Source organism: Haematobia irritans, chromosome 1 (assembly GCF_050003625.1).
Source record: "Haematobia irritans isolate KBUSLIRL chromosome 1, ASM5000362v1, whole genome shotgun sequence".
Classification (NCBI taxonomy): domain Eukaryota; kingdom Metazoa; phylum Arthropoda; class Insecta; order Diptera; family Muscidae; genus Haematobia; species Haematobia irritans.
The window spans coordinates 93,583,775-93,655,863 of NC_134397.1; the positions used below are offsets into that span (position 1 = coordinate 93,583,775).

At 36.6% G+C, this 72,089-nt stretch overlaps 2 protein-coding genes and 1 long non-coding RNA gene across 3 annotated transcripts; 2 read left to right on the top strand and 1 right to left on the bottom strand.

Moving 5' to 3' along the window:
* The first annotated feature begins 23,367 nt into the window (after window positions 1-23,367).
* On the top strand, window positions 23,368-28,056 carry LOC142228468 (uncharacterized). The gene is made up of 3 exons (XM_075298910.1): window positions 23,368-25,185; window positions 25,297-26,020; window positions 27,962-28,056. The coding sequence occupies exons 1-3, from the start codon at window positions 23,368-23,370 to the stop codon at window positions 28,054-28,056; spliced, it is 2,637 nt and encodes an 878-aa protein (XP_075155025.1).
* An 875-nt stretch (window positions 28,057-28,931) lies between these two features.
* On the bottom strand, window positions 28,932-31,437 carry LOC142221419 (uncharacterized). Its single transcript, XM_075291137.1, has 3 exons — window positions 31,086-31,437; window positions 30,790-30,965; window positions 28,932-29,876 (listed from the first exon to the last, which is right to left on the bottom strand). The coding sequence occupies exons 1-3, from the start codon at window positions 31,359-31,361 to the stop codon at window positions 29,456-29,458; spliced, it is 873 nt and encodes a 290-aa protein (XP_075147252.1). The 5' UTR covers window positions 31,362-31,437; the 3' UTR covers window positions 28,932-29,455.
* A 378-nt stretch (window positions 31,438-31,815) lies between these two features.
* LOC142240095 (uncharacterized) lies at window positions 31,816-32,364 on the top strand. Its single transcript, XR_012723168.1, has 2 exons — window positions 31,816-32,070; window positions 32,138-32,364. It is a non-coding gene; the product is annotated as an uncharacterized LOC142240095 (long non-coding RNA).
* Window positions 32,365-72,089: the final 39,725 nt, after the last annotated feature.

Sequence of the window (72,089 nt, forward strand, 5' to 3'; positions counted from 1 at the left end):
ACAATAAGAATATGATGAGTCAAAGTAGTCAAATTGTAGATAGCTTCGATGAAATCGAAATGAATAAATTAAATCAAAACATTACAATTTTACATATGAATATCAGGTCCCTAAGAAAAAATTTTCTAACTTTCCTAACACATATTAAAAACATACTAAATAATATACAAATAATTGTGCTAAGCGAAACAAACATACAAGATGACGAGAAAAATATGTACAACATTGCTGGCTTCAACAGCACTTTCATAAACAGAGATGGTAGGGGTGGGGGAATAGCTGTTAATAGCTGTTTTCATAAGAGAACATCACATGCATAAAATAATACCAATTCACACAATCTCTTGAAGCACTAAAAATTGTTATTATGCCTCCCAATGAGAGTTGCTTAACACTATTACCCGTCTACCGTCCTCCCAAACAAAGCATCACCTCTTTTATCAGTAAGCTTGAACAATGCATATTGGATGTAAACAAAAAACACGATATGATCATCGTCGGCGATACGAATATCAATATTAAAAAAACAATAGAACAACAACAAAATATCTTGGTATGCTTTCGACATATGGGCTGCAGTGCATGGTGATGGCAACGACAAGAGAAAATATGAAAAAAGATTGTAGCACATGCATTGACCACCTTTTTGTTAGAACGAAAAAAACCACACATGCTGTTGTTGTAGCAACGTCAATATCAGACCATCATACAATATTTGGTTGTATTGGCAGTGATAACAACGCACGCAATTTTCAAAAAAGCGCAAATAACAAAGAAAATGTAACCGCAAAAATTAATAACAACAAAGTTAACCAAATGTTAAGAAATACAGATTGGAATAATGTTTTGATTGAATCTAATGACACAAATGAACTATTCAATAAAATACTAAACATTTTTAATAATATATATGATAAATCCAAAATAGAAACAATAAACAAAAATAAAAAAAGAAATCAATACCCATGGTTAAATGCGGAAATATTAAAATACTGCGATATACGGGATAAACTATATAAAAAATGGAAATCGAATAAAAGTAACGTAGTGAATGAAAAGATATATAAGAACTTCAATAACAAACTTAATAAAAGAATAATACATGCCAAAAATATGTATAATTATAACAAATTTGTACAGAATAAAAATAATATACGTGGTACATGGCAAATAATAAATGAAATAATTGGAAAACCCATAAATAACATTGATAATACCATAAAGAAAAGCTTCCAATGGGAAAACATAAAAGCTATTGCAAATTCTTTCGCCGAGAACTTTGACAAAAACGTCATGCAAATTGTACATACATGTAACATTAAAACAATTGTAAGTCCATCTACAAATGTAATAAACACAATGTATATAGAACATACAAATGAGATGGAAATATATAACATACTTAAATCCCTAAATGTTCGAAAAAGCGAAGGATCTGATGGGATACGGGCAATCGACTTAAAAAATAACGCATCTATTCTCACGCCAATAATAACAGCACTTGTTAACAGAAGTTTAAGCGAGACAGAGGTTCCCAAAATTCTTAAGTGCTCAATAATAAGACCGATATATAAATCTGGAAAAAAGTCCGATTATAATAACTATAGACCGATTGCAATTTTATCAACAGTAGAGAAAATAATGGAAGAAATAGTTGTTAGACGATTAAAACATTTTCTTCAAAAGTATAATGTCATAAACAGCCAACAGTTCGGATTCCAAAAAGGCAAGAATATTAATCAATTACTTGGCTACTTTTCTAACCATATTTACCAAAACCTAAGTAATAATATAGGTAGTCTGGCACTATTCATAGACTTCAGTAAAGCCTTCGACACATTATCGCACGAGACTTTACTAGATAAACTGGAAAAAATGGCATTCGTGGACCTAGTCTAATGTGGTTTAAGAGCTACTTGAGCTTCAGAACATACAAGGTACGAATAGAAAATGAGCTCAGTGAAAGTCAGCAAACCTTTTTCGGCGTACCGCAAGGTTCTAAACTTGGACCTCTACTGTACATAATATACGCGAACGAACTAATGAGGGTAATAAAAAAGGGCACTGCTTTCGCATACGCAGATGATACGGCCATAGTAGTATCAAATAAATGCTTACGAACAGCCACGGAAATAATGCAGAGAGAGCTAGATATGGTTAATAAATGGTGCCATGATAATGGTTTAGTCATAAATTCTGGAAAAACCAAAATTATGTATTTCAGACCACAACATTTCAAACAAGAAACCGTCAATATTATCTTTCATGACACAGAATGTCTCCACAATACCCATAATATCGGAAACCACGAAATTGAGGATAAATGTTCCAGCAAGATTGAAATTGTAGAGACCTACAAATACCTAGGGGTACACATAGACTCGAATATGAAATGGAAAAAGCACCAGGAAGAGTTGCAGAAAAAAATTCGCAAATCTTCGTATTCTTTATATCATTTAAGTATGTGTTCACCATTCTATGTCCTAAAACAAGCCTACTTGGCGCTTGCAGAATCATATATACGGCATGGCATAACAGCATGGGGAAACGGAGCCAGTTGTAGGGCAATTCAAGCATCACAAGACAGAATCGTCAAATTATTATATAAAAACTACAAAAAATATAATGATCAACATATTGCAAGACATCAACGAACCAACCATATAGACAGACACTCACCCAGCACTACAAACACAATGTACAGAGATCTACAAATACTTAACATCAGAGGATTATACAAAACAGCAATAATAAACGAATTTTCGACAAACACAAATCTTCTAGAGCCTATCAGCCATACACATAGTACAAGAATGAGACTAGAAGGAAGGTATAAGATACCGAAATATCGAAACAACTACGGGAAAGCATCGCTTTCAGTAGCATTACATGAAGCTTTAAACCAGCTACCAACACCAATATTCAACACTAGAAATAAGAATGCCAAAAAGAAACACATTAAAAACTTTTTTGTAAATAACTAAAACTAATTTTACACAAATTATTTATTTATTTTTTCACAAATGAACAATACTAAAAGAAAAAAAAAAAAAAAAAAAAAAAGCTGAACTTAACTTAATTGCAAATATGAAATAGTAAATACACAACTAATTATAATTTATTAATCTTGCAGACAAGCCTTGTATGGCTTCGTGGGAATAGAATTATAAGATGAATTGTAAATTAAAAATGTCAATTAATAAAGAAAAAAAAAAAAAAAAAAAACAACAAAAATTCGTATTTGAATTCAACTTAATTTAGTTTAATTTAATTTAATTTAATTTAATTTAATTTAATTTAATTTAATTTAATTTAATTTAATTTAATTTAATTTAATTTAATTTAATTTAATTTAATTTAATTTAATTTAATTTAATTTAATTTAATTTAATTTAATTTAATTTAATTTAATTTAATTTAATTTAATTTAATTTAATTTAATTTAATTTAATTTAATTTAATTTAATTTAATTTAATTTAATTTAATTTAATTTAATTTAATTTAATTTAATTTAATTTAATTTAATTTAATTTAATTTAATTTAATTTAATTTAATTTAATTTAATTTAATTTACTTTAATTTAATTTAATTTAATTTAATTTAATTTAATTTAATTTAATTTAATTTAATTTAATTTAATTTAATTTAATTTAATTTAATTTAATTTAATTTAATTTAATTTAATTTAATTTAATTTAATTTAATTTAATTTAATTTAATTTAATTTAATTTAATTTAATTTAATTTAATTTAATTTAATTTAATTTAATTTAATTTAATTTAATTTAATTTAATTTAATTTAATTTAATTTAATTTAATTTAATTTAATTTAATTTAATTTAATTTAATTTAATTTAATTTAATTTAATTTAATTTAATTTAATTTAATTTAATTTAATTTAATTTAATTTAATTTAATTTAATTTAATTTAATTTAATTTAATTTAATTTAATTTAATTTAATTTAATTTAATTTAATTTAATTTAATTTAATTTAATTTAATTTAATTTAATTTAATTTAATTTAATTTAATTTAATTTAATTTAATTTAATTTAATTTAATTTAATTTAATTTAATTTAATTTAATTTAATTTAATTTAATTTAATTTAATTTAATTTAATTTAATTTAATTTAATTTAATTTAATTTAATTTAATTTAATTTAATTTAATTTAATTTAATTTAATTTAATTTAATTTAATTTAATTTAATTTAATTTAATTTAATTTAATTTAATTTAATTTAATTTAATTTAATTTAATTTAATTTAATTTAATTTAATTTAATTTAATTTAATTTAATTTAATTTAATTTAATTTAATTTAATTTAATTTAATTTAATTTAATTTAATTTAATTTAATTTAATTTAATTTAATTTAATTTAATTTAATTTAATTTAATTTAATTTAATTTAATTTAATTTAATTTAATTTAATTTAATTTAATTTAATTTAATTTAATTTAATTTAATTTAATTTAATTTAATTTAATTTAATTTAATTTAATTTAATTTAATTTAATTTAATTTAATTTAATTTAATTTAATTTAATTTAATTTAATTTAATTTAATTTAATTTAATTTAATTTAATTTAATTTAATTTAATTTAATTTAATTTAATTTAATTTAATTTAATTTAATTTAATTTAATTTAATTTAATTTAATTTAATTTAATTTAATTTAATTTAATTTAATTTAATTTAATTTAATTTAATTCAGTCTAGCTGTAGCATTCAAAGCGCACAGACGTGTTTCAAATCGTAGCGGATAACAATCAAAAGCTTTTTCTTGTTTTTCCATTTTTATATTTTCGCGAGAGTTAAAACCCTCAATACAAAAACAATGTCCACTATTATTTGCTATCAATGCAAAACTCCTATCGAGCAAGCAAATTTCGTATGGTGTCGTAGTTGTGACAGAAAATTTCACTTTGCTCCATGTAGCGTTCTCTCTGAGAGCTCGTATAGCTCCATGAGCGCAAATAAAAAGGAAGAATGGAAATGCCAAATTTGTAGACCTCGTACTAGATCGCCCAACAATGTATACCATGCATTTGTGTACAAAGAAAACAATACACAAAACCAACAAGCGCCATCGAATGGAAATGTTAAAGAAAACGTACAACAAAAACAACAGCGAGAAGACGACGACGTGAATAATGGAAACACAAAAAGATTTAGAGATGCTTTGACTCCTACTACCTCTACCAAAACGCCAGAGATTACTATAAATGATCAAAGTGAAATTGCAGATCTGAAAAAGAGTATGATCAACATGCAAAGCTACATGCAAGCATCATTTGAAATGTTTACCAAAAGCATAATTGATCAAATGGATAAAAATACAAATTCTTTAACGGCCTCCAACAATGAAGTCAAACTCCAATTGTCGGAAGCCGTTACGAAAATAAACGAAACCCTCTCTCAACTAGCAACACAAGTAATAGATCTGCAACAAAAAGATCAGGAAAAAAGCAAGCAAATTGAGAGCCTGGAGAAACGCGTACAGCAATTGGAACAAAAAGGTCTGAGTAACAATATAGAAATAAATAATGTCACAGACGTGAATATTGAGCCAATCGTTGTTGTGCAAAAAATAGCTGCATCACTTGGCATAGAAATAAAGGAATCCGACATAAACAGTGCTCGACGATTAAAGAAAAATAACAAAATTATTGTTGAATTTGTCTCCACCAAGAGAAAGAGAGACATAATGCAAAAAATAAAGGGTCATAGAGTCGATGCGAGTGTACTAAGTGAAGGAGAAAACGAAGCCACTTCGAAACAATATATTTACATCAACGATGAACTTACAGCCTATAATAGGCGACTCTTGTGGATGGCAAAAGCAAAAGCCAAAGAGAGTGGATGGAAGTATGTTTGGGTGAATAATGGATGTATTTTTGCTCGCAAATCAGAAACAATGTCGCTAATTGTTATTAATAATTCTGCAGATATTGAATTGGTTACAAATTAATAAGGTACATTTAAAGTAGAATACAAGTGAAAATAAAATTTCAAACCCAAACCAAAAATAAAGAGACATTTACATAAAGCATACAAAAACATTTTTTTCAATAACATAAAAAATACAAAAACGTTTTTTTTTTTTCAAAACTTTCTCGTAACAATTTTTTTTCACGAATATTATATACAAAAATGAACATAAATAATAAAACATTGAATACTTTTGATGAAATTGAATTCGACACAATTCACAACACCATTAATCTAATTCATATGAATATCAGGTCCCTTAGAAAAAACTTCTTAATATTCCTAACACAAATAAAAAACATAATAAACAAAATACATCTAATAATACTCAGCGAAACCAATATCCAAAACGATGAAGAAACACTTTACAACATCGACGGCTTCAACCACATATTTCTAAACAGAACAGGGAGAGGAGGGGGAATAGCTGTATTCATACGAGAGAACATCAATTATGAAACAAAAACAATTAGCATTACATCTTTCGAAGCATTAAGAATACAAATTAAAACATCCAACAATAACAATGTAACATTAATACCCGTATACCGACCCCCAAACAAAGCATCAGCACTTTCATCGCAGAACTAGAGCAATGTGTGTCAAATGTAAACAGAAAATATGAAATGATCGTAGTAGGCGACATGAACATCAACATAAAGGAGAACAACAAAACAACAACAAACTACCTAGACATGCTTTCGTCGTATGGATTGCAATGTATGGTCACTGCGACGACCAGAGAAAACACAAACAAACTGACTTGCACATGCATTGACCACTTGTTTGTTAGAACAAAATGTAACTCGCATGCTGTTGTTGTCGCAACATCAATCTCAGACCACTACACAATATATGGTTGCATAGTGAGTGATGTCAATACACATAATAATAGAAACCGCGAAAACGCTATTAATGAAATCATAAACATTGATAACAGAAAAGTTAATCAAAGTATACGAAATGTAGATTGGAATAACATTTTATTGCAGTCAAGAAATACAAACGATCTTTTCAATAACATATTCAATGAATTTAATAAAATATATGATAATGCTAAATCAACAAGAAAACACATTAAAAAAAGGAATCAATATCCGTGGCTAAATGAGGAAATACTAAAATGCTGTGAAATAAGGGACAATCTTTATAAAAAATGGAGAAATAATAAAAAAAATGAATTATATGAAAAAATTTATAAAAACTTCAATAATAGATTGAACAAAAAAATAACAAATGCGAAAAATATGTATAATTACAATAAGTTCATACAAAACAAAAACGATATGCGTGGTACATGGCAGCTAATTAATAATATAATAGGAAAACGTAAAAATAATCTGGATGAAACAATTAAGAAAAATTTTTATGGGAAGAATATGAAGGATATTGTTGAACTTTTTGCCGAAAATTTTGATAAAAATACATCAAAAATTTTACATAACTGTTGTATCAAGACAGGTTCAATTCCTGCAACTACAATTGTAAACACAATGTATATAGAGCACACAAACGAGATTGAAATAAACAATATTTTAAAAACTTTAAATATCAGAAAAAGTACAGGTGCTGATGGAATACGTGCAATTGACATAAAAAACAATGCCGATTATCTCACCCCTATCATAACATCTTTCATAAACAGCAGCATATCCAATGCAGAAGTACCCTCGATTCTTAAAACCTCGCTCATAAGACCTATATATAAATCGGGTAAAAAATCTGATTTTAATAACTATAGGCCAATAGCAATATTGTCAATAATAGAAAAAATACTGGAAGAAATAATAGTTCGAAGACTTAAACAATTTCTAACCAAATTCAAAATTATACATAAATCCCAATTTGGCTTTCAGAAAGGAAAAAATATAAACCAACTGTTGGGTTATTTTTCTAATCACATATACCAAAATCTGAACGAAAACATAAGCAGCTTAGCATTGTTTATAGATTTTAGCAAAGCCTTTGACACCCTTGCGCATAACACGTTGTTAGATACACTTGAAAGGAATGGAATACGAGGACACTGTCTGAACTGGTTCAAAAGTTACTTAAGCTTCAGAAATTATATGGTGAAAATCGATAACGAAACAAGCAGCAGTAGAAAAACGATGTATGGAGTGCCGCAAGGATCTAAACTTGGACCAATTCTGTACATTATATACGCTAATGATCTGATGAATGTTATAAGAAAAGGAACTGTATTCGCATACGCCGATGATACCGCGATTATAGTTTCAAATAAATGCTTACAAACGGCCACACAAATCATGCAGCAAGAGACGGATGTAATTAACAGATGGTGCCATGACAATGGGTTAATCATTAATGTCTCTAAAACAAAACCACAGAATATGCCGAATACACACATCAATATTACATTCCATGACACGGAGTGCTTACATAAAAATGTCACAAACCAACACGCATTAAATGACGCATGTGTAACTAATGTAGAAATGGTAAACACTTATAAATATCTGGGAGTATACTTAGACAGCAACTTTAAATGGAAATCTCAGCAAGAACATTTACAAAGGAAGCTTCGAAAATCGTCATATGCACTGTATCATCTGAGCCTTTGCTCGCCTTTCTATGTTCTTAAGCAAGCGTATTTCGCTCTGAGTGAGTCTTATATTAGACACGGTATAACAGCGTGGGGAAATGGCGGAAGTTGTAGAATATTGCAAGCAGCTCAAGACAAAATTATCAAGTTATTATACAAGAACTATCTACGATTTACAGAAAGAAATAGTACAAGAAACATTCAAACTATTTCCCACATGTATAAAGATTTGGAGTTATTAAACATCAAAGGCTTATACAACACAACAATTATACATGAGTTTTCAGCAAACACAGACCTGCTTCAACCCATAAACCACAGGCATAATACCAGAAGAAGAACCGAAGGAAGATATCAAATACCAAAAGCAAAAAACAAATATGGGAAATCATCGCTGGCAGTGTCACTACCTGAAGCTTTAAACACTCTTCCGTATAGCTTATTCCAAAATATAGATAAGAAAAGCAAGAAAAAAGATATTAAAGAATTTTTTATAAATACTTATTGAATATTAAAAATATGTACCAAACACTTCATTGTGATTTAAGAGTAGAAGTCAATTTTTTAATCAATCAGTATTAAATACAAAAAATATATACAAATAATTATTAATCTATCTTTATCCTGCAGACAAGCCTAAGGGCTTCGCGGGTGTGTAGAATTAAGATGAATTTGTAAATATGTATCTGTAAAGAACAACATCAATAAATAAAAATTTATAATAAGAGAAAAAAAAAAAAAAATTTAATTTAATTTAATTTAATTTAATTTAGTTTAATTTAATTTAATTTAATTTAATTTAATTTAATTTAATTTAATTTAATTTAATTTAATTTAATTTAATTTAATTTAATTTAATTTAATTTAATTTAATTTAATTTAGTTTAATTTAATTTAATTTAATTTAATTTAATTTAATTTAATTTAATTTAATTTAATTTAATTTAATTTAATTTAATTTAATTTAATTTAATTTAATTTAATTTAATTTAATTTAATTTAATTTAATTTAATTTAATTTAATTTAATTTAATTTAATTTAATTTAATTTAATTTAATTTAATTTAATTTAATTTAATTTAATTTAATTTAATTTAATTTAATTTAATTTAATTTAATTTAATTTAATTTAATTTAATTTAATTTAATTTAATTTAATTTAATTTAATTTAATTTAATTTAATTTAATTTAATTTAATTTAATTTAATTTAATTTAACTTAATTCAATTTAATTTAATTTACGTTTTCTTTGGATTCAGCTTTAAACTTGATATATTTGTGCAACGTGGGTTTGAGTTGATATTCATTCGTGTGCGAAACCGCCTAGTACGAATTCGCGAAACGCGTTTCGGTTTACTATCTATACTTGAAATATTGTTTGAAAGTGATGTGAACTTGATTTGACCCTATTTGATTTGCTTTGATATGCTTGGTATTTGTCTACCTTTCTCTGCGTTTGGTCTAATTGGTTTGGTACTGACTTCACATGTTATTGGTTTGCTTCACTCTTGAACTAATTTCGTTCGCTATTACAAATCCGTACGGTAAGTATTTCTGTTTTCTGCAACCCGCCGGTTTATATTCTACTGAGTAGATATGTATTTACTTCCCTTTAGATTTGTATCTACTTTAAATTACCTTGTCTACTTTAAATTCGACATGATTCCGATTTTACTTCAAATGCTATTTAAATTTAATTTTACTATCCGTTTAACTTTTTTTTTCAAATAGCCAAACCTCGCAATCTCCTTTACTACTTTCAGATATACATAGCACCAGTAAACCTTCCTGAAAGCCATATCGCTTGAGTGCATAGACTAAGTACGTGGCCACAACAGAGGTGAAATGCACACACAAGGAAATGACTTACTTATGTTCAATAGTTGGTACGCCTTTGGGTACCTTCTATGACTTCGCTCAACCTTTGGTCGCTCACCACACGAGTTCATGCGTTCCATACGTCACTTAATGCCATAGAGATAGAAGGACGGGTCCCCATCGTGAGGTGTACAAGTATGCTCTCCTGTGGTTCGATAGGCCTCGATAACCGAGTGAAATGGCATATCTTAGCCACAACTTGTGTGTGCATCACATCCTCTGATGAAGCCGTGGAACAGTCCCGCACTCGCGAATGTCACTAACCATGAACATATTCCGGAAAACAGGTAAGACTAAGGTAAGTACTATCTACCCACCCCAAAAACCTTTATATATTGGACCAATCTTATATTTATCAATCACAACTAATACTAATTTCGCCAATACACCACAACCAAGCACCAATTCGCACCCACTGTCAAGCTCAAATCCTCTATATTACTAACATATAAAATAAAGTGCCACTCACTTATATTTTAAATGTGCTATATTTCGCTACCATTTCATAGCTTGAAGAAACCCACTTCTTCAATACATCAGGTAATAATTTCCCAAAATTCAATAAGATTCATTTCACTAATTCATTGCTGTCCCCTAATCTACAGGTATCTACTGTAAAACCTTATAACTGCCGACCTTGGCCATGAATGACGAACCATGTAATTGCCAACGAACTTAACTTAAATTAATGAGGTAAGTGAAAAATTTTCTCCAAATAAACCTAATACTTTTATTAGATCTAACAAGCAAGAAGACAACGTTATTGCTTCAAATCCTTCGCGTGATACACTCATAAAGATTTTCCCTTCAAATCCTCAATCTCGTAAAGGCATTTTCCAACCGCTTTTACAATTCGGCATTTCAGATATTTCCGGTTCAACTTCGCGTTAATATTTTTACTGAAATCACTCAGCTGGTGATTTCTACGAAAAACCTCCTGCCCCGGGAAAAACTGGACCTTTCTAGCGCGAGTATTGTACTTCTGGGCTCTGTCACGGTAACTTCTTTCCAGCCTTTTTCCCACTTCGTGCCTCACAAGCTCCAACTTGCTAGCCTTGGGTAAAGCACAAAACTCAGGGTCTTTCATGGAATCCAATTTCCTAGCCAGCCTGTAAACGCTACCGTGAGTAACCATATTAGTACCAAACAAGGCAAAGTAGGGTGTCATGCCAATCGAGGAGTGTACAGACGATCGCAGTGCACATTCAATCGCGGATAAATTCTGATCCCAATCCCTTTGATCCTCATGCAGATACGCCCGAACCGCTGCCAATATAGACTGATTTACACGCTCCGATGCATTTGCTTGCGGAGAGTATAACCCAGTCTTCATGTGCCGAACCCCATAAGCCTCTACGAACGCTCCAAAATCTTTCCCGGTGAATTGTTTCCCATTGTCTGACAAGATAGTTTCCGGGACACTAAATTTATGAAATACTTCTGCCTCTAGGAATTTTATAACATTCCTTGAAGTCGCTTTCTTCATCGGTTTCAATAAAACATACCTTGTCACGTGATCCAAAACGATGAAAATGAAGCTATTTCCGGTTTTGGAGCGAACGTAGGGGCCTAAAAAGTCTATATAAACCTTTTGAAACGGCCGATCTATCTCTACATGAGAATCCATGGGTTGTCGCATAACCTGATTATTTGGTTTCGTTTCCTTGCAAACCTGGCAACTCCGAACAAAAAGTCTAACCTGTATATTCATATTCGGCCAGTAATAATAATCTTTAAGCCTACTCAGAGTTTTATGGAAACCACCATGGGCCGCGGTGGTTGGGTTGTGGGCTTTAGCAGACTTCGTAAGAGACTGTGGAACCCACAACTTCCAAACCGAATCTTCCAAAGGAATATCCATTGTCACTGGAGTTGTCCGCTTATAGAGAAAGCTATCAACCACACGTAAATCAGGTAAACTCGATTTATTCTCCATTACGGTTTTAATCTTGTCCAGGTAATCCTCTTCCTTAAACTCTGGAGCATCCAGGTCTACTAGGTTAAAGGATGCTAACTCCAGTTCGTCCAGATTATATCGTGATAATGTATCTGGAACTACGTTTTGGCTACCCCGGCGATGCTCTATCTCGAAATTGTGCCCCTGCAGCAAAAGACTCCACCTTGCCAAACGACCACTCAGTTCTTTATTCGCCATCAGCCACTTCAGTGATGAATGATCAGTGATGACCGTAAAAGGCATCAACTCAATATAAGGGCGAAACTTTTTAATTGACATCACAACGGCCAGGCACTCCCTTTCGGTAACGGAATAGTTCTTTTGCGCTGGGGTCAATTTCTGAGAAACGTATGCGATAGGGTTTTCTCCTCCCGCATCGTCTCTTTGAAATAGAACACCACCAACTCCCACATCGGAAGCATCGCACTGGATGAAAAATCTTTTCTCGAAATCGGGGTGCCTTAAAACTGGACTCTGGGTTAGCGCATCCTTTAACCGTTCAAACGCTGCTTTCGCCTCATCGCCGAACTCAAACCCACGTCCCTTTTTCAATGTCTTAAAAATCGGTGCAGCAATTTCCGCATAATCTGCAATAAATCGCCTGTACCATCCTGTCATGCCCATGAAACGTCTAACTTGTTTGGCACTCTTTGGATACTCACAGCTGACTATCGCTGAGACTTTGCCTGGATCTGGTTTCAATGCTCCCCCACCAACTATATATCCCAGATAGCGCAACTCCTTGAAGCAAAATTTGGATTTGGCCACGTTGGTAGTCAGTCCCGCCTCATTCAGAGCTTTTGCAACTTGTCGCAAAAGTTCCAAATGTGTTTTGAAATCAGGGGCAATAATGAGCAAATCATCAAGATAGACAAACACCCTTTCACGAAGATTTGCAGGAAGGACTTTATCCATTAAACGACACATCCTTTGGGCTGCATTACACAACCCAAAAGGCATGACCGTAAAATGATATAAGGGCCTTCCTGGTACCGTAAACGCAGTCTTCTCCCGACTCTTCATTTCGAGTGGTATTTGCCAAAAGGCATCTTTCAAATCAACACTCGAAATGAAGTGTGTATCTCCAAGCGGATAGGCATCCTTGATAGTAAGGGCATTGAGCTTCCTGGCATCTAGGCATAACCTGTTCTTTGTGCCTTTACGAACCAAAGTTACAGGATTATTCCAGGGACTTTCACTGGGCTCAATGACCTTCATGTCAAGCATTCTATCCAGCTCTGCATACATTAGGCTTTGCACTGCTGGAGATACCGGATAGTGACGTTGTTTTACCGGAACTGCATCTGCCGTGTCAATGATGTGTGTCTCTAATGAAGTTTTGCCCAGTCCCCTAACTTCAAACGACGGAAACTGGCCTATGACCTCCTCCAAATTTTTCCTCTCGTCGTTGCTTAACTGGTGTTGCGATGGATCCAATGAAACCTCACCAGACTCTTCCTCAAGCGATAGACATTCAACGCCGGCTAGTAAATTGTATTTCTTCATGAAATCAAACCCGAGATAAAGTGCTTTACTCAAGGTTGGGACTAGAAAGAAAGTTACTACGCTTTCAATCCTTCCTAACTTGACAGGCGCTCGAATGCGGCCAACAACACGATGAGGGGTTTCATCTGCCGTTCCTACGGTAGCTGAGAAGTTGTAAATAGGGATTCGGGCTCGCTCAACTAGCTCCAAGCAACCTTTGCCTAGACAAGTCACCGTTGCGCCACTATCTAACAACCCCTCAACTACCTCTTCACCAATTTTTATTTTTACATACAATCGTGTATCTTCTCCCTCATACAGTGTTGTTGTCGCAATCTCGCGCCTTAGTCTTTTTCTAGTTTTAAAACGTTCCCTAGCTCGCAGTATCCGTCTAGTTGGTTCACGACGTCTATATTGAATTTGGACGTAAACTGCTTGAGAATTCCTCACTTACTTCATTAACTACACTATTTCTATTTAATTCATTATTTCCATTAAAAATCCTATTTCTAACTATTTCATATTCCCTCATTCTAACATGCCAAGGTCTTATTTCCCTAAAATTCATTTCACTACTCTTACTCCTATACTTATCATTATCACTAAATCTATTTTTTAAAATTTTTATTTCAGGTCCCTTCTGCTCATCATGACCATCACCAACTACTTCTGCAGGGGATTCGATGCTGCCGGGCCCGCTACCCCTCTCGACGCGCCCGTTTGCCGGTTTCCCCTACATCTGGGACATTTCGGCTTCACCACATTTTCCATACCACATCCATAACAGAAAAGGTTACGAGTGGTCGAAAGGCAGTCCATAAATCCGTGGCCCTTTTCCTTGCAGTTCCAGCATGTAACGCGAAATTGCCTCCACCTCGAATTCAGTCTACTCCTCAAAATCGATGGCATGAACTCGGTGAGCATACTGTCGAGTAGCTTGTATTGCTTGCCGCTGGTTTGCCAACATCTGTTCTGCCTTTCGACACTCTTCTCGGAAATGTTGAAGCCCATACATTCGGATCGGGAAAACTAGCGAGGCCAAGGTATGTTTCAAATTATTTTTCATCATCTCAATTAAGATGTTTTCGTTCATAGGCTCTCGCTGTTGATGATGAAGTTGCAACATCGCGTTGTAAAAATCTTCGAAAGTTTCTTGTGGACCCTGTCGTCTGTCCATCATACGCCTTTGTACATCAAAGTCGCTCTCAAATTTTCGGAATTGTGACAGGAACGCCTGTTTGAGAGCTTCGAAACTATGCACTCGTCCCAGACGTCTCTGCATCCAGTACCAGTCCTCAGCTGGACCCTCTAATAGTTGTGGAAATCTAATTAATACCTCCTCATCATCACAGGCATGGTCGTTCTTGAGCTGTTCTAGGCGGAAAATAAAATCTTCAGCTGTGATCGACTTGGATGTACCATCGAACTTGAGTCTCCACTTTTCAATGTCCACTTTCCTGTTATTGCGTGATGATGACGATGCTGGAACATATGGGGATTGTGCTGTATTTGGAAACGTCCGGGGCGGTGGAAATCGATTTTGTCCGCCTCCATTGTAGCCTTGATGGTATTGCTGTGCCGAATAGCCAACCGCTCCGAAATCTTCCGCTTGTGGTGGTGGGCCACCTACTGACTGATGTTGTATATTCTGAGTTGCCGATAGTCCCCTTGCATCTGACTGGAATCTCTCTTCGTTTCGTTGTGTGTTCCTTGTGACTGGTGGAATTTCTTGTGCTAGTAAATTTTGAAGTGGTGGATTCTGTGGCAATGAATTTGTTGTTGTTTGGTTTTGCACCAATGTATTTGGGCCGTTCGTAATACCAGTTAAGCTTTGCTGCACAAGCTGTGGTACAAGCTGCCGTAACTTTTCATCCAATAGTCGGATTAACTCCACTTGCCCCAACCCAATGGCAGAATCAATTACCGCATGTAATTAGTTGTCGGCGTGCGTATCAACAGGCCTTTGAGCACCAGCCTCCAAATTTCTATTCTCTCGCATTTGTCTTTGAATGTTAATTGCAGTCTCACTGATAAAGTTGGGAGTATTTGGAGTACTGTTAAATCCCGACATCATTGTTGCATCGGCAGATTGTGCTGGGGTAGACGTGGTCGATGTACTTGTTGTTATGGCCCCACTCATAGCATGGGTGACAACCGCTCCAGTATTTGCAGCCATAGTAGTTACTACTGTAGTTGTAGTGGTTGATGGCATGGTTGAGCAGATGGGAACAGAATGCTCCTGATCGTAACTGGCTGTTCTCGTCCTAACCATTTCAAACGGAATGACTAAGGTAATGTAATATTTTAACTAATTGTGTTCCTAATTTGATATTTTTATTTAATTTACCTTATTTTGTTTTCAGATATCAACATTTAAAAATTATGCTAAAAACTAAAACCAAAATCCAACAAAAATGAAAAGTAATTAAAAATACTAAATCAAACAACAAATTCAATTTAATAATGATAAAATTCAAAATTCTAATAAAAAAATACGAATCCTAAAATTAAATTAATAAAAAACGAAATTGATAACAAAAAAAAAAATAAATTAAAACTGTATAACCCCGTAAACTCAATATAAAAAAAAAAAACAATTCTACTTATAACTTAAAATTCAAACCCAAAATTGGTAATAATGATAACCCCATAAAACACTATTTGAAAGAAAAAAAATGAAATAAGTTGATCATTAATTTATTAATTAATAATAATTAATAAATCAACAACACCTAATCAAAAAAATTAAATAAATAAAAAAACTAATAACAAAACTTAAATCTACAACTGTTTAATCCACAAAAAAAAATAAAAATCACTATCACTGCTAAAAACAATAAAAATCCAAATTCAAAACCAACCCAACACTATCAAACCAAAAATTCATAAATGAAATTGAGAAACTTAATACCTAAAAAGTAATTAAATAAAAGATAAAAAAAATAAAAATAATGAAATGTAACAAAAATCTAAACAAAAAAATAATAATAGCACTTTATGAAAACCAGAAAATAAAAAAAATATTGCTGAATCAAAATCAAAATTAACCAGAAACAAATCAAAACTTAAACAAATAAATACCTAATAAAATAATCAAATGAAACATTTAGAAATAAAAAAAAAAATAATGTAAAACTAAACGCCCAAACGTAATTTATAAAAAAAAACCAAACCTTCAACTCAAAACTAAAACAAAATCAATCAATCAAAATTCAGTTTATAAAATAAAATAACAAAAAAATTGTAAACCTAGTAATATAAAAAATTAAAAATAAAAAAAAATAGATAACAAAAATTAAATTCAAAAAATTGAAATTGAATTGAAGAATAAATACTAAATAAATAAAAAAACTAACAATAATAACTCTAAAACAACTTTCAAAAACCAACAACAAATTTAATTAAATTTAAAATGATATGAATAAAAACAAAATAAATACAATGAATCAAAATGGAATGAAATGAATAAAAATGAAATGAAATTAAGTGAATAAAAATGAATTGAATGATTATGAAATGAATGATTATGAAATGAATAGAACTGCAATGAAATAACTAAAAATAATATGAAATGAATAAAAATATAAAGACATGAAAATAAATGAATTAAAATGAATTAAAATGAATGAAATGGAATGAATAAAAATAAAACGCAGTAAAACAAAATGGAATGAAGTGAATAAAAATTAAATGAAATGAGTAAAAAAAAATGAAAAAGAAAAAAACTTAATAAAATGAAATAAATAAATAAATAGAAATGATATGAAATAAACAAAATGAAATGATTAAATATGAAAATTAAAACATAAACAGTATAAAAACCCAGATTCAAAAATTATACCTAATAACAACTACGAATATTAAAAGGAATAACCATATAGTAATTAAAATTAAATTTAAAATGAAATTAATAAAAAATGAAATGCAATGAATGAAAATGGAATGAAATAAATAAAAAAATAAAATTAAATGAATAAAAATGAAATGTAATAACTCAAACTGAAATGAATAAATATGAAAACGAAATGGATAAAAATGAATGAAATAAAGAAATGAATAAAAAGTAAAATCGAAATTATACCTAATAAAAACTATGAATAATAAATTAAAAACTAAATAGTAAATGAAAAAAGTAATTTTTAACCCTAATATAAAATTAATGAGCAAATAATTTATAAAAACCAACAAAATCTAAAAAATATAAAATAAATGATAATAGATTGTGATTTATTAAATTAATATCTTTGAAACCCAAAAATAACCTAAATGGAATTAATATTTACAAAAAAATAATAATAATAAAGAAATTAAAATTTCGAAATCTAAATCTACTAAATTCAAATTAAAAATAAAAATTTTTAGTGAAAAACTAAATTTGAAAATTAAAATGTAATAAAATGAAAATGAAATAAAGTAAAAATAATAAATAAAATAAAAATCCAAATAAAAGAAAATTATAAAAAAAATAGTATTAACCGCAATCTAATTCAATATCTTTCTCTTTTAGGACGCACACACACTTCACTTCGAAATTTCAAAAACTTGTATTGTGTTACCCCCTAATAAACAAAAACCAAAAGGACAATGGAGAAACATAAAAAACGAATTTCATCCACGACTCTTTTTGGTTGGCATATGTAAAGCTATAAGTATACGGACGGACAGGCAAGTAAACACAATTTGGACTATTGAAACTATTACTATTGTTAATGATGGTATTTTCTTTTCCCAGGAAACGTCGCAAACGACAACTTAGTCGAAAACCATTCTGCGTCGTGACTTACGCTCCCCTTTTGAAATCGACGAACACCTGACCACGTTTGTTCCCACCCAGACTTCATATATCCGTTCATGGACACGCGATTTCGGACTCTTTAATCGGACTAAACATCGGGACCTACACACACGAACACACCAGACAAGATCGGAAATTGTTGTGGTCACAAACATGAAGTGGTAAACCTGATTTCTCAGGCAACTCAGTCCTCTGGCAGCTGACAAAAAAACTAAACATTCAACCAGCTTTGGAGGACAACACAAAGAACAACAGGTACGTATCACAAAAAGAAGAAAAATTAACATTCACACAACTTACCACCCATATTGGCTTGCTGGCATGCCGGTTTTCCAAGGCATGCCATGGCCTGACCCTCCCCAACCATGGTGTCCCCGTGGCCCATCAACTCGGGACACCCAAAATGCTACTCACCTGTTCTTTTAAATCACCTTTTTCCCTTTTCCCTTATAACTTCTTTAGCCTTCCATTTTCAATAATTTGATATCAATATTATTTCTTTTCAAATAACGTTATAAACATATTTTATTACTACCCTTTCTCTCTCTTTCAGACAAATTAAAATCATGAAATTGCAGAAGATTAATTACGGCAAAATTGTACATTCTCCAACAAACAAAACAATTCATAAAAGATAAGTATTCTATCAAAACAATATAATCAAATTAATCTCAAATCCTTCCACAAACAGCATCTGCCAATATCTCGCCAGGACCTCACAAAATCCCTTCTTCGTTTTAATGTCTTTCCGTCCGTCCGTCTAGATCACGTAAGTATTAGTAACGTCAAAATATAACTTCCGTAAATAAAAAAAATAATCTTTTTCGTGTAGCTCTTGTTTCACAGCTTTAGTGTTCCTACGGGGACAAACATTAAGAGCGTTAAAAGTGGACCCACATTTCCAGTCCTATTAACTCTAAAATTAGTCCTAGGGTGAGCTCAGCCTAAAAACTATTTATCATGCCCAAACCAGGCGCAACGAAACAAAACCGCGCTAATGAATACCCCCTTTTTGCTAACACATAAAAACTGGCCTAAATCAAAGAACTAATAGATTTCTTTATTTTATTTGCAGAAGCTCCTGTCTATGTCTGTCCGTCAGTCGATGTCAAACAAATGTCCAAGTATTCAAAGTACGACAACAGACGAAACAGAGGTACCTGTGGCGCTGTAGGTTGACCAGCGCTAATTACACCCAAGATGGAATAGGATCATTCATGGAAAACGGAAAGCAATTCAGCAGCCAAAATCAACAATACTTCTGGAGACAATCAAATATTTCGCCAGCTGGGAAAGACTGGAGTCGATGACAATTACAATATGGCAGTGGAGGTGGACAACAACAGGCAAGTACTCTTTTATTGAATGTTCTTATGACTTATTAATTTATATTTTTTTGCTTGATTTCACTAATGTTGATTTCTCATTTCTCTTTTCAGGTTTTAGCAATAACTAGTTTTTAAGCTATATTAAGCATTTATATTATTGTTTTTATATTATTGAATTTATAATATTGCTTAAACTTTTAAGAATGTTCAATTTGTAATAACCACACTTTGATTCAACATTAAACTTTGTAATATTGTTTATTCATTATATTATTTAGTTTATTTCTCGTTAAAAACTTTCAAACAAAACTGTCTTTATATTATTGTTTATATCAAATTGTATGAGTTTGTATCTTTGTATCTTTGTTAAGTTTGTTATGTAGGTAAATTTATTCAATAAAATCCAATCAACAATCGCAATCTTTCTATTCCTTTGCTTTTTTCTCTTGCCACACCAACCACTCTTCTCAACGTCCAAACTCGGAATCAAACTGACGCTCCAACAAAAACCTCCATTAATGACGCTGCAACCGCCATAATCTTCTCCACTTCCCAGCCATCGCGAAATTTGATTCCAATCCCCAACAAAAACATATGTTTGTTTTTGCCGTACGCGCCGGTCGCTTATCTGTTTTGTTCTCGTTAGCTATTTTGGTTGACATTACGAAAAAAAAAACAAACTCCTTCGTTTATAAACGGTTGTTTCCAAATATCGTTATCAAAACAAAAACAAGTGCAGTGTTATTCCAAAACTTCATTATTAAAAGGAAAACAAAAACAAACCAGTGCAGTGTTTATTATAAAATTGCAATCCTAAAAAACTTTTCCACCAATCATGGTGGGAAATGAAAAGAAAAAAGAACCGCCCAACATTCATGATGTTAGGAAAAAAGAACAAAATGCTGAAATGCCTGAGAGCAAAAAATTCAAAAGTGTCACAACAAACTACACAACACAATCTCCATCTAATATAAAGATAAATTACAATTTTAATATGTATGAAAATTCCCAGATTCTATACCCGGAAAATCATCCAGGCCCTTTTTATATAATTCTCCAAACTAAAAATGAAATTAGCTCCAGTCGGAGAAACTGTGAACTCCACCTATTTGAAAAATTGGAAAAATTAAACATTCCAAATAGCTTCCAATCCAAGCACGTTGGTCTAAACACCTTCAGACTGGAATTTAGAAAATCAAATGAAGCAAATGACTTCGTCAATAACAAGAAACTGCTGAGTCTGGAAATGAAAACATTCATTCCGGATCGGTTTGTCCAAAAATTCTATATAATTAAAAATGTTCCCACATCCTGGTCGGGTGAGAAAATAATTAATGAAATCAACAGGAAGAATATTTTTAAATGCGTCTCTGTATACCGATATATAAATAAAAATGATGAAGGTATAGAATATCCAAGTGGGACAATTAAGATTGGTTGTATTCACAATGAAGTGATTCGAAAAGTGGACATGTTTGGAACATTTGCTACAGTGAACTTGTATGTACCCCCTCTCCGTCTTTGCAAAAACTGTGGAAGATTGGGTCATATTGCAACTCGATGTCGGTCAAAAAAGAGATGTTTACTATGTGGAAATTTTATCCCATGCGAAAAAAACTGTAAAGAAATAAAATGTAAAGATTGTTTAATGACAACCCAATGCGCTGCTCCTTGTATAACACCAAGATGCATTCTCTGTAATCAATCAGACCATTCAGCCAACGATTCAACAAAGTGTAAAAAATGGGAAGTGGAAAAATCAGTAAGAACAATTATGGCCTTATCAAATAAATCCCGCAAAGAATGCCTGCAATCTCATCAAAGCACGAACTACTTTGAAATTCTTGGAGAAGAGGAATATGCCAAAAATTTTCCTGAAATTACTACCAAAAAACATCAAAACTCCAATATTGTCTCCAATTCCATAAATGAGGAAATCAACAAAAGAATTACCAAGTTGAAATATAATAAAGCTGCTAGACTCTCACCAGCGAGAATAAATCCGGTTGCCACACCAGTGACAATTACTCCCACCAGACCCACATACGAATACCAAAACTTTTCTACTGTCTCTGATTTTGAAAAAGTAGTCACGCTATTCAATACTAAAATGACTGCAGTTCTTGAATCAATCAAATGCTCGGAGGGGCTAAATATTCTACAGAATTTCCAAGAAGCTATCAAAAATGTACCATCTACAAGTAAACTTAAAACACATAATCTTAAAAATAATAATACAACTGTGAATGATTATTCTACAATATAACATTCAAAGCCTACCAAAAAATAAATTATTTTTAGACTATCATCTAAAGGCCGGTATGCGCCTCTAGCGAATAATTTCATTCCCATAAGAAATGCATTGCTATTTATGCTAACGAAATTTTCGGTAGCGTTCAATTTCGTAAGCTGGTACGCACCTCTAATGAAAATAACAGGGTTGTCAAAAGCATATTTTGGCAGCAAACATTTAATTTATTACAATCATTGTGTGCGTAAAAGTTTTAAAAGGTCTGTAAATAATAAACAATTTATTTGAGGAATATTTGGAACATATATTAACAATTTTTAAAAGCGATTAGCTTGTTTAAAATTTGTGTACACAGCCCTGTTTTTTTGTTGTAGACTTAAATAAATTTTTGCTACCGAAAATTTCGCTAGAGGTGCATACCGGCCTTAAACAAATTAAATGTTGATGTGTGCATTCTTAGTGAAATTTTTAATTATGAAGACAAAGACACTAAAACGTGCCTTAACAACTACAATATTATAACTAAGAAACGCCATGATAATTTTGGAGGTGTTGCTATACTTAGTAAAAAAAGTATAAAAATTAAAAAAATACAATTTTCTAGTTCACTGGATATTCTGATTTGTGAAACAAAAAACCTAAACACAAATTTAATATTTGTTTCAGTATACTTCCCTCATTCAATTAGCACTAATACCTTAAAAATTGAATTGGAAAAACTATTTTTCTTTTTAGAATACAAGCAAAATGTTTTCATATTAGGTGATTTCAATGCCCGGTCAAAAGCTTTCGGAGACACTTTTGACTCATCCCGAGGTAATGCAATCAAAATGATTTTTAACCAATCAATTTTTCGATGCTTAAATGATGGCAGTGTCACCTTTAGGAAGAATATAAATGACCACTCTCATGGTTCAGTTCTCGACCTTTCATTCACAAACACGAACATGCCTACTTCATGGTCAGTATTAAAAAACTATATTGGTGGTAGTCATCACTACCCCATAGAAATCAAAATTATGAGTAATAAATTAAAAAAAACAAAATTTCTGGCAAAAAACTTACTATTGGAAAATATGAAAAAAATTACAATACCGAACAACATGCGGGATATCCAAAATTGCTTTAAGTCTGAAATTAAGAAATCAACGTTCACTTTAATTAAAAACAGAGTACCCAAAAAGTGGTGGAATAAAGAAGTAGATAAACTATACAGACTAAAACAAGCAGCTCAAAAAACTTTTGATCTCAAAAAAGACAATATAAATGCCTCAAAACTACACCAAGCAATAAAAAATTTTCAAAATGCAGCCAAGAGGGCTAAAAAACAATCTTTCTGTGATAAAGTTGAAAAGCTCAACAATAAACCTGACTCAAAGTCACTTTTTAAATTTATTAGAGGATGTAAGGAGTCACAAGAAACGTCAACAAGCTCCAAATGGTGTGAAGAGAATAACATGGAATTCCTAAACCACATGAAACTTCAAGTTCCGGATAACACATTTGTTACTCCAATAACGCACTTTGCTATATCACATGATTTTTCACTGGATGAACTAGTCCACGTCTTGAAAGGCAAAACTACCCCCTCAGCCGCTGGTCTAGATGGTATTACTTATGAAATGATCCATCAACTATCATTGGTATGTAAAAAAAGACTGCTTGAAGCTCTCAATAACTCTTGGAGATCATGCGAGATTAGTGATAATTTGAGAAAAATCAAAATAGTACCAGTACCAAAAAAAGGTAAGGATCTTGATATCTATACAAATTTTCGACCAATAGCTCTCATCTCGGTACTCATCAAAATTACAAATCAAATGGTAAAAGAACGCTTAAATACATTCATTAATCTAAACCACATATTGCCAAATAGGTCATACGCTTACAGGAAAAATATGTCGGCTTCACACTGCATTAACGACCTAATTCACACTATGAATCTCCAAAAAGAAAAGGGAAGAAAAGTTGTACTGGTTACAATGGACGTTAGCAATGCTTATGAGCGGGTTAATATCAGTGTACTGCAATCTATACTACTTGAATTAAACTTCCCTAACCAAATAATAGCATGGATAATGTCATTCCTTTGCAAAAGAATATTAGTTATGGGAAACAATCAAATAGAAATTTTTAATGGCATCCCACAAGGCAGTTGTCTGAGCCCATTATTATTTAATATCTACACGTTGGGTCTCCATGGCGTAGAAGATGAGAATACGCACGTCTTTCAATTTGCGGATGACTTCATAATCCTCACTCATAGTCATGACTTTGATGATGCTATTAAAAAACTGCAAAATAAAGTAATCAGTTTTGCTTCGCTTTTAAAAGACTTAAATCTCAAAATAAACATAGAGAAAACATCTACAATGTATGTGGCTAAAGGTGCAAGAAAAGTTCCACTAATATCTCTCGCTGGTCAACTGATAAAACCGGTTACAAGTATAAAATTCCTTGGTAGAAATATCAAAAACAGTCTGTCTCTAAAAGAACATTATGATGAAGTCATAAATTCCTGCAGCTTTTCTCTCAAGGCCATAAGAATGATAACAACTCTGAATTATGGTATACACCCCTACGTTGCCAATAACATAACAAAATCCATTATATTCTCCAAGACAGAATATCTCAACTCCTCCATGGCGCATATGCCAACATACCTAAACAAAAAAATTACTAGTTTTCAATATCAGATTCTACGTAGGAATCTTGGTCTAACTCGAACAACACCCACGCATGTAATCTATGCTTTAGCTGGAACCTTACCTCCCAAACAAAGAACGCAACTCATTGCTGCTAAAGAACTTATAAAACTAAAAACCTTTAATCTATCTTTATACCAATATATCACCTCCTCGTCTTCTAATACAAGCTTGGGTATGGTTTATCACAAATTCAAATATATTTTTGATAATATTGTAACAAATGAGAACAAAAGACCCTCATATAAAATAAAAGTCCTGCTAAATTTGTTTGATGGAAACAAAAACAATACTAACAAAGAATGTATAATTGCTATATATCGTCAGTCTATAAATGATTTCAAAACAATGGGTTATTCCATTTGGGCCACGGATGCATCGATCGGCTCACAGTCCTCAGGATGTGCGGTTTGCAACATCTCGACAAATCAAAATTTTCTTTTTTCCATACCACACAAGGTTTCCTCTCTCACTGGTGAACTACATGCTATTGACAAAGCGATTGATCTAATATTAGAGGAAGGAATATGCAAAGCTGTTATCTTCACTGATAGCAAAAATGCATGTTTGCTTATAAGCAACAATTCGGCTCACAACTATTTAGTCAACAACATACTGGAAAAAATCAACAACTCATATATTTCGACTGTTACCTTTATATGGACACCCTCGCATGTTGGGATCACACCAAATGAAACCGCAGATTATTATGCCAAATATGCTGTTAGCGCCGGCAGCCCAATCTCCACCGCCTTATCAATAAGAGATGCACAATGTAAAATTCAGGAATCACTCTGGAATGAATGGTCTGATGATTACAAGGAAGCAGTTCTACACAAAGGCACATACTTCAAACTGTTCTTCCATGAACCTCCGAAGACCCAATGGTTCAAAAATGTAACAATGGCTCCCACCGACATTAAGACGATTAATAGATTATTAACTGGCCATACTTATTGCAAAAAATTCTTACATCGTATTGGCATAGCTCCATCAAACTTATGTGACACCTGTAATGTGGTAGAAGATGAGCATCATTTAATTTTTAGCTGTATAAAATTTGAACAAAATCGACCAAATTTTGAAATTTTCAAGCATTTCAACAACTTACCTGACCTCCTTCAAAAACGGAACATGGCGGATATTGCAGAATTAGTTGACTTCATCAAACACAATAAAATTTCGCTATAAAGCTCGCCATTTTTTCTCAAATGTCAAACAAATCACGCAATGTAATAACGACCTACAATTCAAATCATGGAGATTTATACTAAGACATAGACCCTAAACATTGGCATGTCTCTCATCAAGTCCTGGTATATGAGCACTATGTGACTCTACAAACACACACTGACGTGGAACTAAAACCAAAAAAAAAAAAAAAAAGTTTTTGCCAGGGATGTATAATACTCATTATACGTCCGCTGCTTTCCACAAACAGATGGCGCTAAAGTCAATAGAAATTCAAACCATATTCGGCCGCACATGACAGGTGGCGAACAAGTTATTGATCAAGCCTTGACACGACGGCATTGCAATGTAGAAAGCAGACGCTACTCGAAGGCTGAACCAAAGGAGACAGTTGTAAATGTCAGGCAGTTACACATCGAATCTGGCACAGACTGGTCAACAGAGCAACGTAAAGATTCAAGTTCAATTAGTATAAAATTCAGGAAAAATATTCAGTTAGGCTTTCGCTTTTCCAAATCCGAATTGCCGGGCCTCACGCTTGAACCTGCCATCAGATTTTGTACAGCCACCTTGTCCACCTTCTTCGCCGCAGAAAGCCAGTTTGCCTTGAACTGCTGCTCGTCCTTAGCAGTTTGTTTGGTCTTCTTTAGGTTCCGCTTGACAATAGCCCAGTATTTCTCAATTGGGCGGAGCTCTGGCGTGTTGGGAGGGTTCTTGTCCTTGGGAACCACCTGCACGTTGATGGCGGCGTACCACTCTATGGCCTTTTTACCGTAATGGCAAGATGCCAAATCCGGCCAAAACAGTACGGAACGACCGTGTTTCTTCAGGAAAGGCAGCAGACGTTTATTCAAACACCCTTTCACGTAAATTTCTTGGTTGACAGTCCCGGAAGCTATGAAAATGCTGCTTTTCAAGCCACAGGTACAGATGGCTTTCCAAACCAGATATTTCTTTGCGAACTTTGACAGTTTTATGTGCTTGAAAATATCTGCTACCTTTCCCCTTCCTTTTGCCGTACAAAACTCCTGTCCCGGAAGCTGCTTGTAGTCGGCTTTGACGTAGGTTTCGTCGTCCATTATCACGCAGTCAAACTTCGTCAGCATCGTCGTGTACAGCCTCCGGGATCGCGTTTTGGGCGTCGTATTTTGTTTATACACCCAGCTTATTTGCGGCATCTCGCAGAGAGAGGTTAGGGTTTCGCTTCAAACTACCGCAACTCTCTTTGTCGTCTCAGCGGCTTCCGGTTTTCGATTTCCCCCCGATCCAGACTTCCTGGCTGTCGACAAACGTTCCCCAAACACTTTAATTACATTTGTAACGGTTGATTTGGCAACTTTTAGCGATTTTGCCAGCTTTGCGTGCGAGTAGCTCGGATTTTCGCGATGCGCGAGCAAAATTTTGATACGCTGCTCTTCTTGCTTGGACGGCATTTTGACAACTGAAGAGTGAATTCCAAAATCAAAATAGGAGCAACATTCTACACACACACACCTTCAAAATGAGGGGTGTTCAGGTTTTTTAAATGCAAAATTGAAAGAAATACGTCAAGTTTATATTGACCAAATTTTGACCGTATCACCCTTTAAACCATTAACCCCCATTTCCATGAAGCTCCGTTAGTGATACGTTAGCTAACGAACTTTTGAACCGCATTATGAACATATCTGTCATCTTGCGATATGTTCACGTAAGCATTTGACCACTGTAGGGTATTACGTGAACAGATCGCTCCGCTCTCTGCCGTTTGTCCTCTAACTCTAACTCTCGCTCTCATTTCGTTGAGTTATATTTCGATAAGTTTGCATTGAAGTATCTAAAGGGACATTCAATCAATCCCAATTGTCTTTTTGTGACAGTTATTCTTTTTATGCACAAAATGGCAAACAGCAGTGAATAGTGAAAGATTAAATTAAAGACAATAAAAAAGTAAATAGTGATTTACCGTCATAGTCGACGGCGAAATAATTCCACAAATTACTCCAAGATTCTCGGGGTCACATTCGACAGACTTTTTAAATCGTCTGCCCATGCAACTGCAATTTGTGATTTTGTAAGCTCCGGGGGTAGAAACGATTTAATCAAGTCGGTTGCCGGCAGACAAAGAAACCTTGTTGACTACATATAAGGCTTTGCACATAAGCGTAGGAAGGCCTCTGGGAAAAAAACCTATTTACGACTTTGCATTGTTGCCGATGGTAATATATAATTTCATTTCTTAACATTGTCTTCTAAATTGTAAGTTAGTTTCTTTATTATAAGGTGAATTAAAAAATTTTGTTATATTTTCCCAAATAAAAGTTTTTATGATTTTTAATGCATTGCAATTGTCTGAAACATTTGACCTCGAATATTTTCAAAGATTATTAAATTAAAATTTTTCTAGAATGGATTTAACATTTTTGCGGTAAAATTTTAAAAATTTGTACCGTTTTATAAACTCTTATGCTTATATGCAAAACAATTTATTGACAGTTCATCGAATATAATTTATATGGTAAAAGTAGGCTTGAAGTTTTCTTTAGCTTTTTTGCAAATGGGGGTTACACTTTTTTAACCTATCAAAAAAAATTACCCACGAAAAAACGAGTTATAAAAAATTGAATTAAAAAAAACTTCCTGCATAGTTAAATTAATTAACTTCTTTGCGAGAACATTTTTGGAAGTGCTTTTAAAGTTGTGACTTTAGAGCAACACCCAATTTTTTTTTGCTGGCAAAAAGGGTGGAATTACTTTTAGTTGCTTTTTTTACAAATTAATAGTATAGTTAGTTGAAGTCTGACTTTTTATTTATTTTTATTAAAGAAAACTTTAACTGAAGCTATAACTTCAGTTTATTATTTTTTTTAGGGGGGCTATAGCCCTCCCGATCATATACGATATATAAATTTATTATGGGAGCCACAGTTTCGGATATGAGAAATTGGCTGTAAGTCCTTCATTTCGTCGTAATAGTTTTTGAATAGTATCTTTTTAAGGCAATTCTAACTGAAAAATATCAATTTAATTATTCGAATTGTTTCCTTAATTCACTTCTTAGGCAAGTCACTTCTTTGGCAAGAAAATGAGATAAGCGGGTCAAAAGATGCAAGTCGTCGTTTTACAACCCAATCTTCGTCTAATCACTCTTGAGGCATCTTATCCAAGTAGCAACATGATAACCATTAAATGAAAAAAAGACAACGTACTAACAGCAATAAATTATTTGTTAAAATGTAGTGGTTAAGAATTTGTATTTAAATTATTGCCGACTTGACGTATTTGTTGCCATAGCTTATCATTGATTCTGCAAATATTATGACCATATGTTTAATCCTTTCCGTGAATGTTCCTTAAATCCTCGTACAATAATTTCTGATTCCCACCATCGGGTATTATATTCCTCCTTCACTAATAAAGATCCATTATCGGCTTGTCCTCTTCCTTTTTCGGTTAAACTCAAATTTATGATATCTTCGAATATTTTTATCTCTTTGCAACATTCCAATTGCCTATAATCAACGTTAGCACATCGTTTATGTTGTAAGTAAATGTGAATATCCTTACAGGTTGATGGTACGATATAAAGGTCTTTAGGAAACATCTTACGATTTGTTGAACAATAAGTTGCAGCGAATGCAGATGGATAATCAAATAACTCTAATTCCAAGTACAAGTTTGTAGCGTTTAGATTTTGAGAGAAAATAGAATAAAGATCGTGATTCGTCAATAGCGATCTGTAACATACGCAAAACAATAATATATTATAAAAAGTGCAGAAAAATTATACAATACAAAGTAAATATAAAAATATTAACTGTCTGTTCATCAATTTCGGCACGATGCAATTCGTTCGTCTAGAGTGAAACTAAACAAAATAAGATATATTTGATTCAAAAGCTTGATTTTTTTCAGGTACTAATGATTTACTATCGTATAGTTGCGATAGGAGATTTTGATTTTGTCGTCGAGATATCAAAAAATGAATCTTTGGATGTATGGTTGTATATTGACGTTAAATCTCGTCAATATTTGATATCCCAAAATGTCTCAAAAGATACTTTGCTCAAGTTCATTTTCCTGGCTTTCCTTGTTGTATCCGCCATTCTCTAAGCTACTTTTTTTTAATAATATTCTTAATTTATGGTAATTGATAGTCATATTCTGTAGAAAAATAGAAATTATTGTCGTTTCCATACTTTATAAGACGAGAAAAAATAGCGAAATTGAAATAAAAAATTACTAGATAATAGCGATTTCTGAGATTTTCCAGAGACATTAACATCATAGCTAGATCTAGCTATAAAATTACTGAATTTGTAAGAGTGGATCTTTCCACACAAGTTAATCCTACAATTTTTAGTTAGGTACAGTTTTATTTCAGAATCACTTAAATTATTCAGTTCATTGAGATAGCACACGTGGTGAACTTCTTTATCAATGAATTCTTGAGAACATTAATAAATTTAAAATTAATATATATCTGTACTCAAAATTTCTTGTGTATACAAGCGAAAACTCCTTGAGATTCTTTATCTATCATTTATAATATGCTCCCACAAGAACTAAGTCAAAATATACTATTCTTCCTTTGACATTTTCCTGTCGTTCGCTTTACGTTTATATTGTATGGAAGTTTTATAAACTTACAAAAGAATTCCATTAAGTTTTGAAGGATGTATCCGATGATTTTCGGAGCTGTGATCAATCATAATATCGTTACATGGTATGTGAACAGTGTATGACTCCTTTGGCGTAAAAACTGTGCCACCAAATAAAAATCGCAAAGTCTTTATAGTCCTCCACTTAAACGTCTCATTGATCACCTGAAATTCGATATATTGATTAAAACAAACTGGAGCAAAAATATCAACATTAACAAAATTGTATAATTCTTAATAGCAAAAAGTATATTACTATTATAAATGTTTTTAATGGTCACCTACATCTTTCATAGCATTTATAGAATCATAGGTATCTGTTGCATGGTCCCTCTGTCGCTGCAACTGGAAACTTGCAATTTCTCCAAAATTCTCTTGCCTGTTACCATTTTTCAACCAATTGCCGACATAGTATTTGTAGGTTTCGTAAACAAATGGTATCTGATTGCGTTGGTATAATAGGGCTTTCAAAATGGTGTTTACAATTTCAGCTATTGATTCTACAGTCAAAACATCAACATCTATATCCAAATTTAATTGAATTTTTTTATAAGCCGCCATGAATTATTCTTTTCTTCTTCTTTTTTATGCAAATATAAATTTAAAAGCGTTCCATTGTCACCCCACACTAAACACCGAATGCTCGATCAGCGTTTCCATTTTGGTCCGATCGGACCAAAATTGGTCCAAAAGATTTCTAATTTTTAAATTTGGTCCGATGGTCGGACCAAACGGAATTTAGCCCATTTTGGTCCATTTTCATTTGGGCAAATTTATAAATTTTTTGAAGTATTTAAAATTTTTATCACGTAGTCAATAGTATCTATGCACTGAAAAAAATATTGGCGTGAGGATGAAGACTCATTTTTCTGATATAACCCTGCCAGCATTTCATAGTTTCATTTCATCCTCATCGCTACCACCGACTCGTAAGTGACACTAAAACAATCGCCAACTGTGATAGTAATTTGTCATAACTATTCGCATGAAAGTATTTTGCCATCACTACCCTGCCAGCATTTCAAAGTTCCATTTCATCCTCATCGCTACCACAGACTCGTAAATGTCACCACAACCATCGCGAACTGTGATGGGGGAAGCATATCAAAAAGTACAAAATGTACATGAAAGTATTTTGCCATCACTACTGTTAGAAGAACCATTTTATTTTTTGTGAAACGCCAAGCGCAACCAGCTTGTTATATTTTATTTAAATAAAAACGAAAATAAAGTTCTGGAAACATAGATATTACGCTTAAAATTGTGAAAGGTATATGGTGAACAATTTTCCACTTTCCAAATAGAATAAAGTGATCGTTTTTCAAATATTTTTCCAGGCACACTGTCTCCATCGAAAATAAACAAACTGGCTGATAGACGCTGCAATATGTAACTTGCTACCTAAAACTCAACATCATTCTTTTATTAATACAAAAAATTATGTTAAATGTGATGAGATAAACCGAAAAATGTTATATTTATAAGAAATTATAAATGTTTAATCCAATCAATAAACATCTACACAATCGTGTTTTACTTGACCACAATGATTCTTCTACAATTACCTTAAAATGCACTTTTTCTGATAGTTTGCAGGGGTTCTTATTGGCGTCCTCCGAAATTGATCTAAATAGGCACCTAATAATTGCACTGATGAGAAACTTTTTCGTAGTAACTTGGCGTGGTACAACTTCTCAATAGTGACGGCGCTTTTCCGACGAGTTTTTGATGTCGTATATGATTGTTTTCGACGTAGTGGGGATTCTCAGAAGCGCCCCCAAATTCAAAAAATGTTGGCAGGGTATTGTTACAAGAGCCATTTTATATTTTGTGAAACACCAAGCACAACTACACGGATGAAAAAGACTGTTTTTCATATGTTTGGCTATAAACATTATATGTTTGGAACACAAATTTGTAAACACAATATTTTTGAGTGCAAGCATATAATGTTCATAAACTAGCATAACATGTTTGGGACATATATGTTAATATGTTAGAACATATTATGTTTGGGCCATAAAATATTTGCAAATATAATATGCTTTTATATTTTATATTTTGTGAAACACCAAGCACAACTACACGGATGAAAAAGACTGTTTTTCATATATTTGGCTATAAACATTATATGTTTGGAACACAAATTTGTAAACACAATATTTTTGAGTGCAAGCATATAATGTTCATAAACTAGCATAACATGTTTGGGACATATATGTTAATATGTTAGAACATATTATGTTTGGGCCATAAAATATTTGCAAATATAATATGCTTGGATGCAAACATATATTAATTTAGAAATAGCCTATAAACATATATGTGTTTAGTAGCTTGGAGCGCTATTTAACAGGGAGCGATATTGAATTAAGTTGGTGGTTGTTGCTTGTTATTACAAAATTAACATTTTATTTTTCCTTGCGCAATTGATCAGCTACTTCTTTGATCCTTACAAACTGTGTGGTCCGCTGTTCGAATTTAAAATTAAAATAAAAAAAAATCATAAAATTGAATAATTTCTTCTACAATGTTTGTATTACAGAAAAAGGTGCTAAGAACTAAAAAATCTCGTGGAAGTGAGAAAGATGTGGGGGAATATACAATTAGGCAGAAACAAAATTTTGAGCATTCAGGTCGAAAACCTATGTTGTTAGCACCTATATTACCTGTTTATTTTCACAATTCATTATGATTGTAAATATATAAATAAATAAATAAAATTTTGAGCACAGTATTGTTTGGGAGAATTTTTTTTGAGCATATAATATTTTTGGGTGCAAAATGCTTCCAAACATATTATATGTTCACATAATAACATATTGTTTTTTGGAAGACAACATTATTGAATTTGGATGCAAAAATACAAAATGTTTGGTCTAAGATCCATATATTGTTTAGATCAATATGCTTTCAAACATATTATATATGGGAAGAGATCAAACATATTGTTACGAATTTGATAATTATAGATATAAGTTTATTTAAATTAGTTTCCGTTAATTTAAAACTTCAAATTGTAACGATAAAATTTCGCTATCACTTGTTGGAATCATCTATTCATTTTCTAGTATTTTCCTGAATTTCTTTTATGTTCTTTTGTTTGCTTACCGAAATGTTAGTTCTTACTCTCTCATAGAATAGCAACCCCTTTGCTTTGTTATTCTGCATTCTCATTTCATCTCATTGTCTATTGTCATTGTTGTTGTAGTAATGCGAGCATATATCTATGTGAGTGTGTATGTGTTTGGCAGCCACCAGATGAACATCTTAATGGTCGTAGATCCTTCTAGCATTGTCTAAGAATGTTCTGGCGTTGCCAGAATATTGTAGTGCTACCAGAATGTTCTCGTATTGCCACGCTGTCATATATAAAAGCGCTCGCATGCTGCTAACGAGTCAGTCTTAATTAAAGCGTCAAACGAATAACTACAGTGTGAACGAATTGTAAAGTGTGAAGTCATAGTAAATAAATTGTAGATTGTCGTTATTTAAAAGAACTGTGTTTTAATTGTCGGGTAATTGAAAAAACGCCTAAATATAAAAACGTAACAATTGGTGTCGGAAGTGAAATAACGAAAAAAAATCTACAATGAAGTTTAATGAGCTTCGTGTGGAAGACTTAAAAAAGGAATTGAGTAAACTGGAGCTGCCGACAACAGGCAATAGGCCCAGCTTCAAAAGCGTCTACTGGAAGAATTTGAACGGCTTAATATGGACATTGCGTCGCATGAGTTTGATTATAAGGACGACATTGATGAATCAATACTCGTCAATACAAGCAGTGTAGAAACTCCATCTGTGGCTTCGAGTGTTGTGGATTACACATCAATGCTCAATGTTTTGAGCAAAATGATGGAAGAAAACTCTAGAAAAATCATGGATGAGAATTCTAGAAAATTGGAAGAAAAATTCGAAGAAAATTCAAAAAAGATGGACGAAAATTCTAGAATTCTCAATGAAAAACTACAACAAATTTCTGAAGGCATGGAAAAACGTGTGGACCATATAGAAAATCAAATTGTGGAATTGGATAAGAAAGTTCTTTCTGTGGATGAGAAAATTATGGTTCATGATGAGAAGTTTCTGCACATCGAGAAAAAAATGTCAGAGCTGGAAATTAAAGGTGGTCCAGTGCGCGTCATCGAGGGCTCAAAAATCAAAACTCCTGTTTTCGATGGCTCAACGTCATTTGATGTCTTCAAATTCCAATTCGAAATGGTTGCTTGTAGAAATTTGTGGAATGACGATGATAAAGCAATTGAACTTCTATTGGCATTAAAGGGCAATGCTGCTGATGTGATACAAAGCATTCCCGCTACTTCTAGAAATAACTATAATGAAGTAATAGCGGCACTCCAACGCAAGTATGGCGGAGAGCATAAGCAGGACATCTTCAGAATGGAATTGAGAGGAAGAATCCAGAAATCGAACGAAACCCTACAAGATTTCGCAACAGAAGTTGAGCGGCTAGTGCTTTTGACATACCCAGGTGAGAGTCATCCTCTTGTGGACCGCATCAAGATTGAGACCTTCGTCAATGGAATTCGAGACCCAGATATAAAATGTGCAACATATGCGTCACAAAAGGCTACATTCGCTGAAACAGTAACATTCGCACTTGCACAGGAGACTGCAAGATTGCTAGCGCGGCCTCAAATTCACAAGGTACGTAAAGTAGAGACAGAGTGTGACGAATCAAAGTCCGTTATTGAGTCGATGAAAGAGGCCATGAAGCAGGCAATGCAAGAAATGAAGCAAGAGGCAAATAAATCCCGGATCAAATGCTATAACTGTGATAAGCCGGGACATCTAGCTCGAGAATGCAAAGCACGACGCAAACGGTCCAGATCCACATCACCATCTCCATTAAACAATAGCCATAAGAAGGTGACCCCACAGTCAAGTGAGTCACCTTTAAACTAAATCGAGCTAGTTCAGCGGAGCAAGAGCTGGCTCCCACAGACGATGGCCCCACCATCTCCGTAGCAATAGTTCAACAGAAAAATAACAATTTAACTACTGCGGGTGTTATTAATGGCGACAAGCGTACTTTGACGTTGGATACTGGTGCATCAAAGTCTATCATTAGATCTGATTTAGTAAAAGGAAAAGTTACACCACTGATTGGAGTCAAGCTACGCACGGCTACAGGGGAACCCGCAACCGTATATGGAAAGGTCGCCGTAAAATTAACTATTGCTAACAAATCCGTTACTTATGATTTCATTGTGGCCGATATAGTAGACGAAGTTATAATTGGAGCGGATTTCATGATTGCTTTTGGTCTCAATCTGGGTATGAAGCGTCGTGTAATGTCATGGTGCGATGCCGAAATAACGGTAAACGTGGGATACGACGAGAATTCACCTGTCAGACGTTTGACAACGAGCCAGTCAGAGTCTATACCACCGAATGCCGAAGCAATTATATGGGTTTCTATGGATGGAGATTGTGAAGTCGGCCAATTGTGGGTTGTTGAACCAGCAGAAAACAAAAGCAACAACATCTTGATAGCAAATGCCCTGGTAACAACGAACGAAGAGAGACTAATACCAGTTCGTGTCTTGAACTTGTCTGACAATCATGAGCAAATTGTAAAATTTTCTGATATTGGAAAATGTACACCAGCCGAGGCAATAGTCAATTTGGAAGGCAACTCATCAAAGACACATGGAGCAGTGAGAAAACATCTAGAAGGGTATTTCGAGGCTTGGACACGTCATCTATCGCCGTCAGAGAGAAATAAAGCCAAGCAATTGTTGTGGAAAAACACCTCTGCTTTTGCTTCTGAAAAGGGAAATCAAGGAAGAACATCTGTAGTGAAACATGAAATTAAAACCGCAGAAGAAATGCCCATAAAACAGGCACCACGAAGTGTTCCCCTGGCAAAAAGAGACGAAGTTCAAAAGCTCATAAAGGAAATGGCGGAGAGTGGAGTGATCGAGCCATCATCAAGTCCTTGGTGTTCCCCAGTTGTGCTGGTCAAAAAGAAAGATGGAAGTACCCGATTCTGCGTGGACTACAGAAAACTGAATGATGTCACCAAAAAGGACAGTTATCCGCTTCCACGCATTGATGACACGTTGGACACACTAGCCGGAACAACATGGTTTTCTACGCTTGATTTGCAGAGTGGATATTGGCAAGTAGAGATCGCCGAGAAAGACAAGGAAAAGACGGCTTTTGGCGTTAATGGCGGTCTCTGGCAATTCAATGTAATGCCGTTCGGGCTCTGCAACGCTCCGGCTACCTTCGAAAGATTGATGGAGCGGGTACTGAAGGGGTTGCACTGGAAGTCGTGCTTGATATACTTGGACGACATCATAGTGTGGGGCAAAACATTTGACGAGCACCTTAAGAACTTGAAAGACGTTATCCAGCAATTGTCAGCCGCTGGTCTACGCCTTAACGCAAAGAAATGCTCCCTTTTCCAGCGGGAAGTTAAATACCTGGGTCATCATGTGACTGCAGAGGGCATATCCACCGATGAAGACAAAATCCAAGCTGTCATAGATTGGCCACGACCCCGAAATCTCCACGAATTAAGAAGTTTCCTTGGGTTATGTACATATTACCGACGATTCGTCCCAAACTTCGCCAGCATCGCCGCTAGTCTCCATAAATTGACGCAAAAAGGTCAGAAGTTCCAGTGGAGCGACGAACAGGAGGATTCATTCCAACATTTAAAAGAACTTTTATGTTCAGCTCCTGTTCTAGCGTATCCTATTCCGGGCGAAAAATTTGTTTTGGATACAGACGCTAGCGCGCATGGTATTGGAGGTGTGCTATCCCAACAGATAGACGGCAAGGAGAAGGTCATCGGATATTTCAGCCGAACGTTGTCCAAGCCCGAAAAGAACTTCTGTGTAACGCGACGAGAGCTGCTAGCCGTCATAGAGGGCGTAAAACATTATAATAAATATTTGTATGGACAACACTTCTTGCTCAGGACTGATCACTCAGCTCTACGATGGTTGCTCCAATTCAAGAATCCGGAAGCTCAACTGGCACGTTGGATCGAGAGGCTCCAAAGCTATGATTTCAGTATCGAGCATAGAAAAGGTGGAAAACACGGTAACGCTGACGCTTTGTCACGTCGACCTTGCAGTATAGAATGCAAGCACTGCTCGAAAGCTGAACATAAGGAGGAGATTGTTGATATTCGGCTGTTACACATCGAATCTGGAGTGGACTGGCCAACAGAACAGCGTAAAGATCCCATTTTGAACAAAATTATTTCGGCAAAGGAAGAGAACAAGAAGCCCAGTAAGAAAGACATGGCAGCCGAAAGTCCACTTAAGAAATCATACTGGGCTCAATGGGATAGTTTAGTTCTAGTCAATGGATCCTTGCAACGTAAATGGGAAAGCGAAGATGGTAAGAGCAGCCGAAATTTGATCATCGTACCGGATTCCAAAATAAGAGACGTTTTGGCGGAGTTCCATAATGGTCCCAGTGGAGGTCATCTGGGAATAACCAAAACAGCCGAGAAAGTGAAGCAACGATTCTACTGGGTTGGATGCCAGAAATCAATTGCGAGAAGTGCATGAAGGCGAAAGGTCCAACAAGGAAAAGTCGAGGTCCTATGCAAGAATATAGACCAGGAGCCCAGTTTGAAAGAATAGCAATGGACGTGGCAGGCCCTTTCCCAGTAAGTGATTCTGGAAACCGTTATGTCCTTGTGGTCATGGATTACTTCAGCAAATGGCCGGAGCTGTATGCAATTCCAAACCAAGAGGCAAAAACGATTGTGGATGTTGTCAACAAAAACTGGATATGTCGCTACGGTGTGCCGTCCGAGATTCACTCAGACCAGATTCACTCAGACCTTGGTATCAAGAAAACGAGGACTACACCATTACATCCACAATCCGATGGCATGGTAGAAAGGTTTAATCGCACTCTGGAGGAACATCTTCGAAAAGTAGTGGACAACGGCCAGAGGGACTGGGACGAGTATATACCAAAGTTTTTGCTGTCGTATAGATCTGCCATTCATGATTCCACCTCTCGAACACCGGCCAATGTTCTATTCGGAACTGAGTTGAAGTTGCCTGGAGATCTGATATTCGGCGCTAAACCTAATGAGCTCGCCATGGAAGAAAACAGAAACGACATCTCAAACACTTTCGGTGAAGTTCACGAATCAGTGCGCAACAAAATAAAGATGGTCAGCAACAGAATGAAGGCGAGATACGATCGCGCTGTAAATACTGAGGGCTTCCAAGAAGAAGAATTGGTTCTGCTATTTAACCCGCAACGAAAGAAAGAATTGTGTCCTAAACTGCAAACACAGTGGGAAGGCCCATACAAAGTCATCAAGAAGATCAATGATGTTGTATACCGGATTCAGAAGGACGACAGCCCAAGATCAAAGATGAAAGTTGTACATCTGGAACGATTGGCTCCTTACGGAACAGGTTCTGTGCCTGTTCGGGACGAACAGGCTTAAGCGGAAGGCAGTGTTACGATTTTAATAGTTATAGATATAAGTTTATTTAAATTAGTTTCCGTTAATTTAAAATTTCAAATTGTAACGATAAAATTTCGCTATCACTTGTTGGAATCATCTATTCATTTTCTAGTATTTTCCTGAATTTCGTTTATGTTCTTTTGTTTGCTTAACGAAATGTTAGTTCTTACTCTCTCATAGAATAGCAACTCCTTTGCTTTGTTATTCTGCATTCTCATTTCATCTCATTGTCTATTGTCATTATTGTTGTTGTTGTAGTAATGCGAGCATATATCTATGTGAGTGTGTATGTGTTTGGCAGCCACCAGATGAACATCTTAATGGTCGTAGATCCTTCTAGCATTGTCTAAGAATGTTCTGGCGTTGCCAGAATATTGTAGTGCTACCAGAATATTCTCGTATTGCCACACCGCCATATATAAAAGCGCTCGCATGCTGCTAACGAGTCAGTCTTAATTAAAGCGTCAAACGAATAACTTCAGTGTGAACGAATTGCTGCGTTGATGATGTCCCGGAACGCCCTCTGGGTAACATGAACATGAGAGGGGAACGGAAGCTCACTGAAGCGGCGATAGGTGTATTCTCTGAAGCCTTCCCAGTTGGCTTCCTTATGATTGATAAACGTCCGGCGTTCAGAGGTTATGAAATCGGAGGGTCGGTTAATGGTGAGAATTATGGGGAGGTGGTCTGATCCCAATGAAATTACGGGTTGCCAGGAAACGTCATTTATCAGACCAGGCGACGCTAAAAATAAATCTGGCGAACTGCTGCAGTCGTCCATAATTCTCGTGGGGGCCTCTTCGTTCACCGTGCAAAATGTGGAGTCATCTATCTGCTCTGCCAATGCTATGCCTCTCTGGTCATTACCTAGGAATGAATGCCAAAGTTCATGGTCATTAAAGTCTCCTAGAACCAATCGGTTATGCCCGCACAATAGCCACTCAATGTTTGGGCATGGACATGGTGTATTATGAAAACCTGGCCACCACCTCCACTTCTTGTGCGATCCTTTCGAAGCACATTGTATCCATCACAATGGCGTAGGCTGCAGGTGGAATGCAGCTTAGTCTCCTGGATCGCCAAGACCCTTATCCTTTTCCGATTCATAAAGTCCACGATTTCGCTAATCTTACCTCGGAGCCCGTTGCAATTAAATTGCAAAAACGATGCACTATCCGGAACTGGAACAACAATATTGGGTGTAAGATGCTGCGGCGGAGAATATTGTTGTACGGGAGATGTCGGGGGGGTCGCATAGTCAGACGACCCACTGCTGCTATCGCTGGCACAGCATCCTGCCACATAGTCAGTATGACTTTACTCCCGCAGCGATGTTAAGCCGGAGCAGTTCCGCTAATGCACCCACTCCAAGCACCGGTTACACCTGACCGAAAGCGAACGGTGGTGGATCAGGTTTCGGCAGACTGAACAATACCATGGTCCGGGGTTCTCCTCCATCCCGGCTCGGACCAACAGCAAACGGAGAAGGCTCCCCGGGATGCACCTTCTCCAATACAAAAAGACGGACGAAACAACACGTACACTGATGTGGCAGCCGCTGGCCAATGGATGGGGTCAATCCGGTACACAGAACCAGCCGCCGTGGGATTGAAGCACTGCTGCTCACATTTCCTGGCGTTTTTGCCAAATCTGTAATGATACCTACATAACCACTTTCGATCCTTAGATCGGTTACGTGAATGAGAGCGACCTCTGTTGTATCTACTGCCAAATTCCCTGCGTTCTTCGACTTCTCTTCTCATTGCTGCAACTTCTAAAGAAAGTTGTCGGAAATTATCCAGGATGTTCGTTGTGGCTTGTACCAAAGTCTCGGCCACTTTTCCTAAATCTGAACCTGGAGTATAGTTTACTAATCCTCTGCTTCCTACTGTGGCCACTGCGTCCCCATGTAGTACGTCCCATATATTATCTACTAACTGCATCAACTGATTTATGTCCGATATATTAGATCAAGTCAACGCTACATTTACCCCTTTAGGCAATTTTCTCAACCACAATTTCTTTAACACCCCTTCACGAAAATTTGTTCCTGCATGTAATGCTAAAGATCTATAAAACTCCGAGGGTTTCTGGTCTCCCATTTCCGAGTCAGATAAAATCCTATCTAAACGTCTGTTCTCGCTGATAGTATGTGGTTGAATCAACACATCCTTCAACTTCTTATATTTATCCTCATTTGGCGGACACTGTATCACATCAAGTACTGTAATAATCACTTCTTGCGGTAAAGCCGTTACGATGTGCTCATACTTAGTTCTATCAAGGGATATACCTTTCATAGTAAATTACATTTCTACATGTATAAACCACGCTTCGGGACAGTTAGTCCAAAATTGTGGCAATTTCACTGTCGAAGCGGAAATCTCACCCATTGGTTGTTGTCGAAAAGCATCAGAACCGACTTCGATATTCGGTTGGCTGCAGAATTATTGAATATATTTTCCTGAAGGCAGGGATTACCCGAAGCTAATTTTTCTTCGTTTCCAGATTGTGACATATTGTAATTCAGGAGATGAAGTTCACAAAAGTATAATTTTATAGATGTGTGAAATTTTAAAAATGAAAATGTGAATACGTAAATATGTACGACGAAGTAGCAAACAAACTTATATCTAAACTTAAATAATATATTGTTGTCCTTTTTTATGCATTATGAGTGAAAAAAACAACTAATTTTTAAGCCACACAGGTCAGACTTGAAATTCTGCGAGAACTTACGGCATACTGTTTTCAGCAGCTCCCAAGATATAATTGCTTCTAAAGAATCAGCAGTTTGAATATTTCGCTTGAGTCGTTTAATAGTGTTTTTAGTCCTTATTTCGGATTCATCAACAAATTCTTAAATTGGACCAGCTCCTTGCAGGAAGTTCAAAATACGCACGATTAAATTCAAAGATTTCTAGAAAATGTTTCGCTCCTCTCAGATCTGGTTTTTTTATTACGACTGCTTTGTTGCTTTCTTATATATAATAGATTTGTAATTTGACTTTTAAGCAGTTTTTTTTTTGAATCTTGATAACTTCCGAAGATGGCAGGATCGCCAATTGTAGTGGCAGGATACCAAATTAAATAAAAATCGGTTTCTAACTTTTTTATATAAAATTATATTTTCTGTATTCGATAAGAACAGAGGAAAAATAACGAGTGAATGCATGGTATAATTTTTTTGTATTTTTACAAACTTCAAATTCAAATCTATCATGTGTTCTGTGTTATAAAATAGTTTATATTATAAAGTATGAATTGCGTACAGCACCTACACCTGGTAAATTTATCTATCACTGTTAGAAGATACCGAAATCCCCGTGAAGGTGGTAAAGATCCTACAATATCTATATGAATATGTTCGAATCTCCCTTTTGGAATATCAATTTTCGACACCGGGGACCTTGTATGTCTAACCACCTTCGATTTTTGGCAGTCTTTGCCCTGGTATTTATCTGTTTGCTCGTCCCTGACCAAAAATAACGGCTCGATATCAACCGTCTCGTAGCTCTAACTCCGGGATGGGAGATAGAGTGCAATTTGTCAAAAAATATTCTTCCTATCCCTTGGGAAATCACACACCATAGCTCTACCTTAAATATAGAAACTTCTATTAGTTTTAAATTTATATTCTCTTTATTTGATAAAATATTTTTGAGTTCCTCATCTTCTCTCTGTTTTGTATATAACAATTTTATATTAATATCCATAGTTTGCAGCTCACTTATTTCAAACGAACGCGACACAGTATCTGCCACAATGTTTGTGTGACCCCAAACGTATCTAATGTCGTTAGTAAATTGAGATATATACTCAAGATATCTAATTTGCCTAGGGCTTCTATCTGTCTTCGATTGCAAGGCATGTACCAAGGGTTTATGGTCGGTATACACTGTAAAATGCCTACCTTCTAGCATATATCTAAAATGTTCAATATTCAAATACACTGCCAAAAGCTCGATCCAAAACACTATATTTTCTTTCGGAATCTGTCAACTTTTTAGAAAAAAACGCCTATGGTTCTGTTACCTTATCTCGGACCTGCTGCAACACTCCTCCGACTGCAATAGTGGAAGCATCTACTTTCAATGTAAATTTTGCTTCACTATCGAAATGATTTAGGAGAATACGATTAGCAAAACGCTCTTTTATATTTTCAAATGACTTTATTGCCTCTCCCATATTCTTCCAGCCCATATGTTTAGCCCATATCCTTCCAGGCGTTTAAAAACAGTATCCAAATGCCGCAAATGTTCTTGCTCGTTTTCACTAAATATGAGTACATTATCTATGTAAATGAAAACAAACTCCAATCCACCTAACACTTCGTTAATAAAGCGTTGAAATGTTTGCGCTGCGTTTCGCAATCCGAAAGGTATACGCACAGACTCAAACATTCCAAATAGCTTTTTTATCTTTAGCGTCGCCTGGTCTGATAAATGACGTTTCCTGGCAACCCGTCATTTCATTGGGGTCAGACCACCTCCCCATAATTCTCACCATTAACCGACCCTCCGATTTCATAACCTCTGAACGACGGACGTTTATCAATCATAAGGAAGTCAACTGGGAAGGCTTCAGAGAATACACCTATTGCCGCTTCAGTGAGCTTCCGTTCCCCTCTCATGTTCATGTTACCCAGAGGGCGTTCCGGGACATCATCAACGCAGCAGCCGCTCGCTTCATACCCGCTGGTCGAATTGCCCAAGTGAGGCCCAACTTCCCAACCGAAGCTGAGGGACTCGCAGACGAGCGTGATGAGAGGGAGTTGAGTACCGTTGAGTACCTGGCCAGACTCCTCAACTTGTCCTTGGAATCACTTATTATACCCGATGTCTGGAAGATGGGAAGAGTGATTCCACTACTGAAGCCAGGCAAAGATTCGAGTAAAGGTGAATCGTACAGACCGATATCCCTTCTCTCGCCAGTAGCCAAGACACTTGAGGCACTACTCCTCCCCAGCCTTGTGGAGAATTTCGCTGATCGTACCAGTTACTTCACTGCAAGAAATTTGAGGATATCTCTGACCAAATCCTCAGCAACACTATTTACTACATGGACGGCGGAAGTACGCAGGCAGTTGAATGTCAGAATCGATGGCGAAACAATGTATATATATATATATATATATATATATATATATATATATATATATATATATATATATATATATATATATATATATATATATATATATATATATATATATATATATATATATATATATATATATATATATATATATATATATATATATATATATATATATATATATATATATATATATATATATATATATATATATATATATATATATATATATATATATATATATATATATATATATATATATATATATATATATATATATATATATATATTGTTACGTTTTTATATTTAGGGGTTTTTAATTACCCGACAATTAAAACACAGTTCTTTTAAATAACGACAATCTACAAATTATTTACTATGACTTTACAATTCGTTCACACTGAAGTTATTCGTTTGACGCTTTAATTAAGACTGACTCGTTAGCAGCATGCGAGCGCTTTTATATATGGCGGTGTGGCAATACGAGAACATTCTGGTAGCACTACAATATTCTGGCAACGCCAGAACATTCTTAGACAATGCTAGAAGGATCTACGACCATTAAGATGTTCATCTGGTGGCTGCCAAACACATACACACTCACATAGATATATGCTCGCATTACTACAACAACAACAATAATGACAATAGACAATGAGATGAAATGAGAATGCAGAATAACAAAGCAAAAGAGTTGCTATTCTATGAGAGAGTAAGAACTAACATTTCGGTAAGCAAACAAAAGAACATAAACGAAATTCAGGAAAATACTAGAAAATGAATAGATGATTCCAACAAGTGATAGCGAAATTTTATCGTTACAATTTGAAATTTTAAATTAACGGAAACTAATTTAAATAAACTTATATCTATAACTATTAAAATCGTAACACTGCCTTCCGCTTAAGCCTGTTCGTCCCGAACAGGCACAGAACCTGTTCCGTAAGGAGCCAATCGTTCCAGATGTACAACTTTCATCTTTGATCTTGAGCTGTCGTTCTTCTGAATCCGGTATACAACATCATTGATCTTCTTGATGACTTTGTATGGGCCTTCCCACTGTGTTTGCAGTTTAGGACACAATTCTTTCTTTCGTTGCGGGTTAAATAGCAGAACCAATTCTTCTTCTTGGAAGCCCTCAGTATTTACAGCGCGATCGTATCTCGCCTTCATTCTGTTGCTGACCATCTTTATTTTGTTGCGCACTGATTCGTGAACTTCACCGAAAGTGTTTGAGATGTCGTTTCTGTTTTCTTCCATGGCGAGCTCATTAGGTTTAGCGCCGAATATCAGATCTCCAGGCAACTTCAACTCAGTTCCGAATAGAACATTGGCCGGTGTTCGAGAGGTGGAATCATGAATGGCAGATCTATACGACAGCAAAAACTTTGGTATATACTCGTCCCAGTCCCTCTGGCCGTTGTCCACTACTTTTCGAAGATGTTCCTCCAGAGTGCGATTAAACCTTTCTACCATGCCATCGGATTGTGGATGTAATGGTGTAGTCCTCGTTTTCTTGATACCAAGGGATTCACACATCTCTTTGAATATGGCCGATTCAAAATTTCTTCCCTGGTCTGAGTGAATCTCGGACGGCACACCGTAGCGACATATCCAGTTTTTGTTGACAACATCCACAATCGTTTTTGCCTCTTGGTTTGGAATTGCATACACCTCCGGCCATTTGCTGAAGTAATCCATGACCACAAGGACATAACGGTTTCCAGAATCACTTACTGGGAAAGGGCCTGCCACGTTCATTGCTATTCATTCAAACTGGGCTCCTGGTCTATATTCTTGCATAGGACCTCGACTTTTCCTTGTTGGACCTTTCGCCTTCATGCACTTCTCGCAATTGGCTACCCATTCAGCAATTGATTTCTGGCATCCAACCCAGTAGAATCGTTGCTTCACTTTCTCGGCTGTTTTGGTTATTCCCAGATGACCTCCACTGGGACCATTATGGAACTCCGCCAAAACGTCTCTTATTTTGGAATCCGGTACGATGATCAAATTTCGGCTGCTCTTACCATCTTCGCTTTCCCATTTACGTTGCAGGGATCCATTGACTAGAACTAAACTATCCCATTGAGCCCAGTATGATTTCATAAGTGGACTTTCGGCTGCCATGTCTTTCTTACTGGGCTTCTTGTTCTCTTCCTTTGCCGAAATAATTTTGTTCAAAATGGGATCTTTACGCTGTTCTGTTGGCCAGTCCACTCCAGATTCGATGTGTAACAGCCGAATATCAACAATCTCCTCCTTATGTTCAGCTTTCGAGCAGTGCTTGCATTCTATACTGCAAGGTCGACGTGACAAAGCGTCAGCGTTACCGTGTTTTCCACCTTTTCTATGCTCGATACTGAAATCATAGCTTTGGAGCCTCTCGATCCAACGTGCCAGTTGAGCTTCCGGATTCTTGAATTGGAGCAACCATTGTAGAGCTGAGTGATCAGTCCTGAGCAAGAAGTGTTGTCCATACAAATATTTATGATAATGTTTTACACCCTCTATGACGGCTAGCAGCTCTCGTCGCGTTACACAGTAGTTCTTTTCGGGCTTGGACAACGTTCGGCTGAAATATCCGATGACCTTCTCCTTGCCGTCTATCTGTTGGGATAGCACACCTCCAATACCATGCGCGCTAGCATCTGTATCCAAAACAAATTTTTCGCCCGGAATAGGATACGCCAGAACAGGAGCTGAACATAAAAGTTCTTTTAAATGTTGGAATGAATCCTCCTGTTCGTCGCTCCACTGGAACTTCTGACCTTTTTGCGTCAATTTATGGAGACTAGCGGCGATGCTGGCGAAGTTTGGGACGAATCGTCGGTAATATGTACATAACCCAAGGAAACTTCTTAATTCGTGGAGATTTCGGGGTCGTGGCCAATCTATGACAGCTTGGATTTTGTCTTCATCGGTGGATATGCCCTCTGCAGTCACATGATGACCCAGGTGTTTAACTTCCCGCTGGAAAAGGGAGCATTTCTTTGCGTTAAGGCGTAGACCAGCGGCTGACAATTGCTGGATAACGTCTTTCAAGTTCTTAAGGTGCTCGTCAAATGTTTTGTCCATCACTATGATGTCGTCCAAGTATATCAAGCACGACTTCCAGTGCAACCCCTTCAGTACCCGCTCCATCAATCTTTCGAAGGTAGCCGGAGCGTTGCAGAGTCCGAACGGCATTACATTGAATTGCCAGAGACCGCCATTAACGCCAAAAGCCGTCTTTTCCTTGTCTTTCTCGGCGATCTCTACTTGCCAATATCCACTCTGCAAATCAAGCGTAGAAAACCATGTTGTTCCGGCTAGTGTGTCCAACGTGTCATCAATGCGTGGAAGCGGATAACTGTCCTTTTTGGTGACATCATTCAGTTTTCTGTAGTCCACGCAGAATCGGGTACTTCCATCTTTCTTTTTGACCAGCACAACTGGGGAACACCAAGGACTTGATGATGGCTCGATCACTCCACTCTCCGCCATTTCCTTTATGAGCTTTTGAACTTCGTCTCTTTTTGCCAGGGGAACACTTCGTGGTGCCTGTTTTATGGGCATTTCTTCTGCGGTTTTAATTTCATGTTTCACTACAGATGTTCTTCCTTGATTTCCCTTTTCAGAAGCAAAAGCAGAGGCGTTTTTCCACAACAATTGCTTGGCTTTATTTCTCTCTGACGGCGATAGATGACGTGTCCAAGCCTCGAAATACCCTTCTAGATGTTTTCTCACTGCTCCATGTGTCTTTGCTGAGTTGCCTTCCAAATTGACTATTGCCTCGGCTGGTGTACATTTTCCAATATCAGAAAATTTTACAATTTGCTCATGATTGTCAGACAAGTTCAAGACACGAACTGGTATTAGTCTCTCTTCGTTCGTTGTTACCAGGGCATTTGCTATCAAGATGTTGTTGCTTTTGTTTTCTGCTGGTTCAACAACCCACAATTGGCCGACTTCACAATCTCCATTCATACAAACCCATATAATTGCTTCGGCATTCGGTGGTATAGACTATGACTGGCTCGTTGTCAAACGTCTGACAGGTGTATTCTCGTCGTATCCCACGTTTACCGTTATTTCGGCATCGCACCATGTCATTACACGACGCTTCATATCCAGATTGAGGCCAAAAGCAATCATTTTGAAGTGCTTATAAAGGGAAAACATTTCAAACCCCAAAACATGCTTGGTGAGAACGCCGTATTATTCTCAAATGGATATGACTTTTGAATTCAAACTGGAGAAACTTTAATTACTTGAAAAAATAAGGAAATATGTACCCTGTTTCTGTATGTCGATCGGGGGTATTTCAAATGAAAAAATTGATTTCGGTTTCTCCATGTCGACAGGCAAGTCACTTCATATTTTGTTGTGGAGTAGCAAACGAACATATGCAATAAGTGACAAGAAAAAAGTAAAAACAATTTTAAAATTTGAATGAATTCTTAGACTAAAACATTGAAAATACTCATATTTCGATGTCTACATTGCAGAGTACGCTAACTCTAAAAAGTTAATTTTACATGCTAAGAAAACATACATTTTCTGCACAAGTATGGACTTTTAATATACATTAGGAGCAAAACTTTAATAGATCCCCTTACAAATTTATCAGTGAAGGCTGCTGCGCAAGTTTGCGACATTCAACTTCCTAAAGTTTTTTCGTGCGAAGATAAATACACAAATTTTCTTAAGAAATATCCAATTCTTACAACTGAACCAGATTATACAAAATCAGTTAAACACTCCACCGTACACAGAATTGCAACAGAGGCACCTCTGCCTTTTACAAAACCGAGGCGGTTAGATCCAATTAAATTCAAGATTGCGAAGGAGGAATTTGGATTTCTAGCCAAGATGGGGATATGTAGACCATCTAATTCGTGTGCGGCTTCGGCCTTACATTTAGTACCAAAGAAGGACGCGAACGTTTGGCGTCCATGCGATGATTTCAGGCGGCTGAATGCAATCACGGTCCCGGATAGATATCCGGTGCCACGCATACATGACTTGAATATGAATATGAGAAATAAGCGTATATTTTCGAAGCTATACCTAGTGCGCGCGTACCACCAAATTTATATGGCACCGGAGGACATTCATAAGACATCTAAAACAACGCTATTTGGAATGTTTGAGTCTGTGCGTATACCTTTCGGATTGCGAAACGCAGCGCAAACATTTCAACGCTTTATTAACGAAGTGTTAGGTGGATTGGAGTTTGTTTTCGTTTACATAGATAATGTACTCATATTTAGTGAAAACGAGCAAGAACATTTGCGGCATTTGGATACTGTTTTAAAACGCCTGGAAGAATATGGGCTAAACATATGGGCTGGAAGAATATGGGATGAGAGGACAATAAAGTCATTTGAATATATAAAAGAGCGTTTTGCTAATCGTATTCTCCTAAATCATTTCGATAGTGAAGCAAAATTTACATTGAAAGTAGATGCTTCCACTATTGCAGTCGGAGGAGTGTTGCAGCAGGTCCGAGATAAGGTAACAGAACCATAGGCGTTTTTTTCTAAAAAGTTGACAGATTCCGAAAGAAAATATAGTGTTTTGGATCGAGCTTTTGGCAGTGTATTTGAATATTGAACATTTTAGATATATGCTAGAAGGTAGGCATTTTACAGTGTATACCGACCATAAACCCTTGGTACATGCCTTGCAATCGAAGACAGATAGAAGCCCTAGGCAAATTAGATATCTTGAGTATATATCTCAATTTACTAACGACATTAGATACGTTTGGGATCACACAAACATTGTGGCAGATACTGTGTCGCGTTCGTTTGAAATAAGTGAGCTGAAAACTATGGATATTAATATAAAATTGTTATATACAAAACAGAGAGAAGATGAGGAACTCAAAAATATTTTATCAAATAAAGAGAATATAAATTTAAAACTAATAGAAGTTCCTATATTTAAGGTAGAGCTATGGTGTGAGATTTCCCAAGGGTCTCCTCGACCGTTTCTTCCAGAAGAGATGGGAAGAATATTTTTGACAAATTGCACTCTATCTCCCATCCCGGAGTTAGAGCTACGAGACGGTTGATATCGAGCCGTTATTTTTGGTCAGGAATGAGCAAACAGAGAAATACCAGGGCAAAGACTGCCAAAAATCGAAGGTGGTTAGACATACAAGGTCCCCGGTGTCGAAAACTGATATTCCAAAAGGGAGATTCGAACATATTCATATAGATACATTTATTTCGTTTGAAATAAGTGAGCTGCAAACTATGGATATTAATATAAAATTGTTATATACAAAACAGAGAGAAGATGAGGAACTCAAAAATATTTTATCAAATAAAGAGAATATAAATTTAAAACTAATAGAAGTTTCTATATTTAAGGTAGAGCTATGGTGTGTGATTTCCCAAGGGTCTCCTCGACCGTTTCTTCCAGAAGAGATAGGAAGAATATTTTTTGACAAATTGCACTCTATCTCCCATCCCGGAGTTAGAGCTACGAGACGGTTGATATCGAGCCGTTATTTTTGGTCAGGGACGAGCAAACAGATAAATACCAGGGCAAAGACTGCCAAAAATCGAAGGTGGTTAGACATACAAGGTCCCCGGTGTCGAAAATTGATATTCCAAAAGGGAGATTCGAACATATTCATATAGATATTGTAGGATCTTTACCACCTTCACGGGGATTTCGGTATCTTCTAACAGTGATAGATAGATTTACCAGGTGTAGGTGCTGTACGCAATTCATACTTTATAATATAAACTATTTTATAACACAGAACACATGATAGATTTGAATTTGAAGTTTGTAAAAATACAAAAAAATTATACCATGCATTCACTCGTTATTTTTCCTCTGTTCTTATCGAATACAGAAAATATAATTTTATATAAAAAAGTTAGAAACCGATTTTTATTTAATTTGGTATCCTGCCACTACAATTGGCGATCCTGCCATCTTCGGAAGTTATCAAGATTCAAAAAAAAAAAACTGCTTAAAAGTCAAATTACAAATCTATTATATATAAGAAAGCAACAAAGCAGACGTAATAAAAAAACCAGATCTGAGAGGAGCGAAACATTTTCTAGAAATCTTTGAATTTAATCGTGCGTATTTTGAACTTCCTGCAAGGAGCTGGTCCAATTTAAGAATTTGTTGATGAATCCGAAATAAGGACTAAAAACACTATTAAACGACTCAAGCGAAATATTCAAACTGCTGATTCTTTAGAAGCAATTATATCTTGGGAGCTGCTGAAAACAGTATGCCGTAAGTTCTCGCAGAATTTCAAGTCTGACCTGTGTGGCTTAAAAATTAGTTGTTTTTTTCACTCATAATGCATAAAAAAGGACAACAATATATTATTTAAGTTTAAATATAAGTTTGTTTGCTACTTCGTCGTACATATTTACGTATTCACATTTTCATTTTTAAAATTTCACACATCTATAAAATTATACTTTTGTGAACTTCATCTCCTGAATTACAATATGTCACAATCTGGAAACGAAGAAAAATTAGCTTCGGGTAATCCCTGCCTTCAGGAAAATATATTCAATAATTCTGCAGCCAACCGAATATCGAAGTCGGTTCTGATGCTTTTCGACAACAACCAATGGGTGAGATTTCCGCTTCGACAGTGAAATTGCCACAATTTAGGACTAACTGTCCCGAAGCGTGGTTTATACATGTAGAAATGTAATTTACTATGAAAGGTATATCCCTTGATAGAACTAAGTATGAGCACATCGTAACGGCTTTACCGCAAGAAGTGATTATTACAGTACTTGATGTGATACAGTGTCCGCCAAATGAGGATAAATATAAGAAGTTGAAGGATGTGTTGATTCAACCACATACTATCAGCGAGAACAGACGTTTAGATAGGATTTTATCTGACTCGGAAATGGGAGACCAGAAACCCTCGGAGTTTTATAGATCTTTAGCATTACATGCAGGAACAAATTTTCGTGAAGGGGTGTTAAAGAAATTGTGGTTGAGAAAATTGCCTAAAGGGGTAAATGTAGCGTTGACTTGATCTAATATATCGGACATAAATCAGTTGATGCAGTTAGTAGATAATATATGGGACGTACTACATGGGGACGCAGTGGCCACAGTAGGAAGCAGAGGATTAGTAAACTATACTCCAGGTTCAGATTTAGGAAAAGTGGCCGAGACTTTGGTACAAGCCACAACGAACATCCTGGATAATTTCCGACAACTTTCTTTAGAAGTTGCAGCAATGAGAAGAGAAGTCGAAGAACGCAGGGAATTTGGCAGTAGATACAACAGAGGTCGCTCTCATTCACGTAACCGATCTAAGGATCGAAAGTGGTTATGTAGGTATCATTACAGATTTGGCAAAAACGCCAGGAAATGTGAGCAGCAGTGCTTCAATCCCACGGCGGCTGGTTCTGTGTACCGGATTGACCCCATCCATTGGCCAGCGGCTGCCACATCAGTGTACGTGTTGTTTCGTCCGTCTTTTTGTATTGGAGAAGGTGCATCCCGGGGAGCCTTCTCCGTTTGCTGTTGGTCCGAGCCGGGATGGAGGAGAACCCCGGACCATGGTATTGTTCAGTCTGCCGAAACCTGATCCACCACCGTTCGCTTTCGGTCAGGTGTAACCGGTGCTTGGAGTGGGTGCATTAGCGGAACTGCTCCGGCTTAACATCGCTGCGGGAGTAAAGTCATACTGACTATGTGGCAGGATGCTGTGCCAGCGATAGCAGCAGTGGGTCGTCTGACTATGCGACCCCCCCGACATCTCCCGTACAACAATATTCTCCGCCGCAGCATCTTACACCCAATATTGTTGTTCCAGTTCCGGATAGTGCATCGTTTTTGCAATTTAATTGCAACGGGCTCCGAGGTAAGATTAGCGAAATCGTGGACTTTATGAATCGGAAAAGGATAAGGGTCTTGGCGATCCAGGAGACTAAGCTGCATTCCACCTGCAGCCTACGCCATTGTGATGGATACAATGTGCTTCGAAAGGATCGCACAAGAAGTGGAGGTGGTGGCCAGGTTTTCATAATACACCATGTCCATGCCCAAACATTGAGTGGCTATTGTGCGGGCATAACCGATTGGTTCTAGGAGACTTTAATGACCATGAACTTTGGCATTCATTCCTAGGTAATGACCAGAGAGGCATAGCATTGGCAGAGCAGATAGATGACTCCACATTTTGCACGGTGAACGAAGAGGCCCCCACGAGAATTATGGACGACTGCAGCAGTTCGCCAGATTTATTTTTAGCGTCGCCTGGTCTGATAAATGACGTTTCCTGGCAACCCGTAATTTCATTGGGATCAGACCACCTCCCCATAATTCTCACCATTAACCGACCCTCCGATTTCATAACCTCTGAACGCCGGACGTTTATCAATCATAAGGAAGCCAACTGGGAAGGCTTCAGAGAATACACCTATCGCCGCTTCAGTGAGCTTCCGTTCCCCTCTCATGTTCATGTTACCCAGAGGGCGTTCCGGGACATCATCAACGCAGCAATTCGTTCACACTGAAGTTATTCGTTTGACGCTTTAATTAAGACTGACTCGTTAGCAGCATGCGAGCGCTTTTATATATGGCGGTGTGGCAATACGAGAACATTCTGGTAGCACTACAATATTCTGGCAACGCCAGAACATTCTTAGACAATGCTAGAAGGATCTACGACCATTAAGATGTTCATCTGGTGGCTGCCAAACACATACACACTCACATAGATATATGCTCGCATTACTACAACAACAACAATAATGACAATAGACAATGAGATGAAATGAGAATGCAGAATAACAAAGCAAAGGAGTTGCTATTCTATGAGAGAGTAAGAACTAACATTTCGTTAAGCAAACAAAAGAACATAAACGAAATTCAGGAAAATACTAGAAAATGAATAGATGATTCCAACAAGTGATAGCGAAATTTTATCGTTACAATTTGAAATTTTAAATTAACGGAAACTAATTTAAATAAACTTATATCTATAACTATTAAAATCATAACACTGCCTTCCGCTTAAGCCTGTTCGTCCCGAACAGGCACAGAACCTGTTCCGTAAGGAGCCAATCGTTCCAGATGTACAACTTTCATCTTTGATCTTGGGCTGTCGTCCTTCTGAATCCGGTATACAACATCATTGATCTTCTTGATGACTTTGTATGGGCCTTCCCACTGTGTTTGCAGTTTAGGACACAATTCTTTCTTTCGTTGCGGGTTAAATAGCAGAACCAATTCTTCTTCTTGGAAGCCCTCAGTATTTACAGCGCGATCGTATCTCGCCTTCATTCTGTTGCTGACCATCTTTATTTTGTTGCGCACTGATTCATGAACTTCACCGAAAGTGTTTGAGATGTCGTTTCTGTTTTCTTCCATGGCGAGCTCATTAGGTTTAGCGCCGAATATCAGATCTCCAGGCAACTTCAACTCAGTTCCGAATAGAACATTGGCCGGTGTTCGAGAGGTGGAATCATGAATGGCAGATCTATACGACAGCAAAAACTTTGGTATATACTCGTCCCAGTCCCTCTGGCCGTTGTCCACTACTTTTCGAAGATGTTCCTCCAGAGTGCGATTAAACCTTTCTACCATGCCATCGGATTGTGGATGTAATGGTGTAGTCCTCGTTTTCTTGATACCAAGGGATTCACACATCTCTTTGAATATGGCCGATTCAAAATTTCTTCCCTGGTCTGAGTGAATCTCGGACGGCACACCGTAGCGACATATCCAGTTTTTGTTGACAACATCCACAATCGTTTTTGCCTCTTGGTTTGGAATTGCATACACCTCCGGCCATTTGCTGAAGTAATCCATGACCACAAGGACATAACGGTTTCCAGAATCACTTACTGGGAAAGGGCCTGCCACGTCCATTGCTATTCTTTCAAACTGGGCTCCTGGTCTATATTCTTGCATAGGACCTCGACTTTTCCTTGTTGGACCTTTCGCCTTCATGCACTTCTCGCAATTGGCTACCCATTCAGCAATTGATTTCTGGCATCCAACCCAGTAGAATCGTTGCTTCACTTTCTCGGCTGTTTTGGTTATTCCCAGATGACCTCCACTGGGACCATTATGGAACTCCGCCAAAACGTCTCTTATTTTGGAATCCGGTACGATGATCAAATTTCGGCTGCTCTTACCATCTTCGCTTTCCCATTTACGTTGCAACGATCCATTGACTAGAACTAAACTATCCCATTGAGCCCAGTATGATTTCTTAAGTGGACTTTCGGCTGCCATGTCTTTCTTACTGGGCTTCTTGTTCTCTTCCTTTGCCGAAATAATTTTTTTCAAAATGGGATCTTTACGCTGTTCTGTTGGCCAGTCCACTCCAGATTCGATGTGTAACAGCCGAATATCAACAATCTCCTCCTTATGTTCAGCTTTCGAGCAGTGCTTGCATTCTATACTGCAAGGTCGACGTGACAAAGCGTCAGCGTTACCGTGTTTTCCACCTTTTCTATGCTCGATACTGAAATCATAGCTTTGGAGCCTCTCGATCCAACGTGCCAGTTGAGCTTCCGGATTCTTGAATTGGAGCAACCATTGTAGAGCTGAGTGATCAGTCCTGAGCAAGAAGTGTTGTCCATACATATATTTATGATAATGTTTTACACCCTCTATGACGGCTAGCAGCTCTCGTCGCGTTACACAGTAGTTCTTTTCGGGCTTGGACAACGTTCGGCTGAAATATCCGATGACCTTCTCCTTGCCGTCTATCTGTTGGGATAGCACACCTCCAATACCATGCGCGCTAGCATCTGTATCCAAAACAAATTTTTCGCCCGGAATAGGATACGCTAGAACAGGAGCTGAACATAAAAGTTCTTTTAAATGTTGGAATGAATCCTCCTGTTCGTCGCTCCACTGGAACTTCTGACCTTTTTGCGTCAATTTATGGAGACTAGCGGCGATGCTGGCGAAGTTTGGGACGAATCGTCGGTAATATGTACATAACCCAAGGAAACTTCTTAATTCGTGGAGATTTCGGGGTCGTGGCCAATCTATGACAGCTTGGATTTTGTCTTCATCGGTGGATATGCCCTCTGCAGTCACATGATGACCCAGGTGTTTAACTTCCCGCTGGAAAAGGGAGCATTTCTTTGCGTTAAGGCGTAGACCAGCGGCTGACAATTGCTGGATAACGTCTTTCAAGTTCTTAAGGTGCTCGTCAAATGTTTTGCCCATCACTATGATGTCGTCCAAGTATATCAAGCACGACTTCCAGTGCAACCCCTTCAGTCCCGCTCCATCAATCTTTCGAAGGTAGCCGGAGCGTTGCAGAGCCCAAACGGCATTACATTGAATTGCCAGAGACCGCCATTAACGCCAAAAGCCGTCTTTTCCTTGTCTTTCTCGGCGATCTCTACTTGCCAATATCCACTCTGCAAATCAAGCGTAGAAAACCATGTTGTTCCGGCTAGTGTGTCCAACGTGTCATCAATGCGTGGAAGCGGATAACTGTCCTTTTTGGTGACATCATTCAGTTTTCTGTAGTCCACGCAGAATCGGGTACTTCCATCTTTCTTTTTGACCAGCACAACTGGGGAACACCAAGGACTTGATGATGGCTCGATCACTCCACTCTCCGCCATTTCCTTTATGAGCTTTTGAACTTCGTCTCTTTTTGCCAGGGGAACACTTCGTGGTGCCTGTTTTATGGGCCTTTCTTCTGCGGTTTTAATTTCATGTTTCACTACAGATGTTCTTCCTTGATTTCCCTTTTCAGAAGCAAAAGCAGAGGCGTTTTTCCACAACAATTGCTTGGCTTTATTTCTCTCTGACGGCGATAGATGACGTGTCCAAGCCTCGAAATACCCTTCTAGATGTTTTCTCACTGCTCCATGTGTCTTTGCTGAGTTGCCTTCCAAATTGACTATTGCCTCGGCTGGTGTACATTTTCCAATATCAGAAAATTTTACAATTTGCTCATGATTGTCAGAAAAGTTCAAGACACGAACTGGTATTAGTCTCTCTTCGTTCGTTGTTACCAGGGCATTTGCTATCAAGATGTTGTTGCTTTTGTTTTCTGCTGGTTCAACAACCCACAATTGGCCGACTTCACAATCTCCATTCATACAAACCCATATAATTGCTTCGGCATTCGGTGGTATAGACTATGACTGGCTCGTTGTCAAACGTCTGACAGGTGTATTCTCGTCGTATCCCACGTTTACCGTTATTTCGGCATCGCACCATGTCATTACACGACGCTTCATATCCAGATTGAGGCCAAAAGCAATCATTTTGAAGTGCTTATAAAGGGAAAACATTTCAAACCCCAAAACATGCTTGGTGAGAACGCCGTATTATTCTCAAATGGATATGACTTTTGAATTCAAACTGGAGAAACTTTAATTACTTGAAAAAGTAAGGAAATATGTACCCTGTTTCTGTATGTCGATCGGGGGTATTTCAAATGAAAAAATTGATTTCGGTTTCTCCATGTCGACAGGCAAGTCACTTCATATTTTGTTGTGGAGTAGCAAACGAACATATGCAATAAGTGACAAGAAAAAAGTAAAAACAATTTTAAAATTTGAATGAATTCTTAGACTAAAACATTGAAAATACTCATATTTCGATGTCTACATTGCAGAGTACGCTAACTCTAAAAAGTTAATTTTACATGCTAAGAAAACATACATTTTCTGCACAAGTATGGACTTTTAATATACATTAGGAGCAAAACCTTAATAGATCCCCTTACAAATTTATCAGTGAAGGCTGCTGCGCAAGTTTGCGACATTCAACTTCCTAAAGTTTTTTCGTGCGAAGATAAATACACAAATTTTCTTAAGAAATATCCAATTCTTACAACTGAACCAGATTATACAAAATCAGTTAAACACTCCACCGTACACAGAATTGCAACAGAGGCACCTCTGCCTTTTACAAAACCGAGGCGGTTAGATCCAATTAAATTCAAGATTGCGAAGGAGGAATTTGGATTTCTAGCCAAGATGGGGATATGTAGACCATCTAATTCGTGTGCGGCTTCGGCCTTACATTTAGTACCAAAGAAGGACGCGAACGTTTGGCGTCCATGCGATGATTTCAGGCGGCTGAATGCAATCACGGTCCCGGATAGATATCCGGTGCCACGCATACATGACTTGAATATGAATATGAGAAATAAGCGTATATTTTCGAAGCTATACCTAGTGCGCGCGTACCACCAAATTTATATGGCACCGGAGGACATTCATAAGACATCTAAAACAACGCTATTTGGAATGTTTGAGTCTGTGCGTATACCTTTCGGATTGCGAAACGCAGCGCAAACATTTCAACGCTTTATTAACGAAGTGTTAGGTGGATTGGAGTTTGTTTTCGTTTACATAGATAATGTACTCATATTTAGTGAAAACGAGCAAGAACATTTGCGGCATTTGGATACTGTTTTTAAACGCCTGGAAGAATATGGGCTAAACATATGGGCTGGAAGAATATGGGATGAGAGGACAATAAAGTCATTTGAAAATATAAAAGAGCGTTTTGCTAATCGTATTCTCCTAAATCATTTCGATAGTGAAGCAAAATTTACATTGAAAGTAGATGCTTCCACTATTGCAGTCGGAGGAGTGTTGCAGCAGGTCCGAGATAAGGTAACAGAACCATAGGCGTTTTTTTCTAAAAAGTTGACAGATTCCGAAAGAAAATATAGTGTTTTGGATCGAGCTTTTGGCAGTGTATTTGAATATTGAACATTTTAGATATATGCTAGAAGGTAGGCATTTTACAGTGTATACCGACCATAAACCCTTGGTACATGCCTTGCAATCGAAGACAGATAGAAGCCCTAGGCAAATTAGATATCTTGAGTATATATCTCAATTTACTAACGACATTAGATACGTTTGGGGTCACACAAACATTGTGGCAGATACTGTGTCGCGTTCGTTTGAAATAAGTGAGCTGAAAACTATGGATATTAATATAAAATTGTTATATACAAAACAGAGAGAAGATGAGGAACTCAAAAATATTTTATCAAATAAAGAGAATATAAATTTAAAACTAATAGAAGTTCCTATATTTAAGGTAGAGCTATGGTGTGAGATTTCCCAAGGGTCTCCTCGACCGTTTCTTCCAGAAGAGATGGGAAGAATATTTTTGACAAATTGCACTCTATCTCCCATCCCGGAGTTAGAGCTACGAGACGGTTGATATCGAGCCGTTATTTTTGGTCAGGGATGAGCAAACAGAGAAATACCAGGGCAAAGACTGCCAAAAATCGAAGTTGGTTAGACATACAAGGTCCCCGGTGTCGAAAACTGATATTCCAAAAGGGAGATTCGAACATATTCATATAGATACATTTATTTCGTTTGAAATAAGTGAGCTGCAAACTATGGATATTAATATAAAATTGTTATATACAAAACAGAGAGAAGATGAGGAACTTAAAAATATTTTATCAAATAAAGAGAATATAAATTTAAAACTAATAGAAGTTTCTATATTTAAGGTAGAGCTATGGTGTGTGATTTCCCAAGGGTCTCCTCGACCGTTTCTTCCAGAAGAGATAGGAAGAATATTTTTTGACAAATTGCACTCTATCTCCCATCCCGGAGTTAGAGCTACGAGACGGTTGATATCGAGCCGTTATTTTTGGTCAGGGACGAGCAAACAGATAAATACCAGGGCAAAGACTGCCAAAAATCGAAGGTGGTTAGACATACAAGGTCCCCGGTGTCGAAAATTGATATTCCAAAAGGGAGATTCGAACATATTCATATAGATATTGTAGGATCTTTACCACCTTCACGGGGATTTCGGTATCTTCTAACAGTGATAGATAGATTTACCAGGTGTAAGTGCTGTACGCAATTCATACTTTATAATATAAACTATTTTATAACACAGAACACATGATAGATTTGAATTTGAAGTTTGTAAAAATACAAAAAAATTATACCATGCAGTCACTCGTTATTTTTCCTCTGTTCTTATCGAATACAGAAAATATAATTTTATATAAAAAAGTTAGAAACCGATTTTTATTTAATTTGGTATCCTGCCACTACAATTGGCGATCCTGCCATCTTCGGAAGTTATCAAGATTCAAAAAAAAAAAACTGCTTAAAAGTCAAGTTACAAATCTATTATATATAAGAAAGCAACAAAGCAGTCGTAATAAAAAAACCAGATCTGAGAGGAGCGAAACATTTTCTAGAAATCTTTGAATTTAATCGTGCGTATTTTGAACTTCCTGCAAGGAGCTGGTCCAATTTAAGAATTTGTTGATGAATCCGAAATAAGGACTAAAAACACTATTAAACGACTCAAGCGAAATATTCAAACTGCTGATTCTTTAGAAGCAATTATATCTTGGGAGCTGCTGAAAACAGTATGCCGTAAGTTCTCGCAGAATTTCAAGTCTGACCTGTGTGGCTTAAAAATTAGTTGTTTTTTTTCACTCATAATGCATAAAAAAGGACAACAATATTTTATTTAAGTTTAGATATAAGTTTGTTTGCTACTTCGTCGTACATATTTACGTATTCACATTTTCATTTTTAAAATTTCACACATCTATAAAATTATACTTTTGTGAACTTCATCTCCTGAATTACAATATGTCACAATCTGGAAACGAAGAAAAATTAGCTTCGGGTAATCCCTGCCTTCAGGAAAATATATTCAATAATTCTGCAGCCAACCGAATATCGAAGTCGGCTCTGATGCTTTTCGACAACAACCAATGGGTGAGATTTCCGCTTCGACAGTGAAATTGCCACAATTTTGGACTAACTGTCCCGAAGCGTGGTTTATACATGTAGAAATGTAATTTACTATGAAAGGTATATCCCTTGATAGAACTAAGTATGAGCACATCGTAACGGCTTTACCGCAAGAAGTGATTATTACAGTACTTGATGTGATACAGTGTCCGCCAAATGAGGATAAATATAAGAAGTTGAAGGATGTGTTGATTCAACCACATACTATTAGCGAGAACAGACGTTTAGATAGGATTTTATCTGACTCGGAAATGGGAGACCAGAAACCCTCGGAGTTTTATAGATCTTTAGCATTACATGCAGGAACAAATTTTCGTGAAGGGGTGTTAAAGAAATTGTGGTTGAGAAAATTGCCTAAAGGGGTAAATGTAGCGTTGACTTGATCTAATATATCGGACATAAATCAGTTGATGCAGTTAGTAGATAATATATGGGACGTACTACATGGGGACGAAGTGGCCACAGTAGGAAGCAGAGGATTAGTAAACTATACTCCAGGTTCAGATTTAGGAAAAGTGGCCGAGACTTTGGTACAAGCCACAACGAACATCCTGGATAATTTCCGACAACTTTCTTTAGAAGTTGCAGCAATGAGAAGAGAAGTCGAAGAACGCAGGGAATTTGGCAGTAGATACAACAGAGGTCGCTCTCATTCACGTAACCGATCTAAGGATCGAAAGTGGTTATGTAGGTATCATTACAGATTTGGCAAAAACGCCAGGAAATGTGAGCAGCAGTGCTTCAATCCCACGGCGGCTGGTTCTGTGTACCGGATTGACCCCATCCATTGGCCAGCGGCTGCCACATCAGTGTACGTGTTGTTTCGTCCGTCTTTTTGTATTGGAGAAGGTGCATCCCGGGGAGCCTTCTCCGTTTGCTGTTGGTCCGAGCCGGGATGGAGGAGAACCCCGGACCATGGTATTGTTCAGTCTGCCGAAACCTGATCCACCACCGTTCGCTTTCGGTCAGGTGTAACCGGTGCTTGGAGTGGGTGCATTAGCGGAACTGCTCCGGCTTAACATCGCTGCGGGAGTAAAGTCATACTGACTATGTGGCAGGATGCTGTGCCAGCGATAGCAGCAGTGGGTCGTCTGACTATGCGACCCCCCCGACATCTCCCGTAAAACAATATTCTCCGCCGCAGCATCTTACACCCAATATTGTTGTTCCAGTTCCGGATAGTGCATCGTTTTTGCAATTTAATTGCAACGGGCTCCGAGGTAAGACTAGCGAAATCGTGGACTTTATGAATCGGAAAAGGATAAGGGTCTTGGCGATCCAGGAGACTAAGCTGCATTCCACCTGCAGCCTACGCCATTGTGATGGATACAATGTGCTTCGAAAGGATCGCACAAGAAGTGGAGGTGGTGGCCAGGTTTTCATAATACACCATGTCTATGCCCAAACATTGAGTGGCTATTGTGCGGGCATAACCGATTGGTTCTAGGAGACTTTAATGCCCACCATGAACTTTGGCATTCACTCCTAGGTAATGACCAGAGAGGCATAGCATTGGCAGAGCAGATAGATGACTCCACATTTTGCACGGTGAACGAAGAGGCCCCCACGAGAATTATGGACGACTGCAGCAGTTCGCCAGATTTATCTTTAGCGTCGCCTGGTCTGATAAATGACGTTTCCTGGCAACCCGTCATTTCATTGGGATCAGACCACCTCCCCATAATTCTCACCATTAACCGACCCTCCGATTTCATAACCTCTGAACGCCGGACGTTTATCAACTGGGAAGGCTTCAGAGAATACACCTATCGCCGCTTCAGTGAGCTTCCGTTCCCCTCTCATGTTCATGTTACCCAGAGGGCGTTCCGGGACATCATCAACGCAGCAGCCGCTCGCTTCATACCCGCTGGTCGAATTGCCCAAGTGAGGCCCAACTTCCCAACCGAAGCTGAGGGACTCGCAGACGAGCGTGATGAGAGGGAGTTGAGTACCTGGCCAGACTCCTCAACTTGTCCTTGGAATCACTTATTATACCCGATGTCTGGAAGATGGGAAGAGTGATTCCACTACCGAAGCCAGGCAAAGATTCGAGTAAAGGTGAATCGTACAGACCGATATCCCTTCTCTCGCCAGTAGCCAAGACACTTGAGGCACTACTCCTCCCCAGCCTTGTGGGGAATTTCGCTGATCGTACCAGTTACTTCACTGCAAGAAATTTGAGGATATCTCCGACCAAATCCTCAGCAACACTATTTACTACATGGACGGCGGAAGTACGCAGGCAGTTGAATGTCAGAGTTGATGGCGAAACAATGTATATATATATATATATATATATATATATATATATATATATATATATATATATATATATATATATATATATATATATATATATATATATATATATATATATATATATATATATATATATATATATATATATATATATATATATATATATATATATATATATATATATATATATATATATATATATATATATATATATATATATATATATATATATATATATATATATATATATATATATATATATATATATATATTGTTACGATTTTATATTTAGGGGTTTTTAATTACCCGACAATTAAAACACAGTTCTTTTAAATAACGACAATCTACAATTTATTTACTACGACTTCACACTTTACAATTCACACTGAAGTTATTCCTTTGACGCTTTAATTAAGACTGACTCGTTAGCAGCATGCGAGCGCTTTTATATATGGCGGTGTGGCAATACGAGAACATTCTGGTAGCACTACAATATTCTGGCAACGCCAGAACATTCTTAGACAATGCTAGAAGGATCTACGAACATTAAGATGTTCATCTGGTGGCTGCCAAACACATACACACTCACATAGATATATGCTCGCATTACTACAACAACAACAATAATGACAATAGACAATGAGATGAAATGAGAATGCAGAATAACAAAGCAAAGGAGTTGCTATTCTATGAGAGAGTAAGAACTAACATTTTGGTAAGCAAACAAAAGAACATAAACGAAATTCAGGAAAATACTAGAAAATGAATAGATGATTCCAACAAGTGATAGCGAAATTTTATCGTTACAATTTGAAATTTTAAATTAACGGAAACTAATTTAAATAAACTTATATCTATAACTATTAAAATCGTAACACTGCCTTCCGCTTAAGCCTGTTCGTCCCGAACAGGCACAGAACCTGTTCCGTAAGGAGCCAATCGTTCCATATGTACAACTTTCATCTTTGATCTTGGGCTGTCGTCCTTCTGAATCCGGTATACAACATCATTGATCTTCTTGATGACTTTGTATGGGCCTTCCCACTGTGTTTGCAGTTTAGGACACAATTCTTTCTTTCGTTGCGGGTTAAATAGCAGAACCAATTCTTCTTCTTGGAAGCCCTCAGTATTTACAGCGCGATCGTATCTCGCCTTCATTCTGTTGCTGACCATCTTTATTTTGTTGCGCACTGATTCGTGAACTTCACCGAAAGTGTTTGAGATGTCGTTTCTGTTTTCTTCCATGGCGAGCTCATTAGGTTTAGCGCCGAATATCAGATCTCCAGGCAACTTCAACTCAGTTCCGAATAGAACATTGGCCGGTGTTCGAGAGGTGGAATCATGAATGGCAGATCTATACGACAGCAAAAACTTTGATATATACTCGTCCCAGTCCCTCTGGCCGTTGTCCACTACTTTTCGAAGATGTTCCTCCAGAGTGCGATTAAACCTTTCTACCATGCCATCGGATTGTGGATGTAATGGTGTAGTCCTCGTTTTCTTGATACCAAGGGATTCACACATCTCTTTGAATATGGCCGATTCAAAATTTCTTCCCTGGTCTGAGTGAATCTCGGACGGCACACCGTAGCGACATATCCAGTTTTTGTTGACAACATCCACAATCGTTTTTGCCTCTTGGTTTGGAATTGCATACACCTCCGGCCATTTGCTGAAGTAATCCATGACCACAAGGACATAACGGTTTCCAGAATCACTTACTGGGAAAGGGCCTGCCACGTCCATTGCTATTCTTTCAAACTGGGCTCCTGGTCTATATTCTTGCATAGGACCTCGACTTTTCCTTGTTGGACCTTTCGCCTTCATGCACTTCTCGCAATTGGCTACCCATTCAGCAATTGATTTCTGGCATCCAACCCAGTAGAATCGTTGCTTCACTTTCTCGGCTGTTTTGGTTATTCCCAGATGACCTCCACTGGGACCATTATGGAACTCCGCCAAAACGTCTCTTATTTTGGAATCCGGTACGATGATCAAATTTCGGCTGCTCTTACCATCTTCGCTTTCCCATTTACGTTGCAGGGATCCATTGACTAGAACTAAACTATCCCATTGAGCCCAGTATGATTTCATAAGTGGACTTTCGGCTGCCATGTCTTTCTTACTGGGCTTCTTGTTCTCTTCCTTTGCCGAAATAATTTTGTTCAAAATGGGATCTTTACGCTGTTCTGTTGGCCAGTCCACTCCAGATTCGATGTGTAACAGCCGAATATCAACAATCTCCTCCTTATGTTCAGCTTTCGAGCAGTGCTTGCATTCTATACTGCAAGGTCGACGTGACAAAGCGTCAGCGTTACCGTGTTTTCCACCTTTTCTATGCTCGATACTGAAATCATAGCTTTGGAGCCTCTCGATCCAACGTGCCAGTTGAGCTTCCGGATTCTTGAATTGGAGCAACCATTGTAGAGCTGAGTGATCAGTCCTGAGCAAGAAGTGTTGTCCATACAAATATTTATGATAATGTTTTACACCCTCTATGACGGCTAGCAGCTCTCGTCGCGTTACACAGTAGTTCTTTTCGGGCTTGGACAACGTTCGGCTGAAATATCCGATGACCTTCTCCTTGCCGTCTATCTGTTGGGATAGCACACCTCCAATACCATGCGCGCTAGCATCTGTATCCAAAACAAATTTTTCGCCCGGAATAGGATACGCTAGAACAGGAGCTGAACATAAAAGTTCTTTTAAATGTTGGAATGAATCCTCCTGTTCGTCGCTCCACTGGAACTTCTGACCTTTTTGCGTCAATTTATGGAGACTAGCGGCGATGCTGGCGAAGTTTGGGACGAATCGTCGGTAATATGTACATAACCCAAGGAAACTTCTTAATTCGTGGAGATTTCGGGGTCGTGGCCAATCTATGACAGCTTGGATTTTGTCTTCATCGGTGGATATGCCCTCTGCAGTCACATGATGACCCAGGTGTTTAACTTCCCGCTGGAAAAGGGAGCATTTCTTTGCGTTAAGGCGTAGACCAGCGGCTGACAATTGCTGGATAACGTCTTTCAAGTTCTTAAGGTACTCGTCAAATGTTTTGCCCATCACTATGATGTCGTCCAAGTATATCAAGCACGACTTCCAGTGCAACCCCTTCAGTCCCGCTCCATCAATCTTTCGAAGGTAGCCGGAGCGTTGCAGAGCCCGAACGGCATTACATTGAATTGCCAGAGACCGCCATTAACGCCAAAAGCCGTCTTTTCCTTGTCTTTCTCGGCGATCTCTACTTGCCAATATCCACTCTGCAAATCAAGCGTAGAAAACCATGTTGTTCCGGCTAGTGTGTCCAACGTGTCATCAATGCGTGGAAGCGGATAACTGTCCTTTTTGGTGACATCATTCAGTTTTCTGTAGTCCACGCAGAATCGGGTACTTCCATCTTTCTTTTTGACCAGCGCAACTGGGGAACACCAAGGACTTGATGATGGCTCGATCACTCCACTCTCCGCCATTTCCTTTATGAGCTTTTGAACTTCGTCTCTTTTTGCCAGGGGAACACTTCGTGGTGCCTGTTTTATGGGCCTTTCTTCTGCGGTTTTAATTTCATGTTTCACTACAGATGTTCTTCCTTGATTTCCCTTTTCAGAAGCAAAAGAAGAGGCGTTTTTCCACAACAATTGCTTGGCTTTATTTCTCTCTGACGGCGATAGATGACGTGTCCAAGCCTCGAAATACCCTTCTAGATGTTTTCTCACTGCTCCATGTGTCTTTGCTGAGTTGCCTTCCAAATTGACTATTGCCTCGGCTGGTGTACATTTTCCAATATCAGAAAATTTTACAATTTGCTCATGATTGTCAGACAAGTTCAAGACACGAACTGGTATTAGTCTCTCTTCGTTCGTTGTTACCAGGGCATTTGCTATCAAGATGTTGTTGCTTTTGTTTTCTGCTGGTTCAACAACCCACAATTGGCCGACTTCACAATCTCCATTCATACAAACCCATATAATTGCTTCGGCATTCGGTGGTATAGACTATGACTGGCTCGTTGTCAAACGTCTGACAGGTGTATTCTCGTCGTATCCCACGTTTACCGTTATTTCGGCATCGCACCATGTCATTACACGACGCTTCATATCCAGATTGAGGCCAAAAGCAATCATGAAATCCGCTCCAATTATAACTTCGTCTACTATATTGGCCACAATGAAATCATAAGAAACGGATTTGTTAGCAATAGTTAATTGTACGGTGACCTTTCCATATACGGTTGCGGGTTCCACTGTAGCCGTGCGTAGCTTGACTCCAATCAGTGGTGTAACTTTTCCTTTTACTAAATCAGATCTAATGATAGACTTTGATGCACCAGTATCCAACGTCAAAGTACGCTTGTCGCCATTAATAACACCCGCAATAGTTAAATTGTTATTTTTCTGTTGAACTATTGCTATGGAGATGGTGGGGCCATCGTCTGTGGGAGCCAGCTCTTGCCCCGCTGAACTAGCTCGATTTAGTTTAAAGGTGACTCACTTGACTGTGGGGTCACCTTCTTATGGCTATTGTTTAATGGAGATGGTAATGTGGACCTTGACCGTTTGCGTCGTGCTTTGCATTCTCGAGCTAGATGTCCCGGCTTATCACAGTTATAGCATTTGATCCGGGATTTATTTGCCTCTTGCTTCATTTCTTGCATTGCCTGCTTCATGGCCTCTTTCATCGACTCAATAACGGACTTTGATTCATCACACTCTGTCTCTACTTTACGTACCTTGTGAATTTGAGGCCGCGCTAGCAATCTCGCAGTCTCCTGTGCAATTGCGAATGTTACTGTTTCAACGAATGTAGCCTTTTGTGACGCATATGTTGCACATTTTATATCTGGGTCTCGAATTCCATTGACGAAGGTTTCAATCTTGATGCGGTCCACAAGAGGATGACTCTCACCTGGGTATGTCAAAAGCACTAGCCGCTCAACTTCTGTTGCGAAATCTTGTAGGGTTTCATTCGATTTCTGGATTCTTCCTCTCAATTCCATTCTGAAGGTGTCCTGCTTGTGCTCTCCACCATACTTGCGTTGAATTGCCGCTATTACTTCATTATAGTTATTTCTAGAAGCAGCGGGAATGCTTTGTATCACATCAGCAACATTGCCCTTTAATGCCAATAGAAGTTCAATTGCTTTATCATCGTCATTCGACAAATTTCTACAAGCAACCATTTCGAATTGGAATTTGAAGACATCAAATGACGTTGAGCCATCGAAAACAGGAGTTTTGATTTTTGAGCCCTCGATGACGCGCACTGGACCACCTTTAATTTCCAGCTCTGACATTTTTTTCTCGATGTGCAGAAACTTCTCATCATGAACCATAATTTTCTCATCCACGGAAAGAACTTTCTTATCCAATTCCACAATTTGATTTTCTATATGGTCCACACGTTTCTCCATGCCTTCAGAAATTTGTTGTAATTTTTCGTTGACCATTCTAGAATTTTCGTCGAATTTTTCTTCCAATTTTCTAGAATTTTCTTCCATTTTTCTAGAATTCTCATCCATGATTTTTCTAGAATTTTCGTCGAATTTTTCTTCCATTTTTCTAGAATTTGCTTCCATCATTTTGCTCAAAACATTGAGCATTGATGTGTAATCCACAACACTCGAAGCCACAGATGGAGTTTCTACACTGCTTGTATTGACGAGTATTGATTCATCAATGTCTTCCTTATAATCAAACTCATGCGTCGCAATGTCCATATTACGCCGTTCAAACTCTTCCAGTAGACGCTTTTGAAGCTGGGCCTTATTGCCTGTTGTCGGCAGCTCCAGTTTGCTCAATTCCTTTTTTAAGTCTTCCACACGAAGCTCATTAAACTTCATTGTAGATTTTTTTCCCGTTATCCCACTTCTGACACCAATTGTTACGTTTTTATATTTAGGCGTTTTTAATTACCCGACAATTAAAACACAGTTCTTTTAAATAACGACAATCTACAATTTATTTACTATGACTTCACACTTTACTTCACACTTTACAATTCACACTGAAGTTATTCGTTTGACGCTTTAATTAAGACTGACTCGTTAGCAGCATGCGAGCGCTTTTATATATGGCGGTGTGGCAATACGAGAACATTCTGGTAGCACTACAATATTCTGGCAACGCCAGAACATTCTTAGACAATGCTAGAAGGATCTACGACCATTAAGATGTTCATCTGGTGGCTGCCAAACACATACACACTTACATAGATATATGCTCGCATTACTACAACAACAACAATAATGACAATAGACAATGAGATGAAATGAGAATGCAGAATAACAAAGCAAAGGGGTTGCTATTCTATGAGAGAGTAAGAACTAACATTTCGGTAAGCAAACAAAAGAACATAAACGAAATTCAGGAAAATACTAGAAAATGAATAGATGATTCCAACAAGTGATAGCGAAATTTTATCGTTACAATTTGAAATTTTAAATTAACGGAAACTAATTTAAATAAACTTATATCTATAACTATTAAATTCGTAACAATATATATATATATATATATATATATATATATATATATATATATATATATATATATATATATATATATATATATATATATATATATATATATATATATATATATATATATATATATATATATATATATATATATATATTTTTTTTTTTTTTTGCTTGATACAAGATTTAATAACTCTTCTTCTGTATTGGGCTTTAAATATACCAGGATGAATGGGGTTCATCCCCCCAACTATAATAGGTTCAGTGCGAAAAGGCGGAAGCTTGCTGGAACCAAACGCAGCGTATTAGATCCAAATGATTTCCCCAATTTAAGTATTACAGCACCAAATTACGATCACCTTCCTAGATTTTTGATTGCAACTGCAATATCAACTGATGGTACTAATGACACCAAATCTCTTGGAGCTCACAACGTATTCCAGATAGGACGTGGCTTAACATACATTAGTAAAGATTATACAGAGGTTGCAGAATTAAAAAGTGGTGATCTTCTTATCAAAGCCAACAATCTCAAAGCAGTCCAATAATTTTTGAATGCAAAATATATTGATTCGATACCAGTGAAATTTTCTCTTCATAAAACACTTAACACCTGTTGCTACTGGCGCCGCTGTTATAACGTTTGACGATATACATCCACCAAAACGTATGAAAGTCGGATATCAAGAGGTGACTGTCAATGAATACATTCCAAATCCTCTTCGGTGTAAAAAATGTCAGCGTCTGGGACACACTAAGAATCATTGTAAACGAATACAGGTTTGCCAGATATGTGGTGTGACTACAAGCCATGAAATTTGCGGAAAAAATTCTGTGTCAACTGCAATATTGATACTCATTCGTCTAACGATAGTAAATGCCAAAGTTTTTTGGAACAAAAATCTGTCAACAAAATCAAAATAAACTTCCGTTGTACAGCTCGTGAAGCTTGGCGCATTTTCAACGAAGACCCGTCTTCACACCTCATTGAAGCTCCTGCTCCCAGCCAATAGTATGCCCAAATGTTATCAGCTAACAATGAAAGAATAGCCATAGTTCCTTCCGCTGACCTGAATACAAGCCAGGATCAAACTATAGAAGAATCATCAATCACCAATAACAATCTAAGCACCACTTCTTAATACTCAACCCCATAATCGAACCATCTACCTCTAAAACAATTCTACAAGAACCTAAAACCTCATCGCCAGTCTCTAAAACAACTCAACACAACACCACACCTTCAAAAAACGTGGAAAAACAACCATCAACTTCTTCCCACAAAACCACTTCCGTTTCTTCTCACACACAAGATCTTCCAGTTACTGACGCTACAATGGATGATTTTGATTTTCCCATAGAAACATCAAATCCTGCCTTGCCGTATTCAAAGACGCCATCATCGGAAACAAAAGATTCAAAATCTCCTGACAATTCAGAACCTTGCGATTTGGATAACTCCTTATCGCCTTGCAGCCAGGCATATAAGAAATTTCCTAACTTAAATGTTTTAATTTCACCTGATACTTTTAAGAAAACTTCTTTAAATCCACTATATAAGACGTAATTTTATTACTTTTTATTTCATTATTTCTAAGCATTGTTCCCTCTGAATGTGCATAATTTATTGACTTTTTATATTATTTTTTTATTGTTTCTGATCTAAATGTCACCATACTTCAATGGAATATTCAGGGCTTTCTGAATAATAAATACGCCCTGGAGCTTCTCGTCTCCTTACATCGTCCGGACATCATAGTACTTCAGGAAACACATCTCACGTCGAGGGATCAACATCTTTTACATCTACCACTTTACAAGGCTTTTCATCACAACAAGGAATACACATACTCTAAGTCGGGAACTGCGATTTTCGTATGTAATGGTTTGAATGTATCGCGACACACCACCTCCTCGGGCGATCTACTTTTTCAGACGGTGACTGTCGACTTTGGCAACCCTTTGTCGATCACCAATATTTACAAGGAATGTGACCTTAGAGTTAATCGGGACATTATCTCTCAGGTTAGCGATTTTGCCGTGGGTCATCGTCTTATCCTCGGGGATTTGAATGCTCAGAACACACTTTGGGGTTCGGCTTTTACCTCCCGTAGTGGTGAGCTATGGGAGAATTTCGCGAATGATAGGGGTCTTTTGATTCTTAACGACGGGTCACCTACACTATTGAATACGCGTAATACCCTCACTACGGTTGATGTTACGATGTGCGATTCTGCTCT

Excerpts from the sequence above, each read along its gene's own strand:
- LOC142221419 (XM_075291137.1), bottom strand. The coding sequence starts at position 31,361 with ATGGCGGCTTATAAAAAAATTCAATTAAATTTGGATATAGATGTTGAT. Across the intron at positions 30,966-31,085 it reads CTATAAATGCTATGAAAGAT|GTGATCAATGAGACGTTTAA; the intron begins GTAGGTGACCAT and ends ATCGAATTTCAG. Across the intron at positions 29,877-30,789 it reads AAACTTAATGGAATTCTTTT|ATCGCTATTGACGAATCACG; the intron begins GTAAGTTTATAA and ends CGTATGTTACAG.
- LOC142228468 (XM_075298910.1), top strand. The coding sequence starts at position 23,368 with ATGCGGGATATCCAAAATTGCTTTAAGTCTGAAATTAAGAAATCAACG. Across the intron at positions 25,186-25,296 it reads AATATATTTTTGATAATATT|TCTATAAATGATTTCAAAAC; the intron begins GTAACAAATGAG and ends ATATATCGTCAG. Across the intron at positions 26,021-27,961 it reads GCATCATTTAATTTTTAGCT|TTTGCATTGAAGTATCTAAA; the intron begins GTATAAAATTTG and ends TATTTCGATAAG.